The following is a 72,089-nucleotide window of genomic DNA, read 5'->3' on the forward strand; positions in this document are numbered from 1 at the left end:
GTCAAGGTTCTGGTTTCAGGCACATCTGGACTAGAACCCCAGCTCTGCCACTTTTGCAGAGGAGCAAGAAGTGCTCTGAGCTACAGTCTCTTCATCACTAAAAAGAAATGTGGGTGATTACGTGAGGCTGTTTATGCTGCTGACCATGACGATGGGTTGTTGTAGAGTGCAAAGCGTTTTCTGGGGGCTCGTTAGTAAGGGTTTGGTAGTTGTAACCACAACATTAAGACTCAACTTTCAGTGTGGCTTCCATGACATGACCCTTCTCTGCATCTCAGACAAAGCAGTTTCTCCTCCATGTGAAACTCAAGGTGCCTGAATCAATAGACAAATGCCACTATAGTGCCACCTGCAGCCATATATGGAGCCAATTTGTTGCATTTGCAGAAAACGATGCCAACTAGCAGCAATGTGTAGCCAGTGAATGGCAAACCAGCAGGAGATGCTCAGAGAGAAAGCAGCAAAAAGGAAGTGCCCATCAGCCACTTCCCCCTCTGGGAGTGAATGAAAAGCACCTCGTGGCCCACACATACTCCACTTTGACTTCCAAAGCAGAATCCACAGACCTAACACTGAATGTGGACATCAATGGGGAAATTGGGTAAAAAAGGAACAAAGCCTAAACACAGACATCTGCAAACATGTCTTAAAGTAAATGATTGGCCTTTTCAAACCTCTTAAACATTTATGACAAGGTATATGCACATGCATAGGTGTAGTAGGATGTATCAAACTCTATCCCCAATTGAAAATATAAACTTCAGAGTGAGGTTAAAATGTCTCTATACTGCCCTAGCTGGTTTGGCTCAGTAGATAGTCGGCCTGCAGACTGAGGGTCCCAGGTTCAATTCCGGTCAAAGGAACATGCCTGGGTTGTAGGCTCAAACCCCAGTGGGGGGAGTGCAGGAGGCCGCCAATCAATGATTCTCTTTCATCATTGATGTTTCTATCTCGCTATCTCTCTCTCTTCCTCTCTGAAATCAATTTTTTTTAAAAAAGTCTCTCTACCTGCCTTCATTCTGATAAAAGCTTTGGAAAGGATCCATTGGGGAGTAAAGAAACATAACCAAAATATCAGTGTTTTCTTATTGTAAATAAGGCGTAATAGTTGCCAAAACTTGGGTACATCATATTGACAGAGAAATGGTATAAAATCTGAGAGAAACCACCACTTCAAGAATACAACTAAAAGACGGAACGGACATCATTCAAAACCACAGGAAGGCTGGCTGAGTGGAAATTCTACAACTAGAAGGAAAGAGAAAAGCATACCGAGACTCAGAGGAGGTGCAGTGCGGAAGTACAGAGGTACGGAGGCGCATGCGGAGAGGGCTGGCGGCTGAGGACACGGTTGCCTTTTTCAATCGGGAGGGAGTCTCAAGCTCTGAGCTCCAGTTCCGGGCGAGTCTCTGGGGACCCAGACTCATACGGGAGAAACTGGACTGTCTGGCATTGGTGGGAACTCGAGGGCGGCTTTCTCTCAGAGGTGCTTGCAGCGATTGTCGGGACACTGAGAAGCGGGGCCTCTGAGGGCAGCCATAGCTGCTTGCTCTGCCCTGTTGATCCTCTGGGACCCCGCCCGCCCAAGCTGCAAGCCACACAGGGAGGCTTTTGCATATGAAAGGCCTGGCTCTTTGCAATCTGAAAATTACATAACAAATTGCAGCTGGCCCAAGGCCCCAGGCAACTTGCATTGCTTCACACCTGGCTCCTGCTGGATAGCCTCAGGCAGAGGCTAGATTAGCACCTCCTTAGAGATCCAGGAGCCAGTGTGCCCGATGGTCAGAGTGGGACCATCCAGATTGCAGCTCCTCGGATCCATAAAGGACACATTCAGGGGGCAACTCAGTGAGCACCAAAGCCCCACTGAAGCAAGTCTTGCCCCGGAGGGGTGTCTCCAGTACAGAAGTTCTCCCACTGCAGACACAGCTGATTCTCACAGCCAATTGGCCCGGAGGTCAATTCCTCCCAGTGATACCTACAACAATCAAGGCTTAACTACAACAAGACTGTACACAAAGCCCACAAGGGGGTGCACCAAGAGTGTCCACCTCAGGTAATTGGGGAGTCTGAGCCACTGGGCCCTATAGGACATCTAGCACAGAAAGCCACTCTCTCAACACAGCGAAGCAGCCAAAATGCAGAGACAAAGAAACAGGACACAAATGACAGAAATGGAGGAAAGCAAACTATTGGATATAGAGTTCAAAACCACACTTTTAAGGTTTTTCAAGAACTTTCTAGAAACCGCTGACAAATTTAGTAAGACCCTCAAAAAGACGGGTGAGACCGCCGACAAATGTAGTGAGATCCTCAAGAAATCTAGTGAGACCATCGAGGGTATGAAAAAGGACCAACTAGAAATTAAGCATACACTGACTGAAATAAAGAATATTATACAGACTCCCAACAGCAGACTAGAGGATCGCAAGAATCAAGTCAAAGATTTGAAATACGAATTAGCAAAAAACACCCAACCACAAAAGCAAAATGAAAAAAGAATCCAAAAATACGAAGATAGTGTAAGGAGCCTCTGGGACAGCTTCAAGCGTACCAACATCCGAATTATGGGGGTGCCAGAAGAAGAGAGAGAGCAAGATATTGAAAACCTATTTGAAGAAATAATGACAGAAAACTTCCCCTACCTGGTGAAAGAAATAGACTTCCAAGTCCAGGAAGCGCAGAGAACCCCAAACAAAAGGAATCCAAAGAGGACCACACCAAGACACATCATAATTAAAATGCCAAGAGCAAAAGACAAAGAGAGAATCTTAAAAGCAGCAAGAGAAAGACAGTCAGTTACCTACAAGGGAGTACCCATACAACTGTCAGCTGATTTCTCAACAGAAACTTTACAGGCCAGAAGGGAGTGGCAAGAAATATTCAAAGTGATGAATAGCAAGAACCTACAACCAAGATTACTTTATCCAGCAAAGCTATCATTCAAAATTGAAGGTCAGATAAAGAGCTTCACAGATAAGAAAAAGCTAAAGGAGTTCATCACCACCAAACCAGTATTATATGAAATGCTGAAAGGTATCCTTTAAGAAGAGGAAGAAGAAGAAAAAGGTAAAGATACAAATTATGAACAACAAATACACATCTATCAACAAGTGAATCTAAAAATCAAGTGAATAAATAATCTGATGAACAGAATAAACTGGTGATTATAATAGAATCAGGGGCATAGAAAGGGAATGGACTAACTATTCTTGGGGGGGAAAGGGGAGGGGGGATGTGGAAACAGACTGGACAAAAATCGTGCACCTATGGATGAGGACAGTGGGGGGGGGGGCGGTGAGGGCAGAGGGCGGGGTGGGAACCGGGTGGAGGGGAGCTATGGGGGGAAAAAAGAGAAACAACTGTAATAATCTGAACAATAAAGATTTAATTATTTTTTTTAAAAAATATGAAAGGTGCAAAACAACTGAAAATATCTGACCCAATGGTAAATAATAATGATGATGACAGTAAATTATGGAAGAGTCACATATGCCAAACCTATGTTAATTGCCTAACATAATCGTCATGACAGCTCTATGATAGGGACAATATTATCTATACTTTATGGATGAGGAAACTAAGCCAGAGAAAATTATTAGATAATGTCCCAAGGCTGAACACTGAACCAAGATTCACACACATGTCTGTCTGGCCCCAAACCCTGTGCACAGAAACTCTGCCTTCCCCAAACACTGATTCATCACCTTTAATAAAACACAAGGCTCATTAAAAATCTCATGAGATATGTACCATTAGAAAAAAAAACCCAAAGTTTACACAAAACTCCAGAGAATTCAGGAACACAGATTTGCTGCTAGAGGCCCTGTGAACTCCCAATACCAACAAAGATCTGAGATTGATTACACCAGGGAAGGAAACCAAGGCAGGAGTCTGGAAAGATTGCTGAGGGACCTAGAGAGTCACAGACCAGCATATACACAGATAAAGTACAAATGTGTACACACATGTGTGCATTTCACTAAAAAAAACACAAGAAAAGGTCAAAATTCTGATGCCTCTGTCACCAGGACACCCCGGCTCAGCTGGGCTATGGTGACACCTTCACCCAGAGGCAATTAAGAATTGGTATCTGCATTATCACCAGCAACTGTGATCCAGCCAAGCCTTGGCCAGCCTTGAAAGGACCCTCCCTTTCAAGAGTCAGCAGTCAAATCACTTAGCACTTAGGGCTTGACAACAAGGGAGCCCCAGTGCTCAGCCTGCTAAGCCACCTTCTGAGAAACCGCTCATGTGGGTCCTGGATTAGCAGAAGTCAATGGCTGCCCCACCTCCTAGGGTTGAGGGAGAGAGAAAGACAAGGAACCAGGAAGCCCCAAGGGGCCTTCAAAGGCTACATCCCGGATGTGCCCCTCCCCACACCTGGAGTAGGGCTCATTCCTTGGGTCCAGAGAAACCATTAGCAACCATTAGCAAAATCAAGGGCCACACCCACTAATGGGTGTCACAAATTTCAACTAAAGGATCACTCACTTTCTCTCAAATGTCCAAGAAAAATAAGATCCAGGACAGTTGGGTTTTGTCCTCCTTATCATCACGTGTAAAACCCATGGTTCTAGTCTCTGGGAAAAGGTCAACTATTGTTTGTTCTATGCATCTGACATTTCAGCAAATCCCAAAATGGGGCCTTTGGCAACCAGAACTACACTTGAGGTCTACAGTTTGAGAACCACAGTGGGGTTGGCAAAGGCCAGGCAGCAAACATGCTGAGCCTGCTTGAAGGCAGGAACCCAAACCAATGCCTCCACGTCAAGTGAGCAGAAGCAGACATTAGCCATGCTGTCTGTCAAAATCATCTCCCTCTCCCACACTATTGCTTTGTAAAGCTGTGTGTGATACACCGCACAGCAAGATGGTGACAGGATGCACAAAATCACAAAGATCCTAGAGGTAGGAACTGAACAGATGACTGAGAACAAGCTCTTCAATAGGGGAAAGCCTGAGGCCCAGGGAATGCGCTCTAGAATTTTGGGAGCCATTAAATAAAGAACAGGTGAGAGGAAGCCTCACATAGAGTTTGAAATTTCTAAAATAGAAATGGAAGGACAGCAGACGTCTGAAAACATTTCACTCTCATTCCAGAGGCACTCTGGAAAAGGAACGGGGCTGAGCAATTTATGGAACAGCCATGCTTACAATCCCCAGGCCTGCATTCAGGCTCTTGCCTACTTCAGACACTGTGTACTTCCCAATCCTCTTGCATCCATCACTTTATTCCTCAATCTGTGCATGTTTGAATACTTCCTATCACACACACCTGATGTAAAATATTACTTAACAGGGAGACTCCCTATCCAAAGTGACCCATGCCCTCTCTCACAAGTCCTCACCCTAGAATTGATCTCTCAATGCTGAGTGCATACCATGGACAGGGCACAGCACTGGCACCTTTCTAACGGGCTCTCAATGAGTTGGCACCTGTATGTAGCCTTACAGACTGCTCTACACTGCCATTCAACCAGCACCCACATGTCTCAGAGATAACAGGCCTTTGAAGATTTAAACTAGAAACGGGACAGTACTTGGACAGACAAGCCCTCTGAACAAGGTCTAGACACCATGAACATCTTTCAAAAGGCACTGACAAATGTCACAACCATTAGCAGGTGCTGATCTTGGAAATCAGCCTGTATCACGCCTCCCTTATCAGCACACTTGAATGGGGTCCCTTCATGTCTGATCACTTTCCCTAGAGACGTTGGTCTATAAATGTGGGATGAGGCTTTCCGTCTGACAGTCCCAGAAATAGCAGGAGGAGAGGCAGCTTCCGAAAAAGGTCGCCCATCAACACCGACCCATCGACACTGGGCAAGGTAAGAACTCACTAAATCAAGTTCACAAAAGAACGGGCCAAAATTCGGAGGTGGAAACAAGCTAGGACAGTTCATCAGAGGACGATAACTAGGGTTTGCATTTAGAATCTCTTAGCCCCCTCCCTACTAAGCCAAACAGCACTCTGCCTAGCACAGTAGGTGTCACAATTGCTGGTTATGCAACTGCTTTTAGAAAAGGGGATTTGTTACTGGAACTCTCCAAGGGTCCCACTAAAGATGATGTCTAACAATATTGCCATCAACTCAGTCAAAGGCACAGAATTTTATTATTTTTTCCTCACAGGACACTTACATGTCACCTGAGACAGTAAAGGCCAATTTCGCACAGAGGAGGGTAAAATCAGAAAAATAATGAAAATGTGATGATTTTTTTTGTTTTAATGCTTAAAGTATTACAAAGAGTATTTACATGTCTTTTTCCCCCCTCTTGACATTCCCCCGGCCTCCCCTACTTCCCCCCCCCCCAGTGTCTTATGTCCATTGGTTATGCTTATATACATGAATACAAGTCCTTTGGTTGATCTCTTACCCCGCTCCCGCCCCCCAACCCTCCCCAGCCTTCCCGCTGTAGTTTGACAGTCTGTTCGATGCTGCTCTGCCTCTGTATCTATTTTTGCTCATAAGTTTATAATCGTCTTTATTATCCATGAATGAGTGAGATCATGTGGTATTTTTCCTTCATTGACTGGCTTATTCACTTAGCATAATGCTCTCCAGTTCCATCCATGCTGTTGCAAATGCTAAGAATTCCTTCTTTTTTACAGCAGCGTAGTATTCCGTTGTGTAGATGTACCACAGTTTTCTAATCCATTCATCTGCTGATGAGCACTTAGGCTGTTTCCAGATCTTCGCTATGGTAAATTGTGCTGCTATGAACATAGGGATGCATATATCCTTTCTGATTGGTGTTTCTGGTTTCTTGGGATATATTCCTAGAAGTGGAATCACTGGGTCAAATGGGAGTTCCATTTTTAACTTTTTGAGGAAACTCCATACTGTCTTCCATCGTGACTGCACCAGTCTGTGATGATTTTTTTATAACACCTAATTTGTTCAATGTGAAGGATTGGCATTGGCTTCTGATTATGTCCTTCCCAACATTTCTGCAATAGCGATTCTGCTGATGCTGCTGCTAAGTGGCAGACAGCTAGATCTGGGCAATGCCTACCTACCCATGGCAAGAACAAAGGTCCCCAAGCCTGATTTTTTAAACTTGTCTGGAGAGAAAAATCCAAACAGAGAGAACCTCCAAAGTCTACTTGCTTCACTGAGGGAAAACGCCCTAAGACACAGCCTCCATGTTACCCATGATTCTCAATGACAACCAGACTTTGAGAATCATGGTAAGGGAGGAATCTGACAGCCAGGAAAGGAAGTGATCCCACTGAGTGAACAGCTGAGCTCAGAGTCAAGTGGGGCTTTCCTGTCTGGGAGTGCACCCAGCTCTCTGCCTTCAACTGGAAACAGCAGTAATAATACTACCTGGTGCCTGGACTTGCTGGGAGGATTGTATAAGATGTTGCAGATGTTAGCACGGTAACAAGTACAAACACTGACCAGTACTCAATAAGGATATATGTACAGACACACCCCATCCAACAGAGGTAGAGTTGAGACTTACACATTTATACAATCACATCAGTTATGGCTGCTCAACCCCAGCCAAGAGGAAGAGGCCATGTGACCTGTGGCCAATAGGATCACCCATTGCCCTGCACACAGAAGAGACCACAGAAGGTGGATGGCCTGGTTAACTCGATCATTCACTCACACAGGGAGCCAGATTTGTGCTGAGTACTAATACAATGGTATGAACTGGCTCATGCCACCATTGAAACATAACAGTGCTCTCCCAAAACCAGAAGAACAGGCCTCAAAAGACAGAGTAGCCCTTAGATCAGGGGTCCTCAAACTATGGCCCGCGGGCCACATGCAAATACAAATATTGTATTTGTTCCCATTTTGTTTTTTTTACTTCAAAATAAGATATGTGCAGTGTGCATAGGAATTTGTTCATAGTTTTTTTTTAAACTATAGTCTGGCCCTCCAACGGTCTGAGGGACAGTGAACTGGCCCCTGTTTAAAAAGTTTGAGGACCCTGCCTTAGATGGTTTCACTCACAAGGGGATGGCTCTGGCCTCTGCAAAATGAATTAAATTGCCAAGACAGCCCAAATACCAAAAGGGTGAAGAATGACAAGCCTGGGAATGGTTGATTGGATGGTTGAATGATCCTGACCATGATAATTACCAGGGGGCTAGACAATGGGCCAATTTGGCACCTGTATATAGTGTTGCCTGCTTTATATAAGTTTCACCATCTGAATGATGAGGACACAGGCCTTCCTTCTCAGAGTTGTGCAGAGAGTTTAAAGCAGCTCATATCACATCGTTTATACTTCAAAAAGAGATGGGCACTTGGTAAGCTCACACCAGCAAAGATACTGCTTATCCATTACCTGACCAAAAGCAGGGAGAGAGCTTGACCACCACTGGAGAGATAATATTTGTAGCTGAAGCATTCAAAACTCTCCAGTTACCCAGAAGTTGACTCAGACCACTCCAAGGATGTTTGAGTCAAAAGGCCTGGCAGGAGGATGTGGGGCTCTACAGGTAAGGCCTATAGTAAAAGGGCAGGCCTGTACTCAAAGGATGCCACCAGCCCATAGATACATTTATGCAAAGGTGAATAGAAGTGAAAACATGCCCTTATCAAGATATTGACTGCCATGTGATGAAACATTGCTCCTTGAATACACTATGCAGGCTAGAGTACCTGCAATGTGAATGACACCCCCCTACAAGAGATAGGATCTTGTGTGTACATCCAATACAAACATACTGGCAGCCATACGGTCCATGGGGAATGTGGTGTCTGACGAAGCCCTCCTTTGCAGATATCAGCCTCCAAGATGCTAACCCTCCTGGCCCTGGCCATCACATTGGCTGTCCAGGCACAAGCGCTTGACCTGTTGACCCCACCTTCAGTGCTGGGAGAACTTCCTGTCAAAAGACCCCTTCCACTTCCTGGACAGTTCCGCAGACTTCTCCCAGCTCCGAATGGTTCTCTCCCTACAAGACGTCTAGCTGAAAATGGTTCTCTCCCTACAAGACGTCTAGCTGAGACTCCCCCTGTGGTCAAGAACATCATGTCTAGCAGCAAGCTCTATGACTGTAAGTAAAAACTATTTCATCTATACAGTTTGACTTTCACATCCCTCACACTTTCTCATTTCCAAACTCAAAGTCTATTCATTCCTTCTTAACAGTGATTCTCAAAGAGAAGTGGTAGAATCAACTCAGGAGCTTGTTAACCAAACAGCTGCCTGGACCCTGACTGGTGGCTCATGTGGTTGAAGTGTTGACCCATACACCAAAAGGTTGCAGGTTCGATTCTCGGTCAGGGCATATACCTAGGTTTCAGGTTCAATCCCCAGTTGGGGCAAGTACAGGAGTCAAACTATCAATCTTTCTCTCTAACTTCAATGTTTCCCTCTCTCTTCCTCTCTCTCTAAAAAGTCATGTTTGTGTGTGTGTGTGTGTGTGTTTTTAAAAAAGCATATACTCAAGTGAGATAAATCCCCGGTTAGGCTCAGGCTGCCTGTCGCTGTGTCCAATAACAAAGGCAGGGTAGAATCATATTAGGTGTTTATTGAGAAGGCTAGCCAACCAAAAGACAGGGTGCTTACAAGCATCAAATCCTGCCTCCAGCAAGGTGTAGGGGACAGGATTATAAGGGGGAGGGGATAGGATGAGGAATACAGCTACGTGCAGGCCTGGGGGTCCACAGACATCAGCTATTGTAATTAGTCATCAGGCGATGAGATGATGTTTTGACTCCTGGTGGGTCGGTAGACCGTGCTTATTTGTTCTGCTTGCTGGATTCACAGCTGAGTCACCTCCTTAATCGTTTCACACAGGCCTTGAAAAGGAAACTTTAAGAAAAACTTAACCCCTATTCATATATTAGAAAGTTAACCCCCTATTCACACAAGTACTAGTATATGTGTTCTAAGATTTAAAATAATATGATTATTTTTCAGATTAATTCAGGTGCTCTAGCTATTAGATTATAAATCCCCCCTACCAAGATTTAAAAAAAAAAAGCTGCCTGGGCCCCACTCCCAGACATTCTGCTATAGCAACAGCACAGCAGTACTGGTTTTCTTTCTTTTTCTTAAATTTTTTAAAATATATTTTTATTGATTTCAGAGAGGAAGGGAGAGGGAGAGAGAGAAACATCAATGATGAGAGAAGATCATTGATCTGCTGCCTCCTGCACACCCCACACTGGGGACTGAGCCCACAACCCGGACATGTGCCCTCACCGGGAATCGAACCATGACCTCCTGGTCCATAGGTCCGTGCTGAACTACTGAGCCACACCAGCCTGGCTTCTTTTTTTTTAATTTTTATTTATTGATCAGAGAGAGAGAGAGAGAGATTTGTTGTTCCACTTATTTATATATTCATTGGTTTATTCTTATATGTGCCCTGGCCCTGAATTGACCCGCAACTTGAGGGATCAGGGCAATGTTCTAACCAACTGAGCTACCCAGTCAGCAGTACTGGTTTTCTAATAAGATCAAGATGATGATGAGGCTCTTGTCTGCAGTCCACACATTGGTTAGGACATGTCAAAGCAAGCTTGGAGAAGGGAGCTCTTGGATCCAGCAACCTCTCCATTTGCCTGCCTTTTATGACTCTTATCACCTGAACACTGCCAGGAAATCTCACAGTTTCTCAATGCTGGGCCACAGAGCTCAGCCCAGACACCCATAAGTGCTTAAAGCATCAACCTGCTTGACAAGAGCCAGAAAATAAAAAACCCAGGCCCACGTCCAAATCCCTTGACCAGATTCGTGCTCTGCAAGCTCCCTTCTCAGTGTGGACTTTTGTCCCCCAGCAATTTCCCAGGGCCTGAGGACAAAGTTAGTCAGGAACTGAAAAACTTGGCAAAGAAGTTAGTCCATTTGGGGAATAAGAAGGGAATAGGACTCATCATCAAACAAAGGCCACAGGTAAGTCCTCATGGCTACCGTTATCGGCCCTACAGTCATGGCCTAGGTTAACCTTCCAGCATGACAGGCCAGGGCGACAGAAAGAAACTCGGCAACTGCCTACTGACCACAACTCACCCATCACTGCATTTCTCTAAGAACATGTACCCCACTCTTCTGACCATCCTGCCTTATTATGCAATACTTCAAATATACAGAAAAGTTCAGACAGTGGTACGAAGGACAGCTATGCACCCATCAAGCAGTATTTGGTGGTAGTGGTGGTGTTGGTGAATTTCATTGTCAAGCATACAAAAACTGAAAAGATATACGCAGCAAATACCTTTGTAATCAAAATCTACATTCAGAATAAAACCAGGCATTGGGCTGAAGGCCCCATGACACTTACTGGGCTGTATATTCTTCTGGCCTCCCCTCTTTCCCAACCAGAGGAAGCTTCTAGCCTGAATGTTTTTCCCTTGTCATTTCTTTATTGTTATGTCATATAGCTACTCACTCTGAACCTAAAATTTGCACTACATGTCATAAAGTTTCTCAAAAGGTGGCCTGCTTGACTGTCTCTCATATGTATGTATGTGACATGTTTTATCTATGAGGAACTCCTGTCCATTTTCTCTGAGACATTCTGCCTGATAAACTCTCTGGGATATATACATCAACTGTGTTTTTGTCCAATTGTGTTCAACTATGAACAATGCTGACCAAAACACTCTTGTGCGGGTCTTGAGGTTCACACACGCAAAAGATGGAGGTGCATCCACGTCATCCCACACAGGCAAAGGCCCTCCAGACTGCAGAGCCCTAGTCACGGAAAGCAGCAGCAAGGCCCAAAAAGCCATGGCCTACAAGCTTCACAGGGGCTGGTACTAACAGACTTCTCCCTCCTGCTACTCTACTGGAACAAGAATCCTGTCCCTCAGTCCAATTCACTTTCCTGCTAGGCAGCCAAGGTTGGCTGTCATCCAGGTGAGACAGCTCTTCTGAGTTCCTTTCTCCAGCCATCAAGGGCAGCATGATAGGATAGGACCCTGTGACTTCAGCTCTGCTACTTGGCTCTTGACCCTCCTTTCCTTCCATACCATCTTCTAGGATTCAAGTTCTCCCTGACTTGCTGCTGTCCAGTGTGGAGGCAAACCCATGGTTAGCGCCTCCACCACCCTGATGATAATGCTGCAGGTGCTGGCTCTCCAGCTGGGAAGGTTCCTCTGACTGAACCAGCTGTGCAGCTAACAGTAGAAATGTGTCTCTTCACCATTTTCAGATCTGAACACCACCCTGCCACCACAGATTGAGAAGATGCTGATGTGTGCAGATGTGGATCTGGCCGGTGTGCTTGGGACAGTGTTAGACACAGTGTCCAACCTGGACGTGCTGTCTCTGTTAGACCTCTCTTCTGCCCTCAATATCCTTGGCGACAGTGGCCTTACTGGTGTCCTGGGCAAGGGGAGCAACAGCAAGTCCTCAAAGTCACCATTGCCTTCGCTCTCAAAAGCCACTGATGCTGTCGGCAACCTGCTCCCCTTGGCCCAAGGAGCCTTGAGCGGCCTGCTACCCAACACTGTGGCGGGGGATCCTGCAAAAAAAGCTGACCAGGACTCTTCTCTTCTCTCAAACCTCCCCCTGCCCCTGCCCCTGGGTGGTGTGCTCAACAAAGTCGGCGAGCTCAAAGAATCCACCGAGGGCGTACTAAAGAGTGCGGTGCCAAGTGGCATCAATGATGCACTCTCGGGCGTGCTGGGAAACATTAACGTGAAAGATCTCTTGATAGGGTAAGTGCTTCCTTGCCCCTAAGGTACGGCACAGGAGAAAAGTGATGTTTGGGGATACTGAAGTTCAACCTCCTACAAACCCATGGAAAGGGACAGCCATGTTTGCACAAAGCAATATTCCAGCTCTGTGTCCTTTGGGGGGAAATATGAACAAGATTTCTTGAGCTTGCCGAAACCGGTTTGGCTCAGTGGATAGAGCGTCGGCCTGCGGACTGAAAGGTCCCAGGTTCGATTCCGGTCAAGGGCATGTACCTGGGTTGCGGGCACATCCCCAGTAGGAGATGTGCAGGAGGAGGCTGATCGATGTTTCTCTCTCATCGATGTTTCTAACTCTCTATCTCTCTCCCTTCCTCTCTGTAAAAAATCAATAAAATATATTAAAAAAAAAAAAAAAAGATTTCTTGAGCTTAAGGAACTGGGCGGCTAACAGGACTGGGCCATCCAGGGGATGGATGGGTTGGTAGGTTGTTAATTGGCTGCTTCAAAGGCATTTCTCCTGCTGCTCAGGTTGATTCCTTGAGTCGAGACTGACCCTGGATGCTGTCATTTTGCAGATTAGAGGTTCAAAAGGCGACTGTGGAGAACATGATGTTGACCATGACAGATGATGAGATCCTCGTTCAAGCTGTGACTACCGCCTTCATAGGTGGAAAAGGGTGAGCCTGTCTCCAAATCAGTCAACTTAGTTGCCCTGGACAACACCCCGAATATCCAAAGGGCCAGGCAGGGACAACACAGAGAAAGGCAGGATGTCTGAGGATGGGGCAAATTAGGCACCGGGCACAGCTGCCCCTCTCCTCCAGCCCAGAGGACCGAGGAAGGATAATGACCCCATGGAACTCCATCTTCAAAGAGTGTAAACAAAGCCAGAAATCCAAATTTTTTGTGAAACATGCACATTTCTACAGATGGCCAATGTAGAGAGAAACCACAGAGTGCACCTCCTACTGACCGCACTGGATTCCTGGGAAGTGTAGCTTCCAAACCATCTGCACTCTCCAAAGAGCAGCAGCCCACTCTCACAAACACTGTCCTAGGCAGTTGGGGGAGACAGAGATGTTTCATTGCACTCCAGTAGCTACCAATGCAAACATGCATGCGTGCACATGTTCATTCATCCACCTATCATGTACTACTCTGTACCAGACACCATGCTGGGCACAGAGGGAGGAACTAAAAGTGGGCCCTGTCCTTGGTGAGAATCCACATGTGAGAGAGGAACACGTTCACAGGACAGGCCCAGGACACACAGGAAGGCATGAGAAGGGCAGGAACCCCCCTGGGAGAAGAGGACTCCTTGGACTAACCCACAGCACTGATACCGCTCACTGACCGAGCTCCATCCAGGCACTTAACTGAGGCACTCAACTTCCAAAACCTCTTGACAACCTCATCAAGAAAGCAGTCCTGTCTCAAGATTGGGAAACCAGTTGAGACCCACAAACTGCTTCTAAACCTTGCTCAGTGTCACACAGCTGAAATGTGGCAGTGACAACACCTGAATCCAGGCATTCTGCCTCCACAGCCCATGTCTGTGACCAACACCATTAGCAGTGGTAGGAAGAGCCATTTGTCTTCTTCAGAGCATGTGACGTTAATAAGACCAGGTGTGGTAAATGGTGGGTTTTTCTTACACTGTCACTCACACAATAGACAGCTGGGGTGCTGAGCACAGAAGTGAACCTGTAATGGGCATCCAGTTCCAAGGTAGCCTGGTGCCTCCAGGAAAAAAAGACTTCCTGAAGTTTGGTCAGGAGAGGGATTTTCCAATGTTTACGGAATGCCAGCCTCTGAGTCCTGTGTACAGGGGATTTTCAACCTTGGGTCATGCTCATTAGAAAGCACCAGACTTTCCCTCTCTCCAATAACCTGGACAAATTCATGAGGCTGACTCCCAAAATGCCTATCACTTTGGCTGAGCAACATCTTGCAGCCAGGTCTGGTTTCACCTCTATCTTGTTCTCCACAGCCTGTTAGGACCTGTAATCAGCATACTGGGATTTCAAATAAATGGCGATGTGACTCTGAAAATTGGTGTTTCCACAAATGACACCCAATGTGTCAGCCTCCAAGTCCAGGACAAGGTCATCAACGCTACGAAAGTGTACCTGCAGTTGGTGAAGACGTACGTGAGACCATTTTTCTCATTTTCTGGATCAACAAGCCTGTATGTTAGAATGTCCCCCCTGGTACACAGGAGGTTACCCTCATAGATCAGCTCAGCCAACCCAATGCTTTCAATGATCTATAAAAGAGGCCCAGGGAAGGGTCTCTGCTTAAGAACAGACCACTATGTGGAAACAGCCATCCCTCACTTGGCCTACATTCTACCTACTAAGCACACATTTTATTTTGTTCCAGTTTTGTTGCATAGCAATGCGTTTACCTGGATCAAAATTCAAAAGATACAAAAGGCTATACAGTGAAGTCTCTGCCCACCCATATACACCAGCTGGCTAATGGTACTCCCTGGAAACAACCAATGAATCCATCCCTTTTGTTAGCTTTCAGAGATATTTGCATTGGCAATAAATATGCGTGAACATGCACACACACTGAAATGGGCAGATATTATAGACACCTGTCTGCACTCCAATTGTTTCACATAAAAATTTTTTTTCATGGAATTAGTTGCATCAGTAAATAGCTTCTTATGTTAAATCTACCTAGAACTTCATTATGAAGATGCACTATAATTTATTTAACAGTCCCTTAAAATAGTGGATTTTCTTCCAATTATTAACTTTTTGCCCAACTCTAATTACTAAGGTACCATACATATCTGCTCATTAAAGTGCATAGTATCTGAAGGATAAATTCCTCCATGTGAAACACTGGGTCAGATGTCCAGCTTTGGTGATTTTCCCAGGTATCCTCGCTTCTTCCTTCATGAATATAACCGAAGGTTAAAGGGCTCAGGTGGTTGCAAATTGTAAGCAGAAGGACATCATTGCAGCTGTATCATCAATGGATGGGTTATCTCCAATGTGGGACAAAATCCAGAAATGCAAAATCACACAGCTCTCCACATGTATCTTCCCAGGGTCACAGATACTTTGCCTCTTCCTGTCCCTCTGCCCTTGGATGATGTCATTTCTCAACTGCTGACAGTTGCCATAAAAGAGAAAGTAAGTCATAGGAAAGGGGCGGGCACCACCACAAAGGTCTATGTCATTGGAGGGAAGACAGGAAGAAGCCCTTTCCTCAGCTAAGACCTGATGCTGGGAAAGACGTGGGGAGGACACATCAGCCTTCAGGAGTCCAGAGGCTGGGGGATGCAACATTCCCTCTGACCCCAGCAGTGGGATAGGACAATGCCTCAAGCTGGCGGGGATAGGGGGAGAGGATGAGTTCTGCCAAAAAGAAGGCCAGGAAATAGAAGAGGGAGAAGGGAAGGAGGAGAGGGAAGAAGGAGAAGAGGAGCTAGGGTGTGGAGATGGGTGGGACGGCTGCATGTCCTCTGCAAAGCTAACTGGTGGTTAATTCACAGATGAAAAACTCAACCTCATGTGACATTGACCTCAGTGATTTCAGCGAATGCAAGAACTGTGAGTACAAACACCTGACTTCCCTGGGGCTGCCCAGGTCAATGCAGGGAGACAGCCAAGCCCCATAGGAATCCCATTGGGTGACAGACAGAAGATGGGGCTGTGAGCTGCAACAGTGGGTACCTCCAAGCACCCAACCAACTCCTCAGCGCACTCAGGGCACACAGTGTGACAGCCTACCTGCTTCTCCAAATTACTGAGACTCGTTATCAGGACATAAAGGGCAAAAAGCCCCTTAGAGGCTCAGTGGTAGCTCCCCAGTCCCGGATGGTTTGCAAAGTGCACATGTGCGTGGAGCCTGAGCAAGGAGCAGTCCCAGGCCCTCACACCAGGGAGGCTGAGAGGCAGAAATTCCTTTCAATGTCCCAACCATCCCAGAAAATTGGAATAATAGGAATTGGTGGGACAGCAACCAACAAGAGAGTCCAATGAGGAAAACGGTGACATTTTACAATTCCCAGAGTAGAAGAAAAACAGAGTCTGTGCAAGAAACCTTTTCCTACCTGTGGAGGTTTTCATTCATTAAAAACCATTAATAGAATGAGATGTTTATTTAAATTTGTCACCAGGAAAACAATAAATGATGAGGGTAGAACTAGGGAAGACATATAAAAGAGTAAAAAAGTTTAAAATCTCTATCACCCTTAGATGTTCCATTCTTAATAAATGTGCTTCATGAGTATAATATCTGACCAAAAAAATAATAATAACTTCTTTTATGTTGGCTCAAACCTCAGAAGTTCCCAAAGTCCTATATCTGTGGCCAAATCAATTACTAGAGTGGAAAGTGTGGTGAAATCAGCATTTGCCTCAGTGCTGGTGTCCCACCTCCTGCTCCTACACCCCATTCCTCTCGGTGGCCTGGGACACATCACTTAGCCTCCCTAAGTCAGCCTTGAGTCAAGGGATTGGATCAGATGAATGCCAGCTGTATTTCAGCTACAAGTGGCAGAAAGCACAACACAAACTGGTGTAACAACAATAAAATCGTCAGTCCTGCACATTCAGAGATGGTCCTAGCGTCAGCAGTGGCTCGATTCCGGGCCCAAACGATGACACCAGAATCCATGTCTTGGCTCTACCACTTCTGGGTGGGCTCTATTTTGGCTCCATGTGGAGGTCTCCCACCTACCAGGAGCTTCACCATCCAATTCTTTCTGGAATAGCTCAAATGACAATCACCGAGAAATAACCACTGGTGCTCCTACTGGCCTGACTTGCTCCCTATCCCCATCCTCAGGGCAAGTGCTGTGCTCAGGGAGATGGAGGGCCTGGCTGGCACAGCCTGTGCCTGCAGCCAGCTTATATATTAAGAGTATAATTAGTTATTTTATCTCCCCACAGAGAGACCTTCAGGCGGCAAACTAAACCCAGCACGTGGGATACTAAAGAATTTCTGAGAATGAAAGCACTCTGAAATATCTCTGAAGAAATATGGAGTGAGAGCATCCTTGTGATTAAGGAGCCAAGTTGAATAGTGTTCTGAACATATCAACTACTCCTTGGAATTTCACCAGTGCTACCTTGAATTAACAAGTGCAAGAAAATCAAGAATAGGGTTTTGGGTATTTTGTAATCATTTCTTTAATAATTATCCTGTTTTCATGCAGAAAATGACTCACTTGTCTTCAATTCCTACAAAAAGGAGTTTTGTAGTGTGTTCATGTTAAGTAAAAGTACTACACATACTAAAATCAATAATGAGCCCAGCCAGTGTCGCTTAGTGGTTGAGTGTCAACCCATTCACCAAGATGTTGCCTTTTCAATTCCCAGTCTGGGCACATGCCTAGGTTGTAGGTTTATTCACCATTACGGGGTGTGCAGGAGGCAGCTGACTGATGTTTCTCTCCCCCCGGCCCCACCCCGCCTTCCTCTCTCTCTCTAAAAAATAAACAACATTTTTTTTAAATCAATAATGTGAATGATGAGGCAACAATGGCCAGGATTAATTTATCTAGGGCACTAAGGGGCAATCATGACCATAATTAAGACTTTTCTTCCCATACCTGTGCCCTCCCCTCTCCAACTCCAAGTGCTCTCTTTTGCCCATTGGCCCAACATGAAAATCACACTAGGATCCAATGTCCCCATCATCACATGTTACATAGGGAAAGGCACAGACCAGATGCTAAAAGATATATGGAACAGAACAAGTAAGAGCCTGGTGCTACCATGAGCAAGGCGGCAAAGGATCTAGGTCCCAGCTCAGCCACTGCAGGCCATGCCAAGTGGCTGTTAGAGGAAGCCAAGCCAAATAGGAAACCTGTAAATAAAGAGAACTCCAGAAAAGGGTGCTGAGAAACACAACTGTGACCTCTATACCAGGCAGAGACCCTCCGTCCTATGTCCAGTGTCTGCATAACATATCTGCTCTGGAAACAAAAGAGCTCAGACTGTGGACACCAAGACTAGAGGTGCCAAGCAGGACCAGAGACTGGGCTTTCCTCACAGTAAGGGGCAGCACCCCACAAAATAAAGTCCAAATCACACTATCACATTCAGCTCTGTCCAAACCGTAGGACTTGATTTCTTCTCAGGCCAGTACCTCACATAGTCAATCCCATCTTGGTAAACGGCAGTACAATCCACCCAGCTTTCCTAGCCGGCCACTTGAGAATTGTTCTCCATTCCTCCCTCTCCCAGGAACAGATCCTGTCCTGTTGATTTTTCCATTTTTCCCCATTTTTCTGTTTCTTTCCATCACCATCCTAGTCCAAGTCACCAACATCATTTAGTAGGGCTACTGGCCTCCCTGCCCTTGTCACCTCCACCTGGCAGCCAGAGTGCTCTTTATAAAAATACACATTCCCTACTTGAAAACCTTCCAACCAGTGCTCATGAGTCTATGAAAAAATCAGAACCCTCATGCATTGCTGGTAGGAATGTAAAAATGGTTCAACCTCTGTGGAAAACAGAATAGGCAGAACATAGAGGAATTTTAGGGCAATGAAACTATTCTTATGATACTTTAATGGAGGATACAAGTCATTATACATTTGTCAAACCCCGGAGTGTATACCAAGAGAGAACCCTTGCATAAACTATGGACTTTGGGTATTAATGGTGAGTCAAGGTAGATTCATCAAATGTACACTCTGATGTGGGACAGTGATAGTGAGGGGGCTATCCATGTGTGGGGGCAGGAGGTATATGGGGATTCTCTGTGCTTTCCAGTCAATTTTGCTGTAAACTTAAAACTGCTCTAAAATAATAGATCCTTTTTTTAAAAGATAAAGAAAAAGAAGATCTTGAATAAATAAATTACCTTCCACCTGAAGGCCTAGAGAAAGAAGAACCAACTAAACCCAAAGGAAGCAGAAGAAATGAACTATAAAGATTAGGGCAGAGACTAATGAAATAGAGAATAGAAAATCAAAAGAATTGATGAAAACAAAAGTTGATTCCTTGAAACAATCATCAAAATTCACAAAATTTTAGCTGGACTGACAAAGAGAGAAAACTCAACTTACTAAATCAGAAATCAAAGAGGAGCTATTACTACCAATCTTAGAGAAATAAAGGGATTATAAAAGAATACTATGACGAATTGTATGCCAACAAATTAGATAACCTGACTGAAATGAACAAAGTCCTTGAAGCACATAAACTACCAAATCTGGCTCAAGAAGAAATGGGAAATATAAGTAGATCTAAAACTAGTAAGGAGATTGAACTAATAATCAATACATTCTATTAGCATTACATTGACATTATGCAGCCATTAAAAAAGAAGGAATAAGCCCAGCCGGCGTGGCTCAATGGTTGAGCATCGACCTATGAACCAGGAGGTCACGGTTCAATTTTCAGTCAGGGCACATGCCCGGGTTTCGGGCTTGATCTCCAGTGTGGGGTGTGCAGGAAGCAGCCGATTGATGATTCTCTCTCATCACTGATGTTTCTGTCTCTCCCTCTCCCTCCCTCTTTGAAGTCAATAAATATATATATATTTTTTAAAAAGGAACAAAGTACTGACACATTATGCAACATGGATGAACCTTGAAAACACTGTGCTTAGTGAAAGAAGCCAGACACAGGCCACATATTATATAGTAGGTCCTCGGGTTACATTGGAGATCTGTTCCTCAAAATAAAGTCCAAATCACACTATCACATTCAGCTCTGTCCACCTACATAAGCACTACATCACTCACATGGAGCACATACACAGCAGTAATGAAGTGAAACAGTAAAAAAATTTACAAGAAAGATAACAATTCCTGACCTTTACTTGTGGTAAATAAATAATAAAAAACATAAAGCACATATGTACATACGTTGAAATGACGGAACTTTTTAAAAAATAAATGGGAGATGGCAACATAACCACGAAACAACGTATGTCAAGTCTGATGTAACCCGAGGACTGTCTGTATTATTAAATTTATACAAAAAGGCCAGAATAGGCAAATCCAGAGACAGACAATATAGTAATGTTTGCCAATGGATAGAGGGACGGAAAAATGAAGAGTGACCACTAACATGTATGGGGTTTCTTTTGGAGAGATGAAGATGTTAGAGAATTGGATAGTGGCGACAGTTGCACAACCTTGTGAAAATACTAAAAACCAGTGAATTGTACACTTTAAAATGGTGAAATCAATGCTATGTGAATTGTAATCTCAATAAAAAGGGAGGGAAGGAGTCAGCCAAAGTGGTTATAGTAATATTAGACAATGTAGATTTCAAAACAAAAGATATTACTAGGGTTAAAGAGGTCATTTTATAATAACAAAGGAATCAATCAAGGGAACATAAAAATTCTAAATGTTTATTCTCCTATTAACAGAGCTTCAGAATACAAGACTGCACCATAGTCTGATGTCTTCCAAAACTCCAAGTGCTGTCAGCCCTGAAGGCAAGGAATGAATTGACGGCTAAAAACGAGGCCCAGAGGGAAATCCTCAGGTAAAATATGAGAATAAAATGAGGAGATAAGCAGGTGAGTCAATGTCATCAAACCAAAATGTTAGAAAGATCTAGAGCAGTTTTCCCAAGCAAATGATTCTCTCCACCTTGGCCTCTCCTTCAGTCGCTAATTCCTAGGATTCAGGGGAGAAAACCAGAGGGGTTAGCAGTGTCCACAGCAGAAACTGGCTTGGGAATCACTTAACACAGACATTCTAGAGCAGTGATGGCGAACCTATGACACGCGTGTCAGAGGTGACACGCGAACTCATTTTTTTGGTTGATTTTTCTTTGTTAAATGGCATGTAAATATATAAAATAAATATCAAAAATATAAATCTTTGTTTTACTATGGTTGCAAATATCAAAAAATTTCTATATGTGACACGGCACCAGAGTTAAGTTAGGGCTTTTCAAAATGCTGCCACGCCGAGCTCAAAAGGTTCGCCATCACTGGTCTAGAGAAAATCCCAGGAACACTTACCAATGAAGAAATGATAATCATGTAGAGAGACAGAGGGACCACTTTAGTTTAGGTACATTTAATGATTATAACGGCTGTTCATATAGCAGCAACGAGATGCATTTTTCCGTTTAACAAAGTTGCTTCACCACTTGCAGCTTGTCTTCAATGCTTCATTACTTCTTTCATTAGTGACCAGTCATATCTCCCTTCCTGGTGGGAAGGACTGCCCACATCAACTCTGAAGTCATCACTCAGGTGAGCAATAGGCTGAGGAGTCCTTCAGAGTGGTCCTGCAGAGCACATGTCCTCGAAGTGTCTGAGAGCTGGCGGAGGTAATCTGAAAGAAAATCAGTCAGGAGAAGGCAAGGTAACCAAGACTGCACCACAGGTATATGACGTGGAGCCTCCAGAGGAGCGGCCACAACAAGGGACCTGATGGGGGCGCCAGCCAGCAGACACTGTGTGGTTCCTGTATGCCCCCAATCCAGGGAGGAAGAGATGCTCGATGCAATGGTAATGCATATGATTTTAAAAGTCCAAAAGTAGTCAGTCCCAAACAGCCATTTCTTTTCTTTGGGGAGATGGCTCCTCCCCAGCACCAACTAAGGTTCAGCTGTGAGCTGCCCATCACAGACCCTGCCCTCCTAACTCTGTGGTAAACTGTAATCCAGGCTGGACCCATCAAATCCTTCCTTAGGATAGTTAAGGCCAAAATTTGGTGAGAAAGGCTCTTTCATCTCTAATTAAGAGCTAAAAGCATGTAACCCCAAAGGTACCAGTGGGTATCTTTCTAAAAAATCAATGGAAAAATATCCTCAAGTGAATATTTTTTTTTAAAAAATGGTAGTCACTTTGGCTATTTCTTTTTTTTAATTAATTTTTTATTGTTGACAGTATTACAGATGTCCCCCATTTCCCCTCCCCATCCCCCCCTTCCACCCTGCTCCCACACCATCCCAGACCTTCACCACACTATTGTCTTTGTCCAAAAGCTATGCATATATGCATATAAATTCTTTGGTTAATCTCTTCCCATCTCCCCCTCCCCTCTCTCCTCGGCTATTTCTATTATACAAATCCTATAACCCAGCAATTCCAAGCCATATACCCAACAGAAATGAAAATGTATGTGCACTAAAACACATGTACAGAAACAATCACAGCAATTCCACTCATAATAGCTCCAAACTGGAAACAACCAAAATGGCCAACAACGGTATAATGCATAAATAAGTTGTGGTATATTCATATAATATGGATAAATACAGGGGTAGGCAAAATTAGGCTTACAGTTGTGAGTACCTGAAACACAGATTTAATAAAGCTATTGTAATAATCATAACTTGCATGTCTTTTTCCATACAAACAACTGCAAACCTACTTTTGCCCACTCCTGTATAATCATGGATGAACTGCACAACATAAGTTTGAGGGAATGAAGACAGGCACCAAAAATATATACTGGCCCGGCCGGTGTGGCTCAGTGGTTGACCACTGACCCATGCACCAGGAGGTCACCAGTTCAATTCCCAATCAGGGCACATGCCCAGGTTTCAGGCTCAATCCCCAGCAGAGGGCCTGCAGAAGGCAACTGATTGATGTTTCTCTCTCATCCATGTTTCTATCTTTCTCTCCTTCTCCCTTCCTCTCTGAAATCAATAAAAACTTATTTTTTAAAATGTATATGTACTGTATGATTCAATTATATAACAATAAAAAATAGGCAAAACTAAATTATGGCATTAGAAATCAGGATGCAGGGCAACTGGTAGGAACATAAGGGGGGTGTCTGGGGTCCTGAAAATATTCTATTTCTTGACTTGGGTGTTAGTTACATGGGTAGGTTCACTTTATGATAATTCACCAAGTAGTACCCTTGTAATGTGGCAATTTTCTACATTTATGATATACTTTAATAAAATAATTCAATTTTAAAATACAGAAGCAGAAGACCAGTGAAGAGGATACTGCAATCTCCCAGCTACAAAACGATGGTGACTTGGAAATGAAAAGAAATGGTCAGGTTCAAGATATACTCCATAAGAGCTGAAACAGACGGACTGTGGATGGGAGTACAAGGAAGTAAGTATCTAGGATGATTCTCAGATTTTTGCCTTGAGCATGTGAGTGGTGCCATTTATTAAGATGGAGAAGTCTTAAAAAGACAAAAATTGCAGGAAAGTGGGAAGAATTCATTCTATTTTAGCCACATTAAGATGCAAGAGAGAAAGGAAAGTGAAATTATCTTGAGAAGATGGGAAGGATGGAAGAGAAGGCACAAGGAACAGCACTGACAGAAGATGCAGATGCTCCCTGTAGAGTGCCAGGCGAGCAGACGGCATGTATGGTAGAGATGTGAGTGAGCTGGTGGAAATAATGACACAATGAGGTTTCATCTGACTGTATCTATTTTCTCTATAAAATATATGGCAGACATCAGCTGAGACTAGGGTTTGGATAGGTAGATGAAGATTTAAGAAGAGAGTGGGGCCCTAGCTGGTTTGGCTCAGTGGATAGAGCGTCAGCCTGTGGACTGAAAGGTTTGATTCTGGTCAAAGGCACATGCCCAGGTTATGAAAGGTCACATTTCTCAGATTCTTTGAAGCCTGGTGAGGTATGTTATTATGGTAGAAATAGTGTGTGGAACTTATGCAGTGTCCTGAAAGAAAGAGGGCATGCCCTTCCCCTTTCTTCTTCCTCCTTCCTGCTGCCTAGAGCATGGGAATGGCAGCTGGAGTAGCCACACTGTATCATGAGGCAACCTTCAGAACGGAGGCGACACACACAGAGAGAACACAAACAGAAGGGCCCTGGACCCTTTATGATCATGGAGCCATCACAATCACCAGTCCTGGACCTTCTATATCTAGATTTTTATGAGAAGGAGAATGCTTACCTTATTTAAGCCCCCTATATTTTGAGTTTTCAATCACCATCATCTGACCTATCCTACATAATACAGGTTAACTTTGTGCTTTCCCCCAGAAATGTTCAGCTGATAGGGTGGCAGATGCAGATAACAACTTTTACCAGAGTTAAGGTCTAATCAAATAAGCACCATAGAAGAGAGATAAGGAAGTGAAATTTATGAGGGAGTAGTACAATGGTTAACGCACAGCCCAGAAACTTTAAGTGAAGACAAAGGAGAACAGCAGAGATGAGCAACAGAGAGCAAAAGCCAACAGATCCCTGGTTCCACAGCTCCTTCTTCATTTTAATGCTCCCACTAAATCTTACTTGTGGGGCTTATGTCACTTAGGAATAAAAGAGAGTTAGCAAGCAACACAGCATAACTTTCCACCTTTCTTAACAAATGGAATTTTTCCATTTTACAAAAGAATATCATACTAACACTAAAACCCAGTCCACCAACCTTATTCCTTTTTTCAAATAACCCTTAGCTACAGTGTAAAGACAGGAAGAGGTTTGGGAAGGCAACTGAAAATCAAAGAAACAAACATTCAAAAGAGAGAGAAATAAGACAGTGTAAAAAAAAAAAAGACCAAATGTAGGGATTGTTTCTAGATCAATCACATTGCTGCTTAGTAGGAATTATTCTACTTAGAAAATGCCTAGGCAATGTTTAAGTAAAACAATCCCCAGTCAGGACAAGGACAGAAGGGAGTGGGATCATAAAGTCACCAACTAGCTAATTGATTGTGTTGTAAGTTTTTGTCAGATGGCCAGACAGAAAAAGTACCGTGTTGGTAAAAATTTCCTGGTCAATCCAAAAACGTAATGTGCCAGGGAATGAGCCTCCCTCAGCTGCAAGCCATGGACCATGGCTCCCATGATTTAAGACGAAGGTGACAGTAAGAGCAAGCACAGAAAGCTGAGTAGAAAGTAAGGCACTAAGAAATAGGTAAGAGAACGAAACACTGAGCAACATAAGCAGAAAAAGAAACCCCTCTCTCCGCTCTCCCTTTTGCAGATGCTCCAGAGCTCAGTGTTGGAGAAGCAGCATTGCTCCTGCCTGCCTCATCAGTGTGTGTCCTGCCAGCCTCTGGTTCTGGAGCAAAGTGGACATGAGGACCAGAAGGAAAGGAAGATGGCAACAGCAGACCTGTGAAAGTGTAAGAAGAAAGGAGAGAAGAAAGGAGGACTATCCCAGTGAAGGAGAAGGGGTGCGGGGGTGGGGGGAGAAGAAAGGCGAAATTCCACAGCCATTCAGCTAGATCTGTCAGTCCAGGGAAGAGACCCAGGAAACTGGAGCACATGTAAGTTAGGGATGCCTGGAGCATCAGAGACCTTGAAGGGCACGCTGATCTCTGGCAGAGAGAACTATGAGAAAGACTGAATAGTACGATGGTTAAAAATGTGGACTCAGGATCTGAGCTGCCTCAGTTTAAATCCCTACATTACCATGTGCTGGTGTGTGACCCTGAGCAAGCTCCTTAAACTCCTGGTGCTTCAGAGAACTATCAACCCACTAAAAATCACTTATACTTCCGGGCCTCTCTGCACCCAGAAACTATATGCTACCATGTACTCCAACCTCACCAAATTCCCCAAAAGAGAAGAAAAACAAGAAGGCATTAGTTAGAAACAGTCTAAAATTTAATTCAAGGTGCTCTTCCATTGTTTAGATTGAGAAGAGAGTTTTATTTTACTAAAGAATTTCTCCAAGAAAAAATTTCATTTCCCTAAATTACTCAATCCAACACCCCACTCAGAGGGCAAGCCAAAAGCCCAAAAGGACACCTTACCTTCACCAGCACATAGTCCCCAGGCTGAGCTCTGACCCTGAGCTCAGAGTCAGTGGCATCCTCCATCTCTACATCAGGGAATATCACCTTAAGGTTTCCATCATTCCGGCCGCATAGCTCAGTGGCAGAGCGTTTACTGAACTGCAGAAAGAACAGAGGAGACTGTATGAACCTGTCATAGTCATCAGTTCTTGGAAGGCAGAAAGTACACCTTCTATGTCTCAGACCCCTAAGGGTCTTACTCAGAGAGCATTCCTTAACCAAGGAATCTCTGAAGAAGACTAAGTGTTGCCACTGCCCCACCAACAAGGGCAATACGTGGCACACAACAGAAATTCAATAAAGTTTTGCTGACTCTACATTAGTGAATGACTCAATCAATGAGTCTGATTACAGAACTCATTTCAGCTGGAATGGCCCTCAAACAGGCCTGAAACCAAGGACATATGGGTGATCCTCTTCACAAACCAATGTTCACTTTATCCAGCAGTTTCACAGTAATCACTCAGGAATGTTCTGGGGTTGTTTGGCCCGGATTACGTGCCCCTGATGAATAGGTAGACTTGAAACCAGAGTCTCCATCACACATGCAGAAAACAAGGCCAGGAGAATAATAAAACCAGAATGATGGAATTAACTTCTAGACTATATACAAATCTTTTTCTTAGAGCCATGATGAAGTAACAAAAACCAAATTTATCCTCAAGCCTTGAGTAACCAGGAAACTGGACAAAAGGTATGAAATAACTTTTTTCAGATTTTGAACAGAGATCACATAAGACTATGATCCCCAAGAGAAGGAAAACAAATGAGATGAGCCCTCCAATCACCCCTGCGTTTTGCCAGAAGGCACGAGTATGCAAAGCAGGGAGGGAGATCTCAAGGCAGAGCATGGTGATTTCTCTGGACTGAAGGACTGGAGTACAGGAAGCCTGCATAACTAGAAATTGTGGGACAAGTTCTAGACACGAGGGAGATAAGCAGGAAAATGCTATGGAAGTGTGCAAAGGGATCCCTTGAGTCTTTGCTGAATACTACTACATGTTCCTCTATAGAGGGAAACTCCATGAAGTCGGGCAAAAGGAAGTTATTGAGAATTCCCAGAGCTCACATGGGGCTGGGAATCATTTGATCTACCTCTAAATAGTCCTCATTGATTCCTTGGGACATGCAGTATTGACTCCAGAAGAGCCAAAAACTAGTAATGAGGCTAAACTATCCCTATAACAAAAAAGCTTTTCTAACAAAGCTTAAAAACAAGCCTTGAAAGGATCAAACGGAACTGTAACATCACTGCCTATCAGAACAAAGCCAAACGCAAAATCCAGACACTCATAAGTGAACACTGCAATGTCCAACATCCAATCAAAACTCACTAAATATGCCCAGAAGCAGGAAAATGTGACCCACAATCAGCAGAAGAATCAGTCAATAGAAACAGACCAACGGAGTTCTGGTCAAGATGACAGAGTAGATAAACACTGTGCTCGCCTCCTCCCACAACCACATCGAAATTATAGGAAATTATAAAACCACCACCCTTGAGAACCACCTGAAGATGAGCTGAACGAACTCCTATAACTAAAGAAAAAAAGAAGCCACATCAAAACTGGTAAGAGGGGTGGAGATGCAAAACAGACTGGTCCCACACTCATGTGTGGCAGTTAAGATTCAGGAGAAAACTATGCTGTACACTTGAAAGTAATATAATATTGAATGTAAACTATAATTTAAATTTTTTTTTTAATTAGAAGATTCGGGAGGTATATCTCAGCTGTGGAGGTTCCCGTGAGGAGCAAGGGGGCCCAGTCCAACACTGGGCTCCCCAGCCCAGAGCACCAGTGCCAGGACAGAGTCCCTACATCAGGCTGTAAAAATCAGCAGGGACTCGACTGGATGAGACAGAAGACTGCTGTAGACCCGGGCATCCTCTTAAAGAGCCCACACAGGGCCGCACTCACTCATACTCACCCTAAGCTCCAGTGAAGAGAGAGCAGCTCAAAAAGCACCAGGGACTTACAGGGAGGAACTGAATTGTCTAGCTTCAGTACCAGGGCTGGAGGGAAAGCACTCTCCCAGACAGAAGTGCTGGCAGGTACCGTGATTCCTTTGTTGAGCCCTCCCCACACACAGCCCACAGGCACAGGCAGAGGAGGGTGCCAAGTCTGAGCCTCCATCAAACTGCCTAACACCCTGGTGACTGATTCCCTGAGACCCTACCCCAGCCAACTCATGCTGGAGCAGAATCTCTTTTAGTGGCAGTCCTACACAAGTGGCCGGCTTCAGCCAGTGCTGAGGGCTTTCCTAAAATCTCTCAAAGGTCCACAAACCCCAAACAATGGCTGGTCTTGGCATATACTGTACCTCTTGTTAATTCGACCCAAACCTGGCACTAGTGGCAGCCAACCTCAGCGCACAGCTAGCCTCACCCAGGAATTCTTAAACCCAGAGCAGGCATATCCAACTGCGTATCACTTTGTAGCTCCTCTGAGGTGGACCCAGGCCAGGCACAGGCAGCGAATGACCTGGGAGGTCTAGACCTCTCCCAAGAAGCCCAGGAACAAAACACCTGGTGGCTGGCAGCAGCACACAATTAGCTGCACAAACAACACACACAAAGGGTGAACTCAGGAGGCACCAGAGCCCTGCTACAGCGAATTCCACTCCGACTCCGTGGGGTCAACCCCCTCACTACAGCTCATCTGCTATAGTCACGGCCAGTTCTCACAGCCAGTCAGGCTGAAAGTCAATCCCACCCACTGATGTGCCGACAGCAATCAAGGCTCAGCTAAAACAGGAGGGCATACACAGCCACACAAAAGACACCTCTGGAGCACCAACCTCCCAGCCCAGGAAATCTGCACCACTGAGCCTCACTGGACACCCACTACATAAGGCCACACCGCCACAATGGAGAGATGTAGCAGATCTAACTAACATATAGGAACACACAGGGAGGCAGCCAAAATGAGGACACAAAGGAACATGTCCTAAATGAAAAAATAGGACAAAACTCCAGAAAAAGAACTAAACAAAATGAAAGCAAGCAATCTACTAGATACAGAGTTCAAAACACTGGTTATAAAGATGTTTGATGAACTTAGGGGAAGAATATATGAAATAAGTAAGAACTTGCATAAATAGATAGAAACCATAAAAAAGAACCAGTCAGAAAAGAAGAATACAATAACTGAAATGAGACACTGGCCAGAGAGCTCAGTTGGTTAGAGCATCATCCCAATACGCAAGGTTGTGGATGCAATCCCCGGTCAGGGCACATACAAGAATCAACCAATGAATGCACAAAGAAATGAAACAACAAATCGATATTTCTCTCTTTCTCTCCCCACTTCCTCTCTTTCTCTAAAATCAATAAAAAAATTTTTAAAAAGAATCTACCAATGAATGCACAAATAAGAGGAACAACAAATGAATGTTTCTCTCTCTTCCCCCCTCTCTAAAATCAATGAATTAAAATAAATAAATAGATAACCAATGAAAATATATTTTAAAAGGTAGATGAAAAAACATTTTTTTCAGACCAACAGAAGCTGAGAAGATTCATTATCAAAAGATCTGCAGTATAAGAAATGTTAAAGGAAGTTTTTCAAGCACAAAGGAAATGATAACAAATACAAACTTGAATGTACACAAGGGATTAAAAAAAGGGGGGTACATACAAAAGATTTTTTTCTCATTTAGAAAGTATCTTTAGAAAATACTTGTTCAAACAAAAATATCAATATATTTTGGAATATAAAGTAAAAATCTATAACAACAAGAGCACAAAAGATAAGGGGGAAGGACAAAAGAACATTACTGTAAGCGTCTTACATTATACAGGCTGAGTGATGCCTTGACGGGTTAAAACAACTGGTCAAAAATCCAGCCCAGCTGTTGTGGCTCATGATTGAGTGTCGACCCATGTACCAAGAGGGCACTGGTTCAATTCCCAGTCAGGGCACATGCCTGGGTTTCAGGCTCAATCCCTCGTGGGGGGTATGCAAGAGGCAGCCAACAGATGTTCTCTCTCATCAATATTTCTATCTCTCTCTCTCCCTTTCCCTCCTCTTTCTCTAAAAAAAATCAATAAAAATGTTTAAAATAATAATCCAAAGAGCACATAATCTGCCCTTAGAAAATCAAGCTCTGACTACATGTATTCTTAAGTGATCAAAGACACAAGAAGGAGCCCGGCTGGTGTGGCTCAGTGTTTGAGCATCAACCTATGAACCAGGAGGTCACAGTTTGATTCCCAGTCAGGGCACATGCCAGGGTTGCAGGCTCGATCTCCAGTGTGGGGCGTGCAGGAAGCAGCTGATCAATAGTTATTGTATTTGTTCATGTATAAAAGGAGGCTAATAACAGCACTACCTCCAAGGATTGTGGTGAGACTCATGTGTTGATGACCATTAAGTGTATATCTCCTGGCAGACATAAGTGCTCAGTATGCATGAGTTATCTTTCTCTTCTCTGCCACTCTGGTTATAGCAATCTAGCCCCAAGTGAATAATGGCTTATGTGCGATGCATAAGAAAACCTTGTTTTGGTTCATTTAATTACTATGGGCTCTCTGTGGGGCTGATGAAATCAGGAACAAAGATTAGCAACATTTCAATACTTAACCTTCATTCATTCAAAAGACAAGTACAGTAGACCTTTTGTGACGAGAGCTAGGAATATAAGACCTAATTCCTACTGGATAAAATGTAGATTGCTAACAGACATGAACACGTACACATCTCCAGAATTACAACTGACACAAAGACAAAGCTCTTAGTGAGGCAAACACCTTTCGAAGTATTAACCAGCTCAGCAGCACCATCCATCAGCCACAGCTGGACTGAACCACAGGAAAATCCCTAACCTAAGCCAAATTGATCAGGTTCCCACTCCTAGAAATTTGAATTGAGGCTGAGAGACAAAACTTTGGTCTGTGAATAGCTGGAATAATAACATAAAAATGCAAGAATTACAGGACTGCTCTATTCTGCCACACAAATGAAGAAGCAGGAAAAGTGGGTCTAAGGAGACAAGAAAGTCTGAGCCTCAAGGACTTCCCAGGCTGGATAGAGACCCTTCCAGACACCTGACAGTATTCCTGCCCTTGGGCTCCATAAAGTTTTGTACCAAAAAAACCCAAAACTCTTTTTAGCTTAGCCTGAATGACTTGAACAAATTTCTACTGTTACTCACTACCAGAGAGTCCTAACAAACACGAACACCAGGCAATTGGTGGCTTTGATGCTGCCATATCCTGAGGCATGGAGCAGGAGTCTCCTCTCCCAAACCAGAACTCGGAAAAGGTCACAGAAAGGGCCCTCTCTCTTTTCCCTCCTCTCCACTGGCTGCAGCATGCAGCTTCACAAGTGGTCAGGGTCCCAAACTCACCCCTTATCCCATTTGTTTAGTGCTCTCCCTAAATGATGGCAAGGTCCCCAGGCTTGACCACAGAAGCCTACAGAAACCACAAACTTCCTGAAATTCAGTACATTTCTAAGAAAGAATTAAAGACAGACAGTAACTTTGGGTCTAAAAATATACATATGATACAGCTTCCAGAAAGATGGAACACACATACTTTTCCCTAATGCTTTCACTTAGTACAAAAATATCCTTCAGAAACGAACAGAGAAATCAAGACATTCTAAGATAAATGAAAACAAATGGAATCTGCTGCCCGAGGTTCGAAAGGAAGTTCTCTAAACCAGTGGTCGCCAACCTTTCGGACCTCACAGACCACCAGTGGTCCGCGGACCATCGGTTGGCGACCACTGCACACAGAAAGGAAACAATAAAAGGGGGAACCCTGGAACATCAGGAAGGAAAAAAGAACATCTACACAGAAAACTACCCAAAAAACACCTAGGCCTATTAAATGAATTCAGCAAGGTCACAGGATACAGATAAACATACAAAACTCAATTATGTCTATATTATAGCAATGAACATACAGACACCTGAAATTAAAAACAACAGCCAATTACAATACCTTAAAAAAAAAAAAAACAGGAAATACGTAGGTGTACATCTAACAAAACATATACAGGATCTGTATACTTGACAACCACAATAACTGATAAAAGGAATCAAAGAAAATCTAAATACAGGGAGTCATACTGTGTTACAAAAAATAAACAAAATGTATGTAGATACAAATGGTCTCACCCCCTCCACCAGCACCAGCTGGGTACAACCCACAGAGGTCTTGTTGGCTTTCGTTGCTTCTTCTCGGAAGACAGTGATAAGTTCCTCCAAACGCCTTAATTTTACCTCTTCCAGGACATCATCCTTCAGCCTGTGATATGCCCGTGTCTTCTATAAAAAACATTTTTTAAAAAGGGAGGTCACCAAGGACCTATAGAATTCACAGCGGGAGACCATGTTCATTCCACCTGCAAGTTACAGACATGTCTACAGGAAACCCAGGCCCTACCCCGAGGTTCTCTAGTTCTGAGAGCCTTCTAAGAGAAAAAGGTAGCTATGCAGTGGAATCACCATTTTTGCAAGGCCTAAACTTTAAATTTAGCACATGAAAATTACAGACTCAAAATTGTTTTCAACATTTTTATAGAATGTCCTAAGAATAAAGATTACATTTGTACATATACTAAGTAACTCATGTACCAAGTTACTTAGCCACGTGTTTATAAAGTCACAAGATGCAGAGCAGCCTAAATGTTTATCAATAGGTAACTAGTAAAACAAATTATTATTTACATAATGGATATTACACAGCTGTTAAAAAATAGTAAGATAGTTTTATATATACTGATATGATTGCTCTCCAAAATATACTTTTTTTAAAGATTTTTTAAATTGATTTTTAGAGAGAGAGGAAGGGAGGAGGGAGGGGGAGAGAGAGAAAGAGAGAGAAACAACAATGTGAGAGAAAAACATCAATCGGTTGCCTCCTGTATGCGCCCCAAGTAGGGATCAAGCCCACAACCGAGGCATACGCCCTGACCAGGAATCAAACCAGCAAACATTTGATGCACAGGATGACACCCAACCAACTGAGTCACACCAGCCAGGGCCCCAAAATATACTCTTAACAGAAATAAACAAGGTACAAATGAACATGTATAATAACTCTGGGGTACAAAGAATACATATAAATATGTTTTAAATACATGAACTATCTCTAGAAGTTTGCAGAAGAAACTGCTAAGAGCAGCTGCCTTCAGGGAAGGAACTAAAAAACTAGGCAACCTGGGAAGAAGGAAGAATTTCTCACTACATACGATTTTGACCTTTTGAGTTTTACACCATGAGCATATATTACCTAGTTCAAAAAAAAAGAAGAGAAAATTTATCCTTGGCCAGCCGGTGTGGCTCAATTAGTTGGGCGTCATCCCAGGCACCGAAGGTTGCCAGTTCAATTCTAGTCAGGGAACATACAGTGGTTGCGGACTTGATGACCAGTAGGGGTGTGCAGGAGGCGGCAGATGGGTGTTTCTCTCTCTCCCTCTCCTTCCCTCTCTCTCTAGAAATCAATAAACTATTCTTTAAAAAAATAAGAAAATGTATCCTTGAAAAGCCTTTACATCACCCAACACCATGGTATGCGTGCATGTTTATACTAGTACACACACACACACACACACACACACACACACACACACAAGATCATAACAGCCCTAACTAGTTTGGCTCAGTGGATAGAGCATCAGCCTGCGGACTGAAGGGTCTCAGGTTCGATTCTGGTCAAGGGCACATGCCTGGGTTGCAGGCTTGATCCCCAGTAGGGGATGTGCAGGAGGCAGCCAATCAATGATTCTCTCATCATTAATGTTTCCTTCTGTATTGTTTTACCTGGGAAACTGTGTTATAGGAGAAACTCCAAAGTGGTTATCAGTGAGTTCACCTGCCCTATAAAAATGGAAACTAAAAATAGTTGAGGATGGCTGGGAGGGTGACAAGGAGCCTCTGTAAAACAAATCATGTCTGTAGGCCAAAAGGAAGTTCTGCATGTTGAGAAATGAGTTTAGATTTCTTGTAAAGAGAATAATGTCCCTCCTTCCCCATTCCAATTCTAAACAATCTACACATAATTTCAAATATTCTAATAAAGAGAAATGTTGGCACAGGTAATTATTATTCGTCTCCAATTGCTGAATGATGTAAAATAGCAGACAGGTGGATTAGATAAAATAAAGAAATGAATGGTAAGATCCTTGTGGCTTCTCAAGGGCTGCCTTGCTGCCCTTTATTTTACTTTCCAGTTATCTACAGTGAACCCCAAACTGGTCAGAAATGAGGTCAGTCTCAGCACAGAAGTAGTTACTCCCCCATCCCAGAGCTCACCTGTCTCATGCTATAGGCAAAGAGGAAGCCCATGTTGTACTGAACTTCCCGAAGCAAAGACACTGTCTGGAGGTGATCTTCCTCTGTCTCACCACAAAAGCCAGCAATGAAATCACTGCTGAGGCTCACACCTGCGACACACAACCAAGGACAAAGGACAGCTGCTTACTTTCAAGAGAGGCTTTTGGAACTTGCAGGCTACAGAGGGAAGGAGAGCAATTGTAAGGGCTTTCCTGGAGCTATTCAGCCCATGTGCAAGTGTCATCAGGTCACTGTGGAGTGAGGAGGGAATAGGCCTGCTTATCTACAATGTGCCCATGCCAGAGCCTGGCTTCTCAGTCTACATTCCCCTCAGTACTAGAAAAGGTATTTTCACTTCAAATGTGGGATTTAGGAGCACAGTAGGAGTCCACATTCTCATATTGGTCCTGCTTTGTACTTATATCTGGTAAAAACATGGCAGTGCCCCATATAAATATACTTTTGAAGTTAGTTTAACACAATGCTCATTTAAAATAGTAACAATGACTACTATTTACTGAATACTTGCTAAGTGCTACACATTACTATCTATTTAACTTAACCTATTTAATTACCCAAAAATCCAATGAGGTGAGTAGTATTTATTGCATTTTATAGATGAGAAAACTGCAGTCCAGAGAACTTCCACATTATCCTGTCCCATCAAAATGAAAGTATTTATGCATAATACAAGTTACAATCATTAGAAATTTGGACAAAATGTAGACATTATCAACCAAATTAAAGTAAAAGACTACAGAGTAATTTTATTAGGAGGAAAGAAAAAGGGTTAAGATAAATAGGAAATAACCTCTAAGTACACATTTTTAAAGATATCAATTGCCCCCAAATCAGAACTAATTCAGACCATATATAACTTTGCCAACTAACAAGAAAAAACAAGGTCTCTCCCATATGCTCAGAAACACAAAAACTATAGAAAATGAATCTCTTTAGCCCTGAGGCCATAAGCTGATCCACATCTCTGAGTATTTCTAGCAAGACCAAAACATTAAAAAATCAGAAAGAAGTAAAAGAGAGAGAGAGCCCTGACTGGTGTGACTCAGTTGGTTGGAGCATTGTCCCATACACCAAAAGGTCGTGGGTTTGATTTCTGGTCAGGGCACATACCTGAGTTGCAGGTTCGGTCCCCGGTTGGGGTGCATACGAGAGACAACCAATTGATGTTTCTCTCTCGTATCGATGATTCTCTTTCTCTCTCTCCCCCTTCTTCTAAAAGACGAGAGAGAGATGAAGAGAAGCAAAATAAGTGTAAAAGGTGTCACAAGGTACTGCCACAGGTGTTGCCTGTATCTAAGACTAAGGTCACTGTAATGTGCTCAGTAGAATACATTCCTTAAATGTACCTGGAATAAATTCTCTGATATGATGAATTAACTCCACATAAGCTTCTCTTGAATAGCTGCAATAAAGAACAGAAAGAAAAGACTTAGATGAGCCAATCTTCTTTAAATGAATGCTATAAAAAGATAACACTATGAACTACCACATGTAATCACTTCTCACCCATACAGGACAGTACCATCAGTTAAACTATCCAAAAGATCTTATGATCCAAAACTTATACTGTAACCTAATTTAGGGCCTATGAATGTTTAGTTCAAGAACATAAATTATTTTAAATAGCCTTCTGCATTTAACTAATAATGAAGATAGATTAAACATTTCAAAGGATCTAGATGATTTTATATGCTCTCTGGTTCCAAGATGATGGCCAGAGGGATATCAAGATCACCAAGAATAATTTGGAGGTTGACAAGGACTTGTTTAATAGTGTTTTCAAGTCTGCCTGAGAACTCTGACCTTTGAGGGGGAGGTGGAAGGGCCGATTAAAAATAAATAAATAAATCTCTAAAAGTCTTTGCCAATGTCAACAACACTACAGCTTGCTATCGGTCACATTCTCCTTTCAGTCTTATCTCTGCAATATTTATTATCCCCAAAGTAAGTGAACACATAGAGCTATACTAAATTCCAAGACCTAAAAAACCTTCATGTTAAAATCTCAGTGTGCCACATGGTAGGTGCTCAATAAAAAAACATGCTAAGCAAATGAAATGAGTGATCCAGTCCTTAGTCTAAACATTCTTAGTGAACAAAAGCAAATTACAATGTCCCTGGGTTTATTCATATAACAAATATTTATTGAGCAGTTACTATGTGCCGCACACTATGCTAGAATTTTAGACACTGTTTGCTCCTAAAGGAGACATTGAAAAGCTGTACCCCCTTCGCATAGCTTCCAATACACGGCTACTTCCACTCTGGGCTGGTAGGTGGATCTGTTTACAGATGTTGTCTCTCTCATGAATCAGCTGCAGGACCTGGTCAAATGGAACACATTAGTCATCAAAGTCTCACCAAAGAATCTTACAGAAAGGAATACCCACCCCTCTGTTCTTTGCCAAAGTTAATTTTCAAGTAATTAAGACGCTAATTAAACCAAACACATGAATTACCCAAATGCTCTACTTTTGCTCAAACCATGTTCTGTCTGTCACAGACAGAAATGCTTAAGGATACTGATAGCAGTTTGGCACAGTTAACTGTCAATATTTACCTCATCAGGAAAATCCTTGGGGTGGGGAGAGGTAAAACGAATCCTCATTTCAGGATCTATTCTGGAGACCTGGTCCAGAAGGTGAGCAAAACGAAGGCCCCCTTGCTTGGTTTTATAGTTGGTGGAGAAGCCACGGCTGAGGTTGGTAGACACTGCATTGTTGAACTGGACCTCTGAATTGTCCCGATAACTATTAACATTCTGACCAAGGAGTGTCACTTCTTTCAGCCCCTGAAAAGCGGGAAATAAATATTTTGGGAGCAATTTAAAATAGTTTGGTAGCTGCACGCCAAATCACTAACTAAAATTAGCTGTGTCATAATGTTAACTTTAAAGAACAGGATACACTAAAAGCAATGTGGATCCTGGATTGGATCCTGAAAAAGAAAAATGACATTAGTAGGGAAAGTGGCAAAATCAGGAAAAAAGTCTAAAGTTAGTTAATAGTAATGTACCATATTTGGTACATTTTAGTTTTGACAAACGTACCAAAGTTAAGTAAGATGTTAACATTAAGAGGTAACTTGATCTTTGCAACTTTTGTGTAAATTTAAAGTTATTCCAAAACTTTATTTTAAAAAGTTTATTAAAACAAACAAAGCAGGATATAAAACTAAGTAAAATGCACACACATATAAAAAGACATAACAATCAAATGCAAAGAGTTACGGAACAATTAAGAAAATCTGAGTATGAGTGGGCTAGGATTAAGATGATATTTAGCAATTTTTGTTAATCTCATTAGAAGAATTAATGGTAATGAAAATTTCCTTATTTTTTAGAGATGTATTAACTTAAGGGTGAAATGTCATGCTATACTTTGAAATACTTTATCAACAACAACAAAAAATAGATAAGGCAATTATGGCAAAATGTAACAATTATTACATTTAAGTGAACCCTGGCCAGGTGATTCAGTTTGTTGGAGCCTCATCCCATGCATCAAAAGGTTGTGGGTTCGGTCAGGGCTCACTTAAATACCTAGGTTTCAGGCTCAATCCCTGGTTGGGGGGCATACAGGTGGCAACTGATTTATGTACATTGATGGTTTTTTTCTCTCTCTCTTTCCCCCCTTCCTCTCTCTCTAAAATCAATAAAAACATATCCTCAGGTGAGGATTTTTTTAAAAAATTAAATTAAATTTAAAAATTTACGTGACTGTTAGCTAGGGAAAAGGGGCCACAATACTATTCTCTCTTTCCTGTGTACATTTTTTTCATATAAAAAGATAATAAAGAGGCTTAAAAAAGGCTGCTTACTTAAATGACTTCCAATCAATAACCATTGTGTGAATGAATAGACAGCATTCTGTTAAAGGAAAATATTCTATTCTCTGTAACTGTAGTCTAAAAAACCTAAATGAAAGAAACATCTTTTAAAAGTTACTCTAGGCCTGGCCAGTTTGTTCAGTGGTTAGAGCACCAGCCCGAGAACCAAAGGGTCTCAGGTTCGATTCTCAGTCAAGGGCACATGTCTCAGTTACAGGTTTGATCCCCAGTCAGGGCATGTGGGGGAGGCAACCAATCGATGGCTCTCTCTCTCTTTCTCTCTCTCTCTCTCTCTGTCTCTCTCTCTCTCCCCCTCATTCCTCCCTTCCACTCTCTCTAAAAAAATTTAAAAAAAAATCAATGGGAAAAATATCCTCGGGTGTGAATCAAAAACAAAACAAAACACTCTATAAGTAAAATAAATAAGTGATTAACAGATCCTTTAAAACACAATGAAGAATCATAGTTTTTCACAAGTTAGTGGGCTCTGAGTTCACTAAGGTTCACTTTAATGTTAAGTTCCTTTTGTTATATGCAAATACCTTAGAAAGGTGAGGGAGTTTTTGTCATCACCTCAGTTTACTTAAACAGAATTTCGCTATCTTGAGAGAGTGAGTTTTGGTACTGTGGAGTAGATGGAAGAGGAGAGGAAGGAGACACCTGGAAGGAGACACCTGGAAGCACCTGGTTTAATTTAGACCAGGAAGCACCTGTAGAGGTAGTGTATGGGGAATACCTCACAGTACCTATGTGAGCAATCAGGGAACAAACTACGAAAACTGAGAATTACGGGACGGCGGGAAGAGAGCACTGCCAGAGAGTAAGAAAGCGAGCAAACTGCTGACTTAGAACTGGAGGAGGGCTAGCCTCCCTTGTCCTGAACCAACCAAGTCAGGAAACAGAGACTACAGAAGAAAAACTCCACATTCCCACCTCCTGTCCTAGTCTGCACAGCTGGAAGATTTGTGCCTAGGGTTGAGGAGAGACCTCCTCAAGGGCTGAGGGACCAGCTCCCAATAGGAGGAAGGCAGTAGGTACCTTCCGTCTAGCCTCTGATCTGACTCACTAGCCTCATCTATTCTCTGCAAGCTGGCCCAGTGATAAAATGAACAAAAGATATGGGAGGTTTCCCTAGAATAGACAAATCAATAAATCATTCTGTAAAAAATTACTATTGCCAGGTAGTTTAAAAACATTTAAACTACCATATCCTTCCAATAGCAATCCTTCCAATAATCTGGCAAGAAAGGTATTATTTTATCCTCTTTCATAGATGGGGAAACTGTTTCGAAGAAAGTAGTTAAATGACCAGTGCCCAGGCACCGAGCCAGAGAACGGTGGAGTCAGACTTCATACTTAATCATCTGATTCTACACTCATGCTCTCATACTCTCTCCAATCTTCTGTGTTGACTCCTAAGCAAACTTCACAGTGGATCTGCCTATAATTTGTGGCATCAATGTGGCATGTATTTCTTTCTGGCCAGGTACCGTTTTAAACTTGTACAGCTTAAAAATAGCACAGGCTGCAAAACTAGAAAGCTGTCCTCATCCTCCCGTAAACACACTCTCCGTAAGGAAGCCTGGAGAACTTTTCACCTGCTCGGAAAGCTTTCTCACTTCCTCTAGAATGGAGGCAACAGGCCGACTCCTCTCCCGGCCTCTCGTGAAAGGAACGATGCAGTAGCTGCACATGTTGTCACAGCCTCTCATGATAGACCTGGGGGGAAAGAACAGAACTCAGTAACAGCAGCAGGATGTCTTGATCCAACCCAAGGAGCAGGTCACGATTCCCTTGGTATTATCCTTTGGCTCTAAATTCTCTTGACAAGGTACTCACACTGGACCAATACGAGATCTAAGAAAAACTAAGGCAGATATTTTTTGATCTTTAAAAACTATTCTCTAACCCCAGGATAGAAACCAAACCATAACTGGTGGATATAGTGATTACCCTGAGTGGTGAAGGAATGGGTGAAGACATACCACACTTGGGCTTGCTACTGTTTATATTTACATATTATTTGAACTTTCCACTTCTAGACCAGAAAAATAAATAAATATTATAAAGTGTATATAAGGAGCAGAGACATTGGATTTAAAACACAGGGGTCTGCAGCCCTGGCCAAGTAGCTCAGTTGGTTGGAGCATCATCCCATACAACAAAAGGTTGTGGGTTCAATCCCCAGTCAGGGCGAGTGTGGGAGGCAACCAATAATGTTTCTCTCTCATGTCAATGTTTCTCTCCTCTCTCTCTCTCTCCTTCCCCCCCTCCTTAAAAAAAAATCAATAAAAACATATCCTTAAAAATAGGATTTTTAAACATAGGATTAAAAATAAAATAAAACATAGGGGTCTGAATTTCTCACATTCCTGGTCCAAATGCTAGGTATCTAAGTTAAGTCACTTTCTTTCATTTGCATCTTGTATACATGAAAGCCTCAATTTATTGTAAGGAAATAATTACCCTAATATGTATCAAAGATGTTCATTGAAGAATTGTTAAATAAATGTTAGCTATTATTTTTATTAAGCATTCTAACAACAGAGTATTGTCTAGCCATTAAAATGAAAATGGTTGGTAAACTTTTTCTGCAAAAAATGATATAGTAAGCCCTAACCGGTTTGGCTCAGTGGATAGAGCATCGGCCTGAGGACTCAAGGGTCCCAGGTTCGATTCCGGTGAAGGGCATTTACCTTGGTTGCGGGCACATCCCCAGTGGGGAGTGTGCAGGAGGCAGCTGATCGATATTTCTCTCTCATTGATGTTTCTAACTCTCTATCCCTCTCCCTTCCTCTCTGTAAAAAAATCAATAAAATATATTTTTTTTTAAAAAAATGATATAGTAAATATTTTAGGCTTTGCAGACCATACAATCTCTGCCACATACTCAATACTGCTGCTGCAGTAGTGAAAGCAGCCGCACGCTATGTAAACAAATGGGCACAGATGTTATTTCAATAAAACTTCATTTACTAAAACAGGCTGTAAGCCAATTTGCCAATCTCTGTTAGAGAAAATATTATGACATAAGAAATGTTCACCACTTTAAATAACAAAAGGTTATAAAATTGCCTGGCAGGCATGGCTCAGTGGTTGAGCATAGACCTATGAACCAGGAGGTCATGGTTCGATTCCAAGTCAGGGCATATGCCTGGGTTTTGGGCTCGATCCCCAGTGTGGAGCATGCAGGAAGCAGCCAATCAGCGATTCTTTCTCATCATTGATCTTTCTCTCTCTCCCTCTCCTTCCCTCTCTGAAATCAATAAAAATATTTTTTTAAGTTATAAAACCAATTATGCAAAGAGCTATTTTTTTATAAACAAACACATACACAAAGCATACACACATAAGCACTAAGGACAGGACAGCAATGACATACACCAAAATGATAGTAATAGTGTTTATCATTAGGTGGTAGAGGTAGAGTTCATTCTTACTTTCTTCTTTATGTTTTTCTATCTTTTCCACATTTTCTTCAACAAATATAAACTATTTTGTCAATTGCTTTTTTAACTTTAAAGATCAGGGAAGAGAAAAAAAGAATCAGGAAAGCCTATGTGATAAAATAGAAGTATAGGAGGGAGGGTAGGAAAGACCTCATTTTATGTATATGAATACATATGCGAAAAACACTTCTCGCTCTAGCTGGTTTGACTCAGTTGATAGAGTCAGCCTGCAGACTGAAGGGTCCTGGGTAAGATTCCAGTCAACAGCACATACCGGTTGCGGCTTGATCCCCAGCCCTGGTTGGGGCACATGCAGGAGACAACCAATCGATGTGTCTCTCTCATATCAATGTTTCTGTCTCTCTTCCTCCTTTCCACTCTCTAAAAATCAATGCAAAAATATCCTCAGGTGAAGATTAACCAAAAAAAATACTTCTCAAAGGATTATACAAGAAACAACTAGCATGCCACCTCTGCGATGTGGCCTAGGAGGCTGGAGATGATAGGTGTGAGGAAGTCTTATACATCATTTTTTGTCTTTTGTACTGTGTGCATGCATTACATTTTTTTAATGTTTTCATTAATTTTTTAGAGACAGAGAAAGGGAGAGGGAGAGAGAGAAACATTGATTGGCTGCCTCCTGCACACCTTCTCCTGGGGATCAAGCTTGCAACATGGGCATGTGCCCTGACTGGGAATTGAACCAGCGACCTCTTAGTGCATGGGATGACACGCAACCAATTGAGCCACACCAGCCAGAGCTTAATTTTTTTAATGTAATAACATTAACATGTTATTTTTATTTATTTTTTTATCCTCACCCGAGGATATTTTTCCATTGATTTTTTTAGAGAGAGTAGAATATAGAGAGAACAATAGAGAGAAACATCGATGTGAGAGAAACACATTGATTGGTTGCTTCCTGCACAAGCCCCAACCAGGGCCTTTGCCAGAGAGGAGCCTGCAACCAAGGTACATGACCTTGACCGGAATCAAACCTGGGTCCCTTTGGTCCATAGGCCGATGTTCTATCCACTGAGCCAAACTGGCTAGGGCAACATGTTATTTTCAAAGTGAGAAAGAAGTTTACTCCCTGTCTCTTGGTCGGTGACTCACACAAAAGCAGAAGTAGCACTGGGGCTCGTCTGGACTGGCATGACATCAGCATAGGTCTCATCCAGAGAAAGCAGCACATTGGCAGCTTGCTGGCCTGACTCAGCAACAGTCAGCAGCCGAGGAAGGTCCCGATAGGCATCTGGACCAGCCAAAATATCCACCATTTTCTCCCTATTGAGGATCTCCTCCTTCAGTCTCTCAGCCATGCAACCTGGGAGGGAAAAGAAATAAGCACCTGTTCCCAAATGCATTGGGTCTCCTGGCTTCTCACCACACATTATCTCCAGCTGGATTGGAGGCCAGGGCACGGGAACTTCTCCAAGACTTTAGCATCATCCCTCATATTGGCCCAAACACTTTCATAGCACTGGAACCTGCTTCTTCCACAGGGAAAGGGCTCAAGAGCAATTCAATTAAATGCCCAGAAAAAAGCTAAATCACCATTCAAACACCTTTTTAAACATGAACCACCTCTTTTTTTCATTGAAAACTACTTGCTGTTACAAATAAAAACATTTTGCATCAGAAATTTATTTTTAAAAATAAAGCTTAGCCCAGTTGGCACGGCTCAGTGATTGAGCATTGAACTATGAACCAGGAGGTCACGGTTCGATTCCCAGTCAGGGCATACGACTGGGTTGCGGGCTCGATCCCCAGTGGGGGGCATGCAGGAGGCAGCCGATCAATGATTCTCTCTCATCATTGATTTTTCTATCACTCTCTCCCTCTCCTTTCCTCTCTGAAATCAATAAAAAATATTTTTTTAAATGTTGTAAAAAATAAAGCTTAATATACATTTCTACCCTTTTTATCCCTCTTCTTGCCCATAATACTTGCTACTGGTAAAACCTGTAAGAAATTAGTTAACCATCTATGCTGATAGCTTCTAAATCAGCGGTTCTCAACCTGTGGGTCACCAACCTGTGGGTCGCAACCCCTTTGGGGGTCGAACGACCCTTTCACAGGGGTCGCCTAAGACCATCGGAAAACACATATAATTACATATTGTTTTTGTGATTAATCACTATGCTTTAATTATGTTCAATTTCTAACAATGAAAATACATCCTGCATATCAGATATTTACATTACAATTCATAACAGTAGCAAAATTACAGTTATGAAGTAGCAACGAAAATAATTTTATGGTTGGGGGTCACCACAACATGAGGAACTGTATTAAAGGGTCAGGGCATTAGGAAGGTTGAGAACCACTGTTCTATATACTAAAAAACCATTGTTATTAATAAGACTATCAAATTAATAAAAAAGTCAATTTTATTACAAACACCCTTTGAAAATACTTGTTTAAGAACTATTCTTGCCCTGGCCCGTGTGGTTAAGCTGGTTGGACATCATCCCATGCACTGAAAAGGTTGCCAGTTCCATTCCCGGTCAGGGCACATGCCCAGGTTGCAGGCTCAATCCCCGGTAGGGGGCATGCAGGAGGCACCCAATGGATATTTCACTGTCACATCGATGTTTCTCTCTCTCTTTCTCCCTCTCCCTTCCTCTCTCTCTAAACAAGTTTTTTAATCTTTTAAAGAACTATTTTTGGTTGTACACCCATGTTCATAGCAGCAGCATTCACAACAGCCAAAAGGTAAAAGCAACCCAAGTGTCTATCAATGGATGTGGTATAAACATACAATAGAATCAGAGAAACCAAGATGGCGGCATAGGTAAACACCTGAGTTTGCTGCCTCGAACAACCACTTCAAAAATACAACTAAAAGACGGAACGGACATCATCCAGAACCACAGGAAGGCTGGCTGAGTGGAAATTCTACAACTAGAAGGAAAGAGAAAAGCATACCAAAACTCAGAGGAGGCGCAGTGCGGAAGCAAAATACTGAGGTGCGGAGTGCATGTGGAGCGGGCTGGCGGCTGAGGGCGGTTGGAGTCTCAGGCTCTGAGCTCCAGTTCCGGGTGAGTCTCTAGGGACCCAGACTCATACGTGAGAAGCGGGACTGTCTGGCATCGGTCGGAACCCGAGGGCAGCTTTCGCTCCGAGGGGCTTGCAGTGATTACCAGGACATTGAGAAGCAAAGCCTCTGAGGGCAAGTCTGAGAGCAGCCATAACTGCTAGCCCCGCCCTGTTGATCCCGTGGGACCTGCCCCGCCCAAGCCCTGCAGGGAGGCTTTTGCTGGATAGCCACAGGCAAAGGCTAGATTAGCACCTCCCTAGAGATCCAGGAGCCAGGAAGTCCAGAGGTCAGAGTGGGACCATCCAGTTTGCAGCTCCCTGGAAACATAAAGGACACACTCAGGGGGCAGACTCAGTGAGCACCAAAGCCCCATTGAAGCAAGTCTTGCCCCAGAGGGGTGTCTCCAGCACAGAAGTTCTCCCACTGCAGACACAGCTGATTCTCACAGCCAATTGGCCTGGAGGTCAATTCCTCCCAGTGATAACTACAACAATCAAGGCTTAACTACAACAAGACTGTGCACAAAGACCACAAGGGGGTGCACCAAGAGTGTCCTCCTCAGCAAAGAATAAAAAAAAGAAACAGAACACAAACGAAAGAAATGGAGGAAAGCAAGCTGCTGGATATAGAATTCAAGACTACACTTTTAGGGTCTTTAAAGAACTGTCTAGAAGCCGCCGATAAATATAGTGAGATCCTCAAGAAATCTAGTGAGACCCTCGATGTTGGGATAAAGAACCAACTAGAAATTAAGCATACACTGACTGAAATAAAGAATATTATACAGACTCCCAACAGCAGACCAGAGGATCGCAAGAATCAAGTCAAAGATTTGAAATACGAAGAAGCAAAAAACACCCAACCGGAAAAGCAAAATGAAAAAAGAATCCGAAAATACGAAGATAGTGTAAGGAGCCTCTGGGACAGCTTCAAGCGTACCAACATCCGAATTATAGGGGTGCCAGAAGAAGAGAGAGAGCAAGATATTGAAAACCTATTTGAAGAAATAATGACGGAAAACTTCCCCTACCTGGTGAAAGAAATAGATTTCCAAGTCCAGCAAGCTCATAGAACCCCAAACAAAAGGAATCCAAAGAGGACCACACCAAGACACATCATAATTAAAATGCCAAGAGCAAAAGACAAAGAGAGTATCCTAAAAGCAGCAAGAGAAAGAAAGTCAATTACCTGCAAGGGAGTACTCATACAACTGTCAGCTGATTTCTCAACAGAAACTTTGCAGGCCAGAAGGGAGTGGCAAGAAATATTCAAAGTGATGAACAGCAAGAACCTACAACCAAGATTACTTTATCCAGCAAAGCTATCATTCAGAAGTGAAGGTCAGATAAAGAGCTTCACAGATAAGGAAAAGCTAAAGGAGTTCATCACCACCAAACCAGTATTATATGAAATGCTGAAAGGTATCCTTTAAGAAGAGGAAAAAGAAGAAAAAAGGTAAAGATACAAATTATGAATAACAAATACACATCTATCAACAAGTGAATCTAAAAATCAACTGAATAAATAATCTGATGAACAGTATGAACTGGTGATTATAATAGAATCAGGGACATAGAAAGGGAATGGACTGACTATTCTTGTGGGGGGAAAGGGGTGTGGGGGGTGCGGGAAGAGATTGGACAATAATTGTGCACCTATGGATGAGGACAGTGGGTGGGGAGTGAGGGCGGAGGGAGGGGTGGGAACTGGGTGGAGGGGAGTTATGGTGGGGAAAAAAGAGGAACCAATGTAATAATCTGAACAATAAAGATTTAATTTAAAAAAAAAACATACAATAGAATATTATTCAGCCTTACAAAGAAGGAAATTCTGACACATAATTAAAGACATTATTCTAAGTGAAATAAGTCAGTCTCAAAAAGATAAATATTGAAAACCAAGATGGCGGCATAGGTAAACACCGGAGTTTGCTGCCTCGAACAACCATTTCAAAAATACAACTAAAAGACGGAACGGACATCACCCAGAACCACAGGAAGGCTGGCTGAGGAGGGACTCTTCAACTAGAAGGAAAAACAACAGCATTACGAGGCTTAGAGGAGGCGCAGTGTGGAAAATTTAAAGGTACGGTGGTGCGGCGGTGCGCGCGCAAAGCGGGCTGGTGGCTGAGGGCGCGGTTGTCGTTTTCACTCAGGAGTGAGTCTCAGACTCTGGGCTACAGATCCGGGCGAGTCTCTAGGGACCCAAACTCAAACGGGAGAAGCAGGACTGTCTGGCTACGGCTCCTCCGAGGTTTGCAGCGATTGCTGGGACAGAGAGTCAGAGCCCTTGGGGACGGACTGAGAGCGGCCATAGCTGCTCCCTCCCCCCGCCCTGTTGAGCCCGCCCCGCCCAGGCACTCTGCACAGACATTTGCCGATCGCCTCAGGCAAGGGCAGGACTAGCGCCTCCCCAGAATCCTACAGCCAGTCGGTCTGCTGGTCAAATCCCTCTAGTGTTAACTACAACAATTAAGGCTTGGCTAGAACAAGACTGCGCACAGAGACCACAAGGGGGTGCACCAAGAAAGCATAAAAGATGCGGAGACAAAAAAACATGACAGAAATGGAGGATATGGAGCTAAGAATCGCAATTTTGAGGGCTTGCCATAAATTTGTGCAGAGCCTCACGAAAACTAATGAGACCCTCGATGCTACGATAAAGAAATTAGAAAGTAAGCATACACGGACTGAAATAAAGAATATTATACCCAATAGCAGACCAGACGAGTATAAGAATCAAACCAAAGATTCGACAAAAAACACCCAATTGGAAAACCAAAATGAAAAAAGAATCCGAAAGTGTGAAGATAGTGTAAGGAGCCTCTGGGACAGCTACAAGCGTACCAACATCAGAATAATAGGAGTGCCAGAAGATGAGAGACAGCAAGATATTGAAAACCTATTTGAAGAAATAATGGCAGAGAACTTCCCCCACCTGGTGAAAGAAATGGACTTACAGGTCCAAGAAGCGCAGAGAACCCCAAACAAAAGGAATCCAAAGAGGACCACACCAAGACATATCATAATTAAAATGCCAAGAGCAAAAGACAAAGAGAGAATCTTAAAAGCAGCAAGAGAAAGAGACTCAATTACCTACAAGGGAATACCCATACGACTGTCAGCTGATTTCTCAACAGAAACTTTGCAGGCCAGAAGGGAATGGCAAGAAATATTCAAAGTGCTGAATACCAAGAACCTACAACCAAGACTACTTTATCCAGCAAAGCTATCATTCAGAATTGAAGGTCAGATAAAGAGCTTCACAGATAAGGAAAAGCTAAAGGAGTTCATCACCACCAAACCAGTATTATACGAAATACTGAAAGGTATCCTTTAAGAAGAGGAAGAAGAAAAAGGTAAAGATACAAATTGTGAACAACAAACATGCATCTATCAACAAGTGAATCTAAGAATCAAGTGAATAAATAATCTGATGTACAGAATGAACTGGTGATTATAATGAATCAGGGACATAGAAAGGGAATGGACTGACTATTCTTGGGGGGGAAAGGGGAATGGGAGATTCGGGAAGAGACTGGACAAAAATCGTGCACCTATGGATGAGGACAGTGGGTGGGGAGTGAGGGCGGAGGGTGGGGTGGGAACTGGATGGAGGGGAGTTATGTGGGGGGGGAAGAGGAACAAATGTAATCTGAACAATAAAAATTTAATTTAAAAAAAAAAAAAAAAAGATAAATATTGTATTATTCTAATTACATGAGGTACCTAGTCAAATTCATAGAGGCAGAAAGTAGGATGGTGGCTGCCAGGGACTGAGGTGAGGAGGGAATGGCAAGTTATTGTGTAATGGATATAGAGTCTCAGTTTGGGAAGAGGAAAAAGTTCTGAAACTGATGGTGGTGGTAGTTGCACATAAATGTGAATGTATTTAATGCCACTGAACTGTACATTTAAAAAGGGTTAAAATGGTAAATTTTATGTTATATATTTTTACCATTTAAAAAAAACCTCTTTGGGGGATTTCTAAAATTCCAATATTTACCCAGGGATTTCTATAATGAAGGAACTGAAATGAAACAAAACATTTCCACTAACCCTTCCATCTTCCTGTATCACTTAACACATTAATCTATGTAAAATAATATACTTCAACTGTGTTTTGAACCATCAAGAGGAATTTAACTATTCTACAAGGGACACAGTCTGTCTTAAGGTTACATACATTAACTAAATTCTAGAAACAAGAGGGTACAGAACCTTTATTTTTGAAATATGCTTCCAAACTATCTAGATGAGAGCTGTCCAATAGAATTTCTAAGATGATAGAAATGTTCTTTGCCTGTGCTGTTCAAACTGGTAGCCAGTGGCTACTGAGCAGTCACTATGTGGCTAGTGAGACTAAAGAAGTAAAATTGTAGTATTATTTAAGTTTAATTAAATTGAAATAACCACATGTGGCTACTGGCTATTGTATTGGTCAACACAGTTCTAGATCTTCACCCGAGCATGCTTCAGGAGTCAAGATGAAATGTGCCTACACTGTAAATTTATGCTTGCAGCCCCTCAGACTGCAAATGCTCTCCTATCCGTAACTCTGTCACCATGAGCCACATTAGACTCCAGGAAGAATAGACCACTTTCTGAGTACCTATTACTTCAAAGCATTATAAAAAGCCATTTTATGAGCTTTATCTCATTTAATCCTACAGCCTCTGACATTAAGTACAAGAGATGTATATAAGATTTCTTCACACACTGGGAATCTGGCCTCTAAGAGAAACCCTAGTACATAAAGCTACATGGAGCCCAAGTCTCAAAACCCACAAAAATCTGCAAATTACCAGATACCTAGAATCCCAATCTTCAGAGGTACTCGGGAACGGAGCCGTTTTGTCTTCAGGGCTTTAAGCTGATGTAGACGATTCCAGATGGTTTGTTCAGCCTTCTCCCTGCAGAGATCAAGAGGTAGACCTAAGCCTGCGAATAAACTACACAGCAATCTAAAAGCGTAGGACAATGGGAATAAATAAAAACCTTCAACTCTTTAAATGAATACCTAACCTTAAGGTTTAGGGAAGGTAGGCAGGGAGCCAATTGAAGAACCACCATTTGCTATAACATTCCTAGAATGATGCCCTTCCTGCCCATCTCCAAATCCTGACAAGCCTTTAAGCCAAACTCGGAAACAATCTATTTCACAAAGCCTTCCCCAGCGCTACTGCTGGAGTGTTTATCCTCCTTCCTTTTAACTACTCTATCACTTTAACTATATTTTCCCAGTACTTAGCATTGATCCTTTCTGTTTTTTTATTTTTTTACCTAGTGCTTTTCACCAGATGTTAGAGCTACTAATATATTTATCTTAGTTCCCATATGAGACTAAGCTCCTAGGCTTTATATGAAGGAAGAGTTCATTTCTGAATCTCCCAAAATACCTAGTTCTGCATCTTGTAACAGAGACAACCCTCTGAACAAAAATGTTGAATTAATTCATTGATAGTACACCCAGTTGAGAAAACATTAAGAATAACATGCCTTGTACAAAGAAACAAAGTATGAAAGATGGTATGTTCACCTCTAATGGATGCCACTCATCTGCATTCAGAAGAACTCTGTCCCCCAGCCACTGACTGCACCCTAACCATTACGATGTGAACAACATCATAAACATGTGCCATTAGCTACAAGAAAAACCTTGGGAAAAGTTGGGTGACTCAGCACACTCTCAGTTTCCTCATCTATACAATGAGTTTGATAACATCACCTAACCCATAGAGTTGTTGTGAGAATTAAATTACTTAGTGCATGTATAGTGCTCAGCACAGGACCTGACAAACAGCACATGCTCAGCAAATGTCAACTAGTTCTATCACTACTGTCTCCAGTGCATAAAATTGCAAATCCACTGGCTCATCTCCACAGGTAGGACAGCCTGGCACCGTTAGCTCTGGCATCCTATATAATAAAAGGCTAATACGCAAATCGACCAAACGGCAGAACTACTGGTTGCTATGACGGGCACTGAACACCAGGAGGCAGACACTCAATGCAGGAGCTGCCCCCTGGTGGTCAGTGCGCTCCCCCTGAGCTGGGCTCACGGCTGAGCGCAGCAGTGGTAGTGGGAGCCTCTCCCACCTCCACGGCAGCGCTAAGGGCTAAGGATGTCCAACTGCCAGCTTAGGCCCACTCCCCACAGAGCGCAGGTTTAAGCCATCAGTCAGACATCTCCCGAGGGCTCCCAGACTGTGATAGGGCGCAGGCTGGGCTGAGGAACCCCCCACCGAATTCCGTGCACTGGGCCTCTATTTATTATATAAGATATATTCACTCTCTAGGTAAAGAACAAATTCCCACCTGATAGAGCAGGTGACAAGGAGGATCACATCAGCCTGAGTAAAGAGCAAGGAGAAAAAAGAAAGTTATGAAATTAGCCTTGTAGAATCACTGCCCATGACCCTTTTTTTTTCCTGCTTATAAACTTATATGGAAAATACACTTTTAAGGAAATGTAAAAATCTGAGTACTTCATCATCAGTGAAAATGAACTACCATTAACAGATATACAGTTTCTGGTTTTGGTGATAAAAAAGCTTTGGAATTAGTGGTCATGGTTGTACAACATTGTGAATATTATTAATGCCACTGCATTGTACATTTAAAAATAGTTAATTTATGCAAATGTCAATTCACTACATTATACACCTGAAATTAATATTATAATACTGCATGACAGCTATACTTTAAATTTTTTAAATGTTATCTTTTTAAAAAAGAAAGAAAATGAACTACATAGTAATGTCGTGATAACAGAGCTTATTATGAGCCAAAATCTGCCCTAGCCGGTTTGGCTCAGTGGATGGAGCATCGGTCTGTGGACTCAAGGGTCCCAGGTTTGATTCTGTTCAAGAGCACATGCCCAGGTTGTGGGCTCGGTCTCCAGTGGGGGCATGCAGGAGGCAGCCAATCAATGATTCCCTCTCATCATTGATGTTTCTATCTCTCTCTTCCTCTCCCTTCCTCTCTGAAATCAATATATATATGCCAAAATCTAGCAACTTCTAAAATGATAGGATAAAGATTTGTCTGAAGTCCATGTGTTTTGGTGTGGTATTAGATCTTATTTTCCACATACTAGGCAAACATCTTTTATTGTGGAAAAACATATATAACTTTTACCATTTTAACCAGTTTTAAGTGTACAGTTCAGTAGCATTAAATACATCCACCTTGTTATGCAATTATCACCATCAACCTTCCATAACTAAAACTCTGTACTCATTAAACACTAATTCCCAACCCTGCCCCTGCAGTCTATCTTTAACTTAGTTCCTTGCCTGAAAGTGAGCACCACCATAAGATTTTCAAAAATAATGAAACAAATGTACACCTTGGTCCCATTCTACATACTTTACTCAAAAGAACTCATTCTCACCAGGCCATACCCTGTTCCTGAAACTGCATCTAAGAATTGGCACAAATGTAGAGTTTAGCATAGATCCAGGAAACAGGGAAATAGGCAATACGTGTACCTCTTGGAGATTACTGGTCCGCAGGTAGCCACTCTTCTGTAAGATGGACCAGGCTATCTCTGTGTCATTCACATTCATCTGGCAGCCATAGGTCTCAAGGTAGACTGCAATGAGAGGGAGATTCCATGGTAGGCAGATGAAAAGGAACCATATGTCTCAAAGGTCTCCTTCCCAAATGTCCCAGAAATATTTGATGCTACTGGTTATCCACTAAGTCCTCTATTGCCTCAATTCTAAGACACCATTAATTGCCAGATGTATCACCAAATTAATGACAGCTTTTCAGAACAAAAGAAATACTACATTATATACACACACCAAATATAAGTCATGTCACTTAAAATATGGGGAGAACTTGCACCTAAGCATCAGGAAATCTATCTATATATATAAAAACCTAAGTGACCTTTCGACTGGTAGCTATGATGTGCACTGACCACCTGGGGGAAGAGGCTCAACGCACAGGCATGGAAACATGGAACTGATGAATCTCAGAGGGAAGGGGAGAGGGCGGGAAGAGATTAACCAAAGATCTTATATGCATACTAGAGGCTCGGTGCACGAAATTCATGCACGGAGGGGTGTCCCTCAGCCCGGCCTGCACCCTCTCCAATCCGGGACCCCTTGGGGGATGTCTGAATGCCGGTATTCGGACATCCCTCTCGCAATCCAGGACCGCTGGGTCCTAACCACTTGCCTACCTGCCTGCCTGAATGTCCCTAACTGCCTCTGCCTGCCAGCTTGATGCCCCTAACGGGTCCCCTGCTGGCCTGATCATCCCCTAACTGCTCCCCTGCCAGCCTGATCACCCCCTAACTGAGCCTCCAGCCGCTGGGGAGCCACCATCGGCGGCTTGCCTGAGTCTCGGGCCAGCCCTGGGCAGCAGCAGCCACGATCCGTGGCTTGCCTGAGCCTCAGGCAGCCTCTGCGGCTTTGTCCAAAAGGACGTCTGGATGGTCGTCGGAATATATCCGGTCTAATTAGCATACTACCCTTTTATTAGTATAGACCCATGGTCGGCAAACTGCGGCTTGCGAGTCACATGCGGCTCTTTGGCCCCTTGAGTGTGGCTCTTCCACAAAATACCACATGCGGGCGCGCCTACAGTGCAAATGAAACTTCGTGGCCCATGTGCAAAAGTCAGTTTTCGGCCTGGGCGAGTCTATTTTGAAGAAGTACTGTTGATACTTGGCTCTGTTGACTAATGAGTTTGCCAACCACTGGTATAGACTAGAGGCCCAGTGCACGAACCCCTGGCCTGCAGGGATTGGGCCAAAACCAGCAGTCTGACATCCCCCGAGGGGTCCCAGATTGCGAGAGGGCGCAGGCCAGGCCAAGGGATCCCACCGGTGCACAGGGACCTCTAGTATGGTTATAAAAACAATCAGAAAAGCAGGGATTAGCTGACAGCATTGATTATCAACCTAGAAGAAAAACAAATTTAAATCCACACGTACCCCTTGCCAGGTAGCTCACTTGATAAGAGCATCATCCCAATATATCATGGTCAAGAATCAACCAATAAATGCATAAATAAGTGGAACAACAAATAGATGTCTGAGAGACAGAGATGACAGATAGATAGATAGATAGATAGACAGATGTAGATATAGATGAGACACATAGTATTATTTATAATATAAAAATTTGGAAGCAACCTAATGTCCAACTATGACAGGTTGAGAAACATCATGGTACAGAACAAATGTGATATTTTGTACTAATTTTTAAAAATTTAATTATAAATAATGTAGTTTTGGGGAAAATGTTAAATGAAAACAAGTTACAAATAATTTTCACCTTATGACTGCAACCAAATCTTTAAGAATTATAAAGGGAAATAGTTTTTTGAAACAGGGCAAGGGGGAAAGGTCTGATTGTCCCTTAATTTCTCTTCAAACTTTTTAAAGGCATTTATCTGATTGTATAATGTCTCTAAGGAAACCTCTGCCTAAATATAGAGTGAATTTCTATAGCACCAATTGTGAAAGCTGCCTTAAAACTTAAAGACAATCTAAAAATTAGAACAGAAAGTACAGGATTTCCAAAGGTAACCAAAGAGAGAACTACCCAGGACTCTATCCCCCAGTTGTGTGGACCAACACTGTAAGTTCCTTCATATTAATGTTACTTGGTGGAGTTTAATGATTCCATAACTTAGCAAGCCTTCCCACACTGTTAAACTTCCAAAGCCAGGTATGTAATAAAAGAACAGTTAAGAATCAGGCCTGGATGCTGGAAAAGAGCAAAGCAAAAAGCCCAAAGAGAGACGAGAAGTAAAACCAACCCTTTCTCTGCCTTCCTAAAAGTTCATCCACTGTGAGATACGGGGGTGGGTCCACCACATCTGAAGAAGCCAGCTTCTCTTGAGGAACTGAAGCACTTCTTAAAAAATGCTGAAAAGTTGGTCCAGTAGCCAGCCTGGAGCTGAAATCCTTCCGAACTCCATCCTCCTGCTGCCCCTCTGGACTGGGACATGTGGTGCCGGAGAAACTGCTGTGTGCCCTGCAGGTTCGGAGCAGCAGCCAGGACACAGAGGTCAAGGGCCCCCACCCCAGACACCTCTGTGCTTGGAGGATACATTGTAAATGATGCATGGTGCTAAAACAGCTCAAAGTCTGCAAAAAAAAAAAAAATAACAGACATCATCAACATTTATTGAGCACAAATGTACAGGGCACTACTCTAAGTACTTCAAGTAGATGATACCTTTAACAATAGTATCCCTATTTTTACAGGTGAAAACACTGAGGCAGCTTGCCCAAGATCACACAGAGGAGTGTCAGAGATGAGATGCAAATCCAGGCAGTGTATTTTCAAAACAAAGGGGTGGTAGAGATGAGATGAGAAGCCCTGACAAAATAAAGTAGCACCTTGTACAGGAACAATTCGCAAGGCTTTAAGCATATTTACTCATTAAACCTTCACAGCAATCCTAAGCAACATAGGCAATAGACACTATTATTATGCCATTCAGAGATGAGGAAAGACACAAGAAAGGCTAAGGAACTTACTTAAGCTCCCACAGCCAGTAAGCAACAGCGCTGGCCACCTTGCTACACTGTCTCCCAATACTGTGAAAACCAAAGGAATATATCTAATATGGGGCACCATATGCCTGATCAATGACTCCTTCTATCCTCCATGAGTCTCAAATTACTGCCTTCAAACTTCCCACCCATGGCTGGTGGGATGGAAAATGGCACAACCTTTACATGGGGCAATGTGCCATTTTCCATCAAATTAGACACACACAAATCTTTTGACCAAGCAGTTCCATTCCTAGATATTTATCCTACAGATATACTCTTACATAGGCAAAATGACCTACTTATAAGGATACTTGTTACAATAGCAAAAGAATGGAAGATATCTAAACATCATCAATAGGGGACTAGTTAAGTAAGTCATGGTATATCCATACAATGGAATAAGATGGAAATGTCAGAAAATGAGGCTGAATCTATACATGGCAAAAGCAAGGAAGCAGCCTTGGCCTGTGTGGTTCAGTTGGTGAGAGTGTTGTCCTGTGTAAAGAAAGGTTGTGGGTTCAATTCCCGGTCAGGGCACGTAGCAAGGTTTTGGGTTTGGTCCCTGATCAGGGTGTATGTGGGAGGCAACCAATCGATATTTCACTCACACATCAATGTTTCACTCTTTCTCTCCCTCTCTCTCTAAAAAAAATCAATTTTAAAAAAATGAAAAAAGCACCTGGCCAGCATGGCTCAGTGGCTGAGCATTGACCTATGAACCCAGGAGGTCAGAGTTCAATTCTGGTCCGGGCACATGCCTGGGTTGTGAGCTCAATCCCCAGTGGGGGATGTGCAGGAGGCAGCCGATCAATGATTCTATCATTGACTAGAGGCCCGATGCATGAAATTTGTGCAAGAGTAGGCCTTCCTTCCCCCAGCTGCCAGCACCGGCTTCCCTCTGGCACCCGGGACCTGGGCTGGCTTCCCTCTGGCCACCCCCGCAGGCACCTGGGACCCGGGCTTCCCTCGCAGCCCCGGCTTCATCCGGAAGGATGTCCAGTCTAATTAGCATATTATGCTTTTATTATTATAGATGTTTCTATCTCTCTCTTCCTCTCTGAAATCAATAAAAAAATTTTTTAAAAAAACTAAAACAGCAAGGAAGCAAAGTGCTAGAAACTACCTACAGTATGCTATACTTGAATCTGTGGGGGAAGGAAGGCGGAACATTAAGGTGCATATTTGTAAGTATACACAGTAACTCTAGAATGCATAAGAAACTGTAATTGCCTCCCAGGAATAAACCCAGATGATTCAAAATACAAGATTTGGAGACATCCTTTCCACCACATTTCTTAATGGACTGCCTCACTCCATCCATACCAGATATCTTTATACTGATCGTCACTAGTTTTCTAGGCTTTTACCCATGCTGTTCTCTCTGGCTGGTATGTCTTCTCTCTACTGCCTTGGCCAACTCCTATGACACTTTTAAGGTCTCTGCTCCCTCCTGGAAGCCTGTCCTGACCACCCCGCCTCCCAAAATCTAGGTCGGGGTCCTCCTCTAGGTCCCCAAGGCCTCCTTATCACTTTCTTTCACAAGAGTCATTACACTTTGCCATCTCTTATAAGCTGGGAGGTGCCTGAAAGCAGGAAACCAATCTCATTCATATTTACATCAGGCACTGTACGTGTAAAATGAGCAGACATGGCCTGTTACCTCTCCCAGCTGATCACCTGCTGTATATGCTACCAGTACTTTAGGCAGGAACAGTGCTAACCTACTTTCAAGTGTCAGAGAACAGCAGCTTTTAGTGTGAGCTTTAAAGTTACCAATTTCCTACTTGTGTGACCCTGGGCAAGTCAAATTCCTGCCTCTGAGCTGTAAAAGAATAAAAGTAGTACCCACCTCCCGGAGATGATGTGAGCATTAAAGAAGACTTTAAAAACTCAGCTTGGCACGCGGTAAGTGTTCAGTAACTTCACATCTGCAGCCCACATCCCCTCCCATGGAGCATTGTGGTTAAGACCCTATAGTTAGAGTCTGACCCAACTGCTCCCCAGCCAGGTAACTTTGGGCACCTGGGAGCTTCCATTTCTTCTTGGGTGAAATAGGGGTAACATACTTCCTCTATGTCTGTTGTGAGGATCAAATGTGTTCCTACAAATAAAACGCTTGCATGGCACAATAAGGGGCTCAGAAATTAATTGGTAGTCGGCAAAAACCATGAGACAACAGCCTCATCTCCGTATATCTAAACATAAACAATGAAGCATCCCAAACATTTTACTGGGTGGTTACAATGTGGGGCTAAGCGTGTCCCATGGATTACCGTATTTACTCCTCACAGCAACTCTGTGAGGCAGGTTCTAATAGCATCCCCACTTCACAGGTGACAGAGCTAAGGCTCAGGGTGAAGAGGGTGACCTGCCTAAGGTCACAACGAGTAGGCAGCGGTACTGGGGTGTGAAGCCCGACAGTCTGACACCAGGGTCTGCACCGGGACCAGCAAGCATCCTCCCCCCAACACCGCGCATTTCGGAGCCTCCGCAGCCCCTCGTGCCACCGCGCGGGTGCGCAGCACACCTTCGCCCAGCGCGCCGCTCACCTCCCGCAACTGGAACGCCCAGCGCGCAGCGAAAGCTCCCGGCCTGACCCAAACAGCTGCCGGCGCACGCGCGACTTCCGTTCCGCCGCGACTTCCGTCCGGATGGTTCCAACGGAAGTGCCTTCTCCGAAAGGTCCGGGTGGCTGCAGGTTCCTTGTTTTGAAAAACCTCCACCAGTAGCCGGCATGTGGCAACTGAGCGCTTGAAATGTGGTGAATGCGAGTTAAAATGGGCTCTAAATGTCGAACAAAGAATACAAAATGTCTCCTCTTTATATATATGTTTTTATTGATTTCAGAGAGACGAAGGGAGAGAGAGAAACATCACTGATGGGAGAGAATCGTTGATGGGCTGCCTCCTGCAAGCCCCGCAACTGGGGATCGAGCCCTCAACCCCGCCTGTGCCTAAAGGGGAAATCAACCATGACCTCCTGATTCAACCACTGAGCAATACCTGCCAGGCTCTTTTTACTTTTTAATGTGGCTACTGGGAAATTTTAAATTACATGGCTCACATTTTAAATTATTGGCTCACATTCTATTTCTGTTGCACAGCGCTGCACTATAGGTTAAAGAATTCGGATTCAAGTCTCCAGTCTGCACCCCAGCTGGAGTTACAGATCCACACATAGTCCAGCTATCTAAGTGGTACCTGTTCCTGCCCAATCTGACCATCTCAGTGAATGACCCAAGCATCCTCCCAATTTCACTAGGAGAAACCGAAGTCATTTTTGTTTCCTTTCCTCAATCCGTCATCAAGTCCTCCTGTCAGCTCTAACTCCAAAATGTCTCAAATCTGTCCACTTCCCACTTTTCTATTCTGCCCTTGCCCTTGTTTCTACAGACCATTTCCCACACAGAGCCTAAGAGAGTTTGTTTGTTTGTTTTGTTAACTCAGATCACATCACTCCTAGGCTGACAACTCAAGGTGGCTTGCAATAAATTCAGGTTTCCTGTTATGTCCTAGGAACTGCATGGCCTGGCCTCTGCTTACTTTACTTCTCCAACCAATTCTTACTACTTACTTCTAGCATGTTCTCTATAGTTGACTAAACTGCAACTACATAATTTTATTTTATTCCTTCAATATCCCAAGCACATGTTTATCTCAAAGTCTTTGTACTTACTATTCTCTTTCTGAAATGTTCTCCTGAATTGTTTAATGGTTGGCCCCTTCTCATCCTTCATGTATCAGCTTAAATATAATTTCTTCAGAGAGGCCTCTCTGACCACCCCATATACACTGCTCCTATCACTATCACATCATTTTCTTCACAATACTTGTCACTATGCAAAATGATAACTCTTTTTGTTTGTTTGCTTGTTTGTTTTTAGTTGTCTTTGCCTATTCCCAGACTTTTAGCTCCTTGAGAGCAGGGACACATTCTATCTTATTCACTGCAATATCCTCAGGCTCTAGCCCAGAGTCTGGTTCATAGACGGGCTTAATAAATATTTGTTGAATTAATAAATGATGTTTTATGTCTTCACTTGGGTTCCCCAGAAGCATACCCTGAGACACAGATTTGAATGCATATCGGTGATCTCAGGAAACACTGTTGGAGTAGTCAGGGAATGAGACAGAGTAGGGGAGACAGCCACAAGCCAATCTGATCCCAAAGCACTATTCTTACTGACGAATTCAAAAGTCAATCTGATTGGGTTCCCATTGAGGCTCTGAAGCTTATCATTATAGCCTTGGCCAAGTTACTTACCCCTGCTGACTCCCAGTTTCATTGCCTCTACAGGGGCTGCTGTGTGGAGAATACACTGCATTGGGCGTGGGAGTGGGAACAAGTCAGGAGAGCATTTAGGGAGCTGTGCCGCTGTCAAGAGTGTGGAGTCCTGGACCAGTGTGGTGTCCGGGTGCAGTGAGGATGACGGAAACAAACCTGGATTTCAGGAGTTTGAGCATACTGAAAAAAGTCTACATGAGGTGGGGTGGGCATTGGGTGGAGGGCCCAAAAAGGGAGAAGTTAGAGACATCTGTAATACTGTCAACAATAAAAGAAAACATTTTTTTTTTATACTGTGTCCTTAGATGATGGCTGGGTGCTGATTCAGTCAAATATACAAAGGCAAACAGGCCAAAAAATTGTATTATGGTTCTATTTTTTTACTGTGGTTCTCCAGATAATTCAGGATGTGATCGAGTCATTGGGGGGAATTATCAGCATCATGAAAGTACAAAATTTCAGAATTCCTCCTGAAAAATTCTTAAACTCTAGAGACAAGTTCCTAGACACCCTGGGATCTAAAGATTCCTGGTGGAGAAATAGGTTTACTGTCATATTTTGTACTGCCCAGGGAAGATGTCCTGTCCTAATTTGGCCATGGGGAAGCCCCATCATGGTGGCAGCACCTACATCCTAATAGAAGTTATGTTGAGGGGGTTAGCCTCCCACCCACCACAGTGAGTGAAGAAAACATTCCTTCTCCTTCCCTGGTGACCCCCAAGCATAGAGCCTGTCCTTCCAGGCATAGCAATTCCCTTATTATTTCACCATGCCCCTCCCTCTTTATTCTCAGTCTTATCTCCTTAGAATCACAGAAGAGAGGAATTCTAGAACAGACAAAAGCCATTTTTAGAGCTTCCAATGCAGAAGTCAGGGAAGATTTGAACCCAGGTCTCCTGACTTCTTAGAACTGTGCTCTTTCCAATCTGGACCTTCTGCTAGCAGTCCCATGGGAAGGTGTCACCTTCTCCCTTTGTGGCCAGAGCAGGGGCAGCTGGTCAGAGGATGTTAGAGCTACTCTTTACCAGCTCTAATTACCCCTGGGGCAAAGCTGGCAGTGTGAGGGATGTTCTCTGGTGCCTATTATGTTGTCCCCCCTCCCCCCCCACACACACACCAGTCATTCCCAACATCTCTATTATCCTTCCCCCCACACATACTAACCCACATGGGGGTGAGGGATCATTGCCCACCACCACTCCCAACACTCACCACATTCCGACCACAAGGGTCCACTTTCAGGAGCCATGTTGTGGAGTCTTGTACAGTGTTTTGCTTGAGCAGGGAAGGTGATGAAAACAAATCCTTCACCAGGTGTTTGGGAGTGCTATGTTCCACCCCACCTTGGGATCTGTCACCTGGGATACTATTACCCCTTCCACCTGACTAACTCCTGCAAGTTGATGATCGTTCTCATTGCTACTGGGCAATTACTCCTCCCCCATGATGTTAGGCTCGGCCACATGACTTGTTTTGGCCAATGAAGTAAGAGTAGATATAATGCAGACAGAGACAGAGGATGTAAATGTGCTTGTGCAAGGTGCTTGTCTTTGAACTCCAGTGACTTGCCATGAGAGGAGCCTGCCCTGAGAGCTTATGGCCTTCTTCCTGGGCTCCAAAAGGAATGAACATAGAAGAGACCTGAGCCCAACCCACAGCCTGGACCAAAACCACCCAGCCAAACCCAGCTCCTAATAGTCAAATTGCAGTCAACTGCAGCCTCAAACGCATGAAAACAAATGCTTGTTGCTATGGCCACTGAGATTGGGTTGTTTTCTTCCACAGCATGATTGCAGTAGTAGCTGGTCTTTAGCGTGCTCCTTCAGATGGACATCAGCTTCAGGTCTCCTTCTGAAACTACTCTAACCCCCCAGAGCAGGTCAGATCCCCACTGGCCTCCCTGCTACCTCCATGTGTCTGCCCAATCTGAGTCACACGTTTGATTATGAGAGCTTCAGCTCACTTTCGTTACCCTGCATGTAGGGACCTGTCAGTCTGGCTACCAGAAAAGCAGCTCCTGACCCCAAGGACAAGAACAAAGTAGGTGAGCACTAGATATTTCTTAAATGAAGAGTGGATTAACAGACTGCCTAGTGTGGGTGAGTGGTTGAGTTGAAAGGTCACCGGTTCAATTTCTGGTCAGGGCACATGCTGGGGTTTCGGGCTTGATCTCCAGTAGGAGGCGTGCAGGAGGCAGCCAATCGATGTTTCTATCTGCCTATCCCTCTCCCTTCCTCTCTTTCTCTAAAATCAATAAAAACTTTTTTTAAAAGATCAATAGGCAGATGGAAGGATGGATGGGCAAGGCTGGAGGCTTACCTGCATTTCCCCAGGTTTCTAGAACCACTCTGGCTTGTTATATGACTTAATGTGGGCCTCAGTTTCCTCTTGTAGAGGTTTGACTAGAACTGCTTAGCCTAATACAACAGCCTCTAGACATATGTGACTACTGAGCACTTGATATGCAGCTAGTGAGAATGAGGAACTGAATTTAATTTAATTTAATTTAATTTAATTTTAATATAAAAACTGATACTCAGTTTAGTTATAAGAAAACTTAGGAACAAGTTAGATATGTGGATCTACTTTTTTAAACTGTAAATTTTATGAAATCTAAATACAAATTAAGTATTTCCTATGAGAATTTGGCATCTAAATAGAGATGTGTGTGCCCTAGCCGGTTTGGCTCAGCGAATAGAGCATTGGCCTGCAGACCGAGGGTCCCGGGTTCGATTTCAGTTAAGGGCATGTACCTTGGTTGCAGGCTCCTCTTGGTCTGGGCCCTGGTTGGGTCTCGTGTAGGAGGCAACCAATCGATGTGCTTCTCTCATATCGATATTTTTCTCTGTCTTTCCCTCTCTCTTCCAGTCTCTCTAAAAATCAATGGGAATATATCCTTGGGTAAGGATTAAATAAATAAATAAATAAATGTATAGGTGTAAAATATACACCAGATTTCAAAGACTTAATATGAGGAAAAATCATAAAACACTTCATTAATAAATTTTTATATTATGTATTGAAGTGTATTTTAGACCTGTTGGGTTAAATTAAATATATTATTACATTTCTTTTCATCTATTTTTCAACTTTTTTTAGTACTAGAAAATTTGCAATTACATGTACGGCTTACATTATATTTCTAGTGGATAGTGCAGGGCCAGAAAGTCTCTAAGGTGAACAAGAGCTTGAAGTCAAAAAGACCTACATTGAAAATTCAGGCTCAGGCATTTCATAGCTGTATGACTTTGGGCAAGTCACTCCCCCCATCTGAGTCCCAGTGTCCTTACTGTAAAATAGAGATCACTGTGCCTTCCACAAAGATGTGTGATGAGGGTCTGGGGAGGAAATGTATGTACATTGTCTGGCTGACAGCAGCCACTTTTTCATTACTGTTGTCACGGTGATTTTCTGGACAATGCAAGCAAGTAGGTTGTTAAAAACATGGCAAACTCATATCCAGCCAGCACAGTACAGCTTCCAAAGAACGTTCCACTAAGCAGGTCCAAGTGTCCTCCCTTCTGCAGGAAAGGGGCCTGAGACTCTCTATGATGATGTTAAAATAGGTCCACAAAGTCACTGACACTGACATTCTTTTCTTCAAGAGGTGGAAACTAACCTGGCCATAGCTCAGTTGATTAGAGCATCATCCCAATACACCAAGGTGCTGAGTTCAATCCCAGGTCAGGGCACATACAAGAATCAACTAATGTATGCATGAGTAAGTGGAACAACAAATCAATGTCTCTCTCTCTCTCTCTTTCTCTCCTCCCCCCCTCCTGCTCTCCTAACCTCTCTCCCTCCCCTCTCTCCTCTCTCTCTCAAACCAATCCATCAATTAAAAGGTGGGAATTAATTCCCCTCTCTTTGAGTGTGGGCTGGGCTTACCGACTCACTGCTAATGAATAGAATAAAGCAAAAGTGACATTCAAGACTGGATCATAAGAGGCACTGTGGATTCCTCTTGGCTCTCTCTTCTGTGTCACTCACTCTGGTGGAAGCCAGCTGTCATGAGCATATTTAAGCAGCCCTATGATTAGGTTCATGTGGTGAGGAACTGGAGTTTCCTGCCAACAGCAATGAGTGAGCAATATTGGAAACAGACCCTGAGTCTACTCTAGCCCCAGTCAAGCCTGCAGATAAGTGTAGCCCAGCCAACATCATGACTATAACTTCATGGTAGGACCTGAGACAAGAACAATCCAGCTTAGCCCCTCTCAAATTCCTAATCCAAAGAACTTGAAAGATAATAAATTATTGTTTTAAGCTGCTAAATTGGGGGGTAATTTGTTATGCAACAATAGAAAACAAATACTTTCTTTGATCCTGTGCTTAAAGGCCTGCTTTTCTCCCAGGAAAGGGGCCCCAGTCTTGGGTCTGGTCCTTCTTGGGAGTTTGGGGACCACCACAGGACCCAAAGATCAAGGCACAAACCACAGACACTAGGTCAGGCTGCCTATGTGCTCACAGGTTGTTTATTTGTCCAAGAACAAGGAGGAAAGAGAAGATGAAGGGGAAACCACATGCCCCAAGGTGGTGGAGCTGAGGGTAGAAATGAACAGAAAGGCTCCTCTTTCTCTTGCTTCAGACTCCAGGGAACTCCAGCTTCAGATGGGGCCTCTGGGGTGGCTTTGGGGCCTCTAGGAGGCTTGGCAGTTGCTGGCTGGGGTCAGGATCCCCACAGGGGCAGTCCCAGGCTTGGAATGGCTTCTGTGTACACAAAATATCTCTCTGCAAAGGCACTGGTGGGGAGATGGGGCAGGGGCAACAGGGAAACTACCCCATCACAGCAGGATCCACTGTCCTGAATCTGGGTCCCAGTCCCCAAGACTATCCCAGCCTCCTCAGGGGCTGGGTCTCTCTGCACCCTTGTTCCTTTCCTCTCCTTTTCCTCAGCCCAGTGTTGAGCAGGCAGTCAGTGGAGGGCCAGGTCAGGCCATGGGGTGGACACCCCCTCCTTGGGGCTAGTGCATCTGGCGACCTCTAGGCCAAGAGCCCCAGGCGGGTGACTTTGGCCGAGAGGAAGGAGTGGATGATGAAGACCATGGTTTTGGGGCACGAATGCAGGTCCAGCTGCTGCAGGGTGGATGGAGAGAAGGGTCAGGAACTCCATGTAGCCTGGCCTCCAGGAGACCATAGCCCCCCGCCCCCTCCACTCACAATCTCTCCTTCAGCACCCCCGAAGTCCAGGAACAGGAGACTGGCACCATCGTCCGAGGACATCTGCAGCTTCTCAAAGGGCTGTCGGAGCAGCACAGCTTGGGCCGCACCTGGCTCAGCTGCCCACAGTGTGAAGCCCTTGTCAATGTGCACAGAGAGGTTGCAGGGACGGCCGTTCCACGTGCAGGCTGCAGGGAGGGCACATGGGCATGGGGAGGGTGTGTGGAATGGGCAGAGCTGGCCCTCAGAGACCACAAGCCTACCTCCAACCCCAACTGGCAGCTCCAAAAGTGGGGCTTGAATACCACCAGGGATGGGAGGCTCACTACTTGTCATGCCATCTGTATACCCACCCTGCACAGAGACACCCCTACCCTAACATAAGAAAGGTGGGCCCTAGCCAGTTTTGCTCAGTGGATAGAGCATTGGCCTGTGGACTGAAAGGTCCCGGGGTTCGATTCCAGTCAAGGCACATGCCCAGGTTGCAGGCTTGATTCCCAGTGGGGGCCGTGCAGGAGGCAGGCGATCAATGATTCTCTCATCATTGATGTTTCTCTCTCTCTTTCTCTCTCCCTCTCTCTTCCTCTCTGAAGAAAGAAAGAAAAGAAAGAAAGAAAGAAAGAGAGAGAGAGAGAGAGAGAGAGAGAGAGAGAGAGAGAGAGAAAGAGAGAGAGAGAGAAAGAAAGAAAGAAAGAAAGAAAGAAAGAAAGAAAGAAAGAAAGAAAGAAAGAAAGAAAGAAAGATGGGCCCATAGAAAAATTATACTTCTAGTATAATTTTTATAAATTCCCACTTCCAGTAGCACCAAAAGTGGAAAGGGGGAGTTTAAACTCTGCATGGACAGGAGGCTCACTTCCTAAAAAGGCATCAGCAGACCCACCAACATGGCCCTTGGAGACCTTAGAAACATGTAGAATTGCCCAGTTAAATATGAATTTTAGGTAAACAATGGATAATTTGGACATTCTTATACTTTAAAAAAATATTTATCTATAATTCAAATTCAAGTGTGTATCCTGTATTTTATTCTGGCAACCCTATTCCAAATACCATCTCTCAAATTCTCATCAGCAGACTCACAAAGCCTCGGGCAAGAAAAATCTGAGGGGTGGGGGGTGGGGGGGCGGGAGTCTCAACTACCGACCAGGGCACCTGCATGCCCAAAACAGAGGGCCCTCAAAGACCCCAAACCCTATGTTCTACCCGCCACAAGCACCCTCAAGAAAGAAGCTTGAGCCCTGGCCAGTGTGCTGCTCAGTGGTTAGAGCATCGGCCCCAAGCACCAAAGGTTCCACACCCAGCCCCCGTCAGGGCATGTGTGGGAGGCAACCAATCAACGTGCCTCTCTCACACCGATCTCTCTCTCTCTCTCTCTTCCCCAACCCCCACCCCCACCCCTGTACCTTCCACGTTCCACTCTCTAAAAAAAAATCAATGGAAGAAATATCCTCAGGTGAGGATTAACAAACAAACAAACGAACAAAAAAGAAGCGAGTTTGAGTGTCTCTGGGGATAAGAGACTCACCACCAAAGTGGCACTCTCAGACCAACCTACCCACCTGTAGACACCTCCTGCACACCCTCAGCGGCCCGGTGACAGCCATCCACCAGCTGGCGGGTCCAGGCAGCCAGCTCCTGCGGTGACTCCACGCTGAACAGGTGCGTGTCCACACCGTGGCGTGTGCCCGTGCGCAGGGCAAAGGAGAGCTCTGCGTCGTAGGGCACCGAGCCCTTGGAAGGGCCTGAGTGCACCAGCCTGGGGCACAGGAGGGGGAGGGCAGAGGGCTCAGCATGAGGCCTCGGGCAGCAGGGAAATAGCTCTCGGCCAAGAGGGAAGTCCTGGGAACGGACCCTGTGACTCCTTCACCACCTAATGGGGGGACAGGACTTCCAGACCAGCACTGATTGACTTATAGGAGATCATCCTCTGCCACCCTCCTCCTTGCTCTCAGCTCCAGCTACACCAGTGTCTTCAAACACACCAAGCACACTCCTGCCTCAGCACCTTTACACATGCTGTTCCCACTGCCCAGTCCGTTCTTCCCTGATTATCTACATTGTTCATCCCTCACTTCCTTCATACCTTGACTCAAATGTCATCTCTGTTTCCGTTGGTTTTTTATTGTCCTTTTCACTAGAATATCACCTAGGGTACAAATTTTTAACTAATCTGTTCACCACTATTTTCCCAGCAACTACAACAATGCCTGTCATGGGTCACAGCCTAGCCCAGGGTGACAAGGGTCCAAAACCTACTTGACTCCCACTTGTGTGTAATCTCAAGCAGCTCACTGCCCCTCTCTGGGCAACAGACCTCAGAGTTCTGGGCTGTAGCCCTCTTTGCTCCTCACCCTACACCCTCTCTCTTGGAGCTTCTGGTGAGACCTAGTCCCCCCCCTTTCCAGCCCTGAGCTACAGACCCACAAGTCCCCAGCTTCCTACCCAAGCTCCCTACCCATCCCCCACACACTCTGGACTCAACTTAGCCTCTTGCTCCAATCCCCTCCCTTTATCTTCCCACCCCTAGTCCCACTGTCTGCTCAGACACAAGCTCCAAGCCTCCCGTTCATCTGGACACCTCCCTCGCCCTCCCCATCTGGCAAGTACTAAGCAGGGTTAATTTTACCACCCATGTGTTTTTCAATGCAAATGTGGCCTTTCTTCTCCATCTGCTGCCTCTACCCACTCTCTCTCCTGCAGGACTGCCGCAGCCTTCCAGCTTCCATCCTGCCTCTCAGGTGCATTTTCCACCTGACAGCCACAGGGGTTCTTTTAAAACACAACCAGGGTCACCTCAACCCAGGCTAAAACTCTTCAACTCTGCCACAGCTCCTCTGACAAAGCTAACATTTCTTAACTGGCAACAGAGGCTCTGCAAAATCAGGCCCTGCCAACTCTCTGTCTCATTTCTCTCCATTTCCTGCATAGATTCTACACACTGGTTATATATAGCACACTCATAACTCCACGAGCACACGATAGCCCTTATGCTTCTGAACATTTGACTATGTTGTTCTCTATGAGATGCTCTCCCCCTTTCTTCAACAGCAAATGTCTTCTCATCTGTCGAAGTCCAGCTCAAATGTCACCTCCTGCCTGAAGCCTTCCCCCACTAGGCCAGGTAATTCTGCAATTCTGCATTGTAAAGGCTGTTCCCCACCAGACCTGGTGCTCCCTGAGGGCATAGACCAGTGGTTGGAAAACTCATTAGTCAACAGAGCCAAATATCAACAGTACAACGATTGAAATTTCTTTTGAGAGCCAAATTTTTTAAACTTAGACTATATATGTAGGTACCTCGTTATTAACTTAATTAGGGTACTCCTAAGACTTAGGAAGAGCCACACTCAAGGGGCCAAAGAGCCACGTGTGGCTCGCGAGCCGCAGTTTGCCAACCACGGGCATAGACTACTGGGGTCAAACCATGCAGCACAAGGTTGGACAGAGTAGGTGTCAATGAATGAGTGACTTGTGGGACTTCACATCCTTCTGTTTTAAGCCCCCATTCTACAGATGAGGAAATCAAGACCCAGACAGGGTAGAGACTAGCTTCAGACCACAGGGGGAATACCTCAGGGCAAAATAGGGCTAAAGTCCCTAACTTCTGAGGCCCGTCTAAAGCATTATCCCCCCGAGCTCTGGGTGATGCTCTCCTGCCTGCCTGTGGGTACCTGGTGGTGATGAGTGGGGCAGTCTGGGCTGGCCGGCTCAGGGCCTCACGGGTCTGGGGGAGACAGCTGTAGAGGAGCAGCTCCTTTTCAGTCAGCAGGGCCAAGGTGGGTGCTGTGCCCCCATTGGGCAGCTGCAGAAGACAAGGCAGAGTGAAGAGGGGCAGGGAGGGGAGAGGTCAGAGGGCCAAGGTGGGGAGACAATGGGAATGGGGTCAGCTCCAGGGGAGGGGAATAGAGGGAAGAATAGGTCCCTGGCCCAGCAGGCACCTGCTCAGTCAGCCAGCCGATCTGCTTGATGTCCTGGCTTCCAGCTGTGCTGGTAGCTGCCAGCAGTGCCTGCAGCTCGTCCTTGACCCAGGGCATTAGAGCATTGATTTGGGCTTGGATGGCAGCTGTCCACGACCTTGCACTAGCCTCCTCCGTGGCCCTCAGGAAGAGGGTGTCTTGACCATCTGCCGAACAGATCTCCAGATACCTGCAGGCACAAATGAGGTGGAGGGGGGGAGTCTGTCCACTCCTGCAGCTTACCAACCCTGAGATCTGGCCCAAGAAACCCCATCGACCACAAAACCAGAAGAAACCACAGGGGTGTCCATGAAAGAATTAGAGCAACACTTGCTGCTGGGGATCCAGCCTTGTAACCTTGGGCAGCTCACTCCCCTCTCTGGGCAACAGACTTCAGAGTTCTGGGCTGTAGCCCTTGCTGCCGGGGATCCAGCCTTGTAACCTTGTAACAGACTGTGTTCCTGTTATTGAGGCCTCATGGGGTCTAGTGACAAGAGACCATTAGATACACACACACAGGCAAACGCACATATAGGCATACACACACAAACACACACACTCAAAACACATATGATAGGGGCCAAAATTATCACTGTGTGAGGATTCATTATCTTGCCCTTTTTTCCCTGGTTTCTAAGGAGGACTGTCTTGCTGAGTCAGCTCCCAGGTTCTCCTTTATGGTACAGAACCAAAACAATGCACTGATTAGGCCAAGTTGGTCTACATAAAAAGAGCTAGATTAATGGAGTAGGGAAAAGGGAGGGAGATGAAAAGCCATGCAGGCAAGTGTTGGGGAAGGTTTTCAGGGAGGTACCCAGAGGAATAGTAACAGGGAGAGGGTTTTTAAATGTTTTGTGGGACATTAAAGATTCACTCCCCTTTGGCCTTTCTGTAACAGATGAGGTGGGACATAAACAAAATTATGGCTCTCACAACACCCACTCCAACCCCCTTTACCTTTGCCTTCCTCTACTGCAGAGCTAGAAAGCAAAATACTTTAATTCTCAGACTCCCTTGCAGCTAGGGCTGGCCATGTGGTCCAGTTGTGACCAATAAATCCCTTCCTGAATGAAGGGTAACACTTTCCTGGATGTGGCAGTCAGTCTCCAAAGATGGCCTCCAACTAATCTATCCCTCCCGGTACACACAGTCCAAACTTCTCTCATCAAGAGTTGAAGTTTATTTCTCCTCTCCTTGACCTTATAACTGATTTAACAAATAAAATGTGGCAAGAGTGACATTTTGTCATACTCCCAAACCACCATCAAACCCAACTACCCTGAGAGGGAGAACAAGATAGCCACCTGGAAAGGCCATACAGAAAGAGGAACGCTCAGCCAGCCCCTCGCTGTTCCAACCATCCAGCCGAAGCAGCAGACATGTGAGTAAAACAGACATCTTGGGCTTCCAGCCCCGGCAGATACTACATAGAGCAGAACTTGCCAGTTGAGCCAGCCAGAGTTGTAAGAAATCATAAACCATTATCTTCTAAAACACTGAAATCTAAGATGCTTTGTTTATGCAGCAACAGAACAAAATACCAGGAGGCAGCCAATCAATGATTCTCTCTCATCATTCATGTTTCTATCTCTCCCTCTCCCTTCCTCTCTGAAATCAATAAAGAAATATATTTAATAATAAAAAAAAGATGACAGGAGAACCCAGCCATTGTGGCTCAGTGGTTGAGCATTGACCCAGGAAGCAATAGGTCACAGTTTGATTCCTGGACAGGGCATATGCCTGGGTTGCAGGCTCAGTCCTTGGTTGGGGACATGCAGGAGGCAGCCAATAGATGATGTTTCTCTCTCATCAATGTTTCTATCTCTCTATCCCTGTTCCTTCCTCTTTCTCTAAAAATCAATAAAAACATATATTTTTTAAAAAGATGGCAGGAAAAAAGCTGAAAACCTGATCCCTTAAGGGCATTCTTGAGCAGTGATAGAACCTAAATAAACAGCTAACCCTAGACTTTTTAAATATGTGGAAAAATAAATCTCTCATTTATTTAAGCCATTGCTTGTTAGGGTTTCTGATACTTGCAGCCCAATGTAACCCTAAGTAAAAGTAAAATATTATTCATTATATATTAGTTAACAGACTGTGTTCCTTGGACTGGGATATAGTGCTGATATTGAACCCCAGTTATATTCAAGTTACACATGTAGTTACATATGCACGCACATAGTCAAGCACATATGCGCACATGCATATACACATATGAGCATTAACATAAACACACAAACACATACATGAATCTACACCAATATCCTTGCAAATGCTCACATATACACACAAACACTTGTATTTACATATCACCTACACATGCACACACATAGAAATACATGCACACACATAGAAATACATGCACACACATGCTTCAGGTAATGTCCGAGATGGGCTGGAAACCACGATTAACCTAAGGTTCTATGAGTCTCAGAAAGGACTAATAACCCTCACCTTCACCTAAGTCCCTTTGGTGGAACACCTGTAAGTGACCTGTGAATTACCACTTCTTGCCTCATGGGGGCAGGGTAGGGCTGGGTCATCAAGTAGGGCCAGAAGATTTGGATGCCAATATTGGGCATTTGACTGACATTGAACCTTAGCTATAACTCGGACCCACAGCACAACCTTTTTTGTCACTCCCAATGTATACACCACCCTCAATACCGCATACCCCACTTGATCAATATACACTCCATTCAACCACCACCATCACTCAGGCACCCATAGCTTCTAAAGCAGAGAGAGCTACCTGGAAAGAGGCAAGTTCCATCTCTTCCTGGTTGTGTGATTAACCTTGGGCAGTTTACTTCCTCTCTCTGTCCTCATCTATAAAATGGGGTGAAACAATAGGACTTTGTTCATAGGATCGCTGTGAGAACTAAATAATTTTGTTTGTGGTAAACACAATAATGTTGGCTGGTGTCAATCTTATCATCAATGAACTGTTAAGGGCTGCTCAGATGTGAAGGACGATAACCTTCCATGGCCCTGAAACAAGTATTACCAGACATCTCAGAATCGCAACAGAGTCGGTAGAGACTTGAGGGGATCACTGAGTCTGACAACCTTATTTCACAATGGGAAATCTAAAGGTTAGTGAGGAAAAGGGACTAGTTCAAGGAGAACCAGGACTGGAATCCCATTCAGGGCTCTCCATATTCAAAGTTCCTCCTCAGATGTGAACTGCCCAGAGGAAGAAGAGAAAAGCAAGCACACCCTCA

At 43.9% G+C, this 72,089-nt stretch overlaps 2 protein-coding genes across 2 annotated transcripts in view; both read right to left on the reverse strand.

Annotated features, from left to right (window-relative positions):
- Positions 1-21,617: 21,617 nt before the first annotated feature.
- Positions 21,618-58,100, reverse strand: CDK5RAP1 (CDK5 regulatory subunit associated protein 1). Its single transcript, XM_006089407.3, has 14 exons — positions 58,012-58,100; positions 54,718-55,048; positions 52,431-52,534; positions 51,256-51,290; positions 49,750-49,850; positions 43,012-43,222; positions 40,045-40,165; positions 37,179-37,409; positions 36,845-36,942; positions 35,965-36,020; positions 34,577-34,707; positions 32,438-32,587; positions 26,270-26,410; positions 21,618-21,900 (listed from the first exon to the last, which is right to left on the reverse strand). Exons 2-14 carry the CDS (start codon positions 55,025-55,027, stop codon positions 21,811-21,813), a joined length of 1,779 nt encoding a protein of 592 aa, XP_006089469.1. The 5' UTR covers positions 55,028-55,048; positions 58,012-58,100; the 3' UTR covers positions 21,618-21,810.
- A 6,093-nt stretch (positions 58,101-64,193) lies between these two features.
- SNTA1 (syntrophin alpha 1) overlaps positions 64,194-72,089 on the reverse strand; it is a 24,621-nt gene continuing 16,725 nt past the window's right edge. The window contains exons 4-8 of the mRNA XM_006089408.3: positions 68,845-69,052; positions 68,578-68,708; positions 66,466-66,662; positions 64,907-65,094; positions 64,194-64,822 (exon numbers count right to left, since the gene is read on the reverse strand). Of these exons, the coding sequence (XP_006089470.2) occupies positions 64,730-64,822; positions 64,907-65,094; positions 66,466-66,662; positions 68,578-68,708; positions 68,845-69,052 (817 nt within the window). The 3' untranslated portion in view covers positions 64,194-64,729. The remainder of the gene's footprint in view (positions 64,823-64,906; positions 65,095-66,465; positions 66,663-68,577; positions 68,709-68,844; positions 69,053-72,089) is intronic.

This window comes from Myotis lucifugus, unplaced genomic scaffold, assembly GCF_000147115.1.
Source record: "Myotis lucifugus unplaced genomic scaffold, Myoluc2.0 scaffold_60, whole genome shotgun sequence".
Lineage (NCBI taxonomy): Eukaryota > Metazoa > Chordata > Mammalia > Chiroptera > Vespertilionidae > Myotis > Myotis lucifugus.

What these genes read in the sequence shown, in the direction of transcription:
- CDK5RAP1 (XM_006089407.3), bottom strand. Translation starts at nt 55,027, where the DNA reads ATGCATCATTTACAATGTATCCTCCAAGCACAGAGGTGTCTGGGGTGG. An exon ending in TGAGAAAGCTTTCCGAGCAG is followed by an intron (nt 37,410 to 40,044) that starts GTGAAAAGTTCT and finishes CCCGCTTTTCAG; the next exon opens with GGGCTGAAAGAAGTGACACT. An exon ending in AGCTGGTGCTGGTGGAGGGG is followed by an intron (nt 26,411 to 32,437) that starts GTGAGACCATTT and finishes TTCTTTCTGCAG; the next exon opens with TTCAGTAAACGCTCTGCCAC.